This window comes from Lepisosteus oculatus, chromosome 9, assembly GCF_040954835.1.
Source record: "Lepisosteus oculatus isolate fLepOcu1 chromosome 9, fLepOcu1.hap2, whole genome shotgun sequence".
NCBI classification, from domain to species: domain Eukaryota; kingdom Metazoa; phylum Chordata; class Actinopteri; order Semionotiformes; family Lepisosteidae; genus Lepisosteus; species Lepisosteus oculatus.
Window position 1 is genome coordinate 40,537,436 of NC_090704.1, and position 72,089 is coordinate 40,609,524.

The following is a 72,089-nucleotide window of genomic DNA, read 5'->3' on the forward strand; positions in this document are numbered from 1 at the left end:
TCACTCATCCTAAACTTGACTTGGGCCCCAAAATCCACCTCAGACCGTAAACATTTTATAAGTAGTGAGGGTATGCTAACCCTAACCCTACCTGGTGTCAACTTAGCATTTTTGCGATCTATAGCTGAACCTCTCTGGACATTGGATTTGGACATTTTCCCCAGACCAATAAATAAGAGTGGTAAATAATCAAAACCATTGATAGCCCTGGCAAATGTCTTAGATTATATTATGTTTAGTTACCTCGTTTGATCCAGCCGTCTCAGTTTTGGAATACAATTACAGTGCTGTTTACAGTGCCATCCAGGCCCCAGAGAGTTTCCGAAAACATTTTTTAGATAGGAGCAGGAAATCATTTGTCCTAAACTTGACCTGGGCCCCAAAATACAGTGCAGACCCTAACAATTGTCTAAGTAGTGTGTTTATGCTAACCCTAACCCTACCTGGGGTGTCAACTGAGCATTTCTGTGATCTATAGCTGAACCTCTCTGGGCATCAGATTTGGACATTTTCCCCAAAACAAAAGGTAAGAGTGGTAAATCATCAAAACCACTGATATAAGCCCTTGCAAATGCATTAGATTCTATAATGCTTTGTTAAAACGTTTGATCCAACTGTCTCAGTTCTTGGATACAATTACAGTGCGGTGCATGGTGCCATCCAGGCCCCAGAGAGTCTCTGAAAAAAATGTTTAGATAGGAGCAGGAAATCACTCATCCTAAACTTGACTTGGGCCCCAAAATCCAGCACGGACCATACAAATTGTCTTTGTAGTGTGTAAATGCTAACCCTAACCTTTCCTGGGGCGTCAACTGAGCATTTCAGCGATCTATAGCTGAACCTCTCTGGGCTATCCTATCTGAATTTTTTTTTCGGAATCTTTCTGGGGCCTGGATGGCACAATGCACCACATTCTATTTGTATCCTAAAACTGAGTTGTTACCAAGCATAATTTAATCTCATTCACTTGCAAGAGCTTATTTCAATGGTTTTGATTGTTTACCACTCCTTATTTTTATTTCGGGGAACTTGTCAAAATCCAATGCCCAGAGAGGTTCCCATATACAGTACTGTACAAATCACAGAAAAGCAGTTATGTTGTTGAGCCATAACTGAATTTAAGGTCTGTAATTTTTTTCCAGTGGTTTTGTATCTTGGTATTATTTGCCCCTACATTCCACCTCCAAAATAAGATGGTGATACGGACAATTTCTTATATATGCATTTTAAAATACATAAATGGCAACTTTGACACCATTGATCCTAAAAATAACAGCGCAGTTAGTGCAGAAGCTCTTTTCTTCTTGTCACTCCAGGGCTTTAATTTTTTTAAAGCAACAAATTTCCATAAACACCTTGAGTTACAGATAATCCATTTCACAGGAATCACACACATCTTTTTGGAATAATAAACCAGTGTTGGTGTATTGGAGCCACACAGGATCCATGGGCAGTACTTAACTAGACCACAAGTTTAGGTATTTAACTGAGTTATGTGATTTACATTTTTAGTGTAAGTGTAGTGTTTCAGTGTTAGATGACAAAGAAGACTAAGCGTCTCATTAGATTTGAGTAGAAGATTTTACATTAATGTCCATTTTTGAACAAATATATCTGATTCCATGGTACATTTTTTCACTGAGTAGAGGTTTCTGCAAAGTACAATATTTATACAAAGCTGATGTTTTTGCTAAAAAGGAAAAAAAAAACTCCAAATGTATAGAGTTCACTTATATACTATACTTATATTTCATTACTGTATATACTATATTGAATATAAGTGGCATGTAATTAATATTTAAAAGGCTTTTACTACCATTGTTAACTATCCTTTCATTTTCATTTTCATCTACAGATGTTATACAAAAGGTTTTCTGCACACTGGCTTTTTCTGCAGCATAAAATATGGACTTTTTCTATGTCTTCAATTTGTTTTTATTAAGAAGTGTACAATCAATAAATACTATAAGAACTCAGAAATCACCAATAACTTGGCAAAGCAACTGAAATAAACATTCCTGGTGTAAAACGGCTCATGGACTCACATGAAAAGACAGGGAAAGTACTGTAACTGCTTCCTCTAATTGCGTTTTTTTGCATTATTTGTAAGTATCAATGGGGTTATCTAAAAAATGTGGTAATGACAGATGTGAAACGCAAAGTGCCGCTCATAGGTATTCCCACGATTATGGTCTGTTTTTTCAGCAGAATTTAAGGTATGTTGAGATAAGTGAGACTTTTTTCCTGTTATAGCCAAGAACAAAGGATGTCTAAATCTCAGTCAATGTTTTTATCGGCATAAATAACTTGTGGTTTTTTCTAATGTGCCTTATAGCAGTTTTGTCAGACAGCTTCCTACTTCTTAGCAAGGAGTGGAATTGCAGTGCCTTGCTTGGGATGTGAGGATTCATTGTTATCAAAAATAGCTTGTGAATTAATTCTTTCTTGTCCCACCTTTGAAACCAACACACTTATGGGATTAATTTGTAATCGTTCCCACCTCCTTTAAGAGCAGGTGGGTAAGGACTGGAAGAAGGTGGCGAGACATATAGTATTCACTCACATATTGCTATTGTTTTCCCAGACAAAGATGTCAGACTTTCAGTGTTGTTTTGAAAGTCCCCTGCTATATGAAACTTACCTTAGTGCCAGTGACATTGATTGGCTTCACTACATGTTGTACTTTATGTGGGAGCAACATTGTAGCATTTATCTAGTGCAAGCACTTCTCAGCTCTAGCTTGTTCTTGTTGTACTTGTCCTGTAACACAGGGTTGTGCAGAATGTGCTACATGGGGAATTGTGTGTCTGTTCTTTTCTAATGTTATTACTTTTGTTTTTGCCATTTTATGCATGCTTATGTTTTTAATATAAAAGTTGCAGCAGTGTGTCTTTTTAATGTTCAAGAAATTCTGTAAATGTCAAATCCAACATTGCAGAAGGTTGAAATATTTAATATTAATAATGGCTTGAATTGATCAACACACCATGCATCAATGATGATGAACATCTTTTTTTTTCTGAAAATAACAAAGCCTCAATTTTAACACTTGCTTTCTTATATTTCCTACAAATGCATCTTAATATTGTACATTTCTTTCAGAGAACTATGTTCAAATGTGCACATTGTTACTGTATTTAAGGATGCAATGTAACAAAATACTGTATATAAGTACAGGCACTGAGGTGCCTGTACTTATTTTTATGTTTTTTGGTATCAACAAACTGTAACTTATTCGCCGAACATTTGTAGCAAAACAAAGTCTATAATAATAAAATGCCTGACCATTGAAATCTAGATGTTTATTTATTGACCCAGAAACATAAGTAGTCATCTTCACATTTTTATTTTACTTCACAAAATTATTAAATGAAGACAGTTCACTCATAAAACCATTACTTTCAAGTTTTATATTTTGTAGTGTGGTGTTTTTTTTTTCCATCTTCTGCATACACATTTTACTACACTATGACAATTCACTTTTCATTGTCAATCCAACTAATGATTTGATCAGAATTTACTTTGCTGTGTTCTGCTTTCATCCTTGTATGTGGCAAAAAGAACTTTAGCTTTGAAATTGTTTCAGCATGTTGATTAACATATGAACTGGACATTTATATTAACTGATGACCAGCAAAACAAATCAGGTGAACCATGGACATGCACTTAATTCACTGCAGTGAATATGCCTAGGGGCATTTGACCGTGCAAAAATCAAATATTGAATTCAGGTGCAAAACGTTACCTGTAACAGTTCTACTAAAGGGTATAATAAGCTGTATTATGCTTATTAAACACCTTGTATCTTAACACATGTTATTCATTGGACGTTTTCCATAAAACCTGGCTTGAATTGTTGTAGAACAAATGTTACTACAGTAGCTTTTGATGGATTCTGTGTTGGTAAAAAGTGCAATTAAAAATGTAAAAACCCATGTTCAACAACAAGTGAAGGAAGCGTTATTCCTCTCTACACTGTAGTTTTATGGACAGTGAAACTAGAACAAAACTGGCCATGATATGTTAGCTATTTCATTAAAACCCAGATTTGCCTCTTTACTTTGCCAGGGGTGACAAGTCCTGGTCCTTGAGACTTTAGACCAAGTCCAATTAGCTCATTGGCTTAATTTGACCAGTTTGACAGCTTTTTCCAGGTGTTCAGGTGTTGCTGTTAAAGACTCTTAGAAAACCTATGGATACTTCAGTTATCGAGGATCATGATTGGACACCATGGCCAATCATATAACGAAAGTGGGTTTTTTTTAGCATTTTTTTTGTTGTGGTTATTGTTATTATTGTGGTTCTCTGTATCATTTAAAGAATAATGTTGTTTACTCCAAAAGATACTGTAAGATTTGTACATACCCCTCTGCCTGTCTCAGTCTTTCCATTTGTCTGTATATCTGTCTCTTTATCAGTGCATACGTTATTATCAAATGAGAAAAAGTCTCGTCAATGCTAAAAAATATGCTTTTTCTTTCAAATGCATACAAAAACACACACAGACAGATATAAAAGATCAGAAGGGACTGCCTGCTAGTGAGAGAATTATCAAAGGCAGATAAAAAAAATCATCAGGAATACAATACTAAAAAGACTTTGAGAGCTGCACCCTTTTGTCTGTCACTTACTTTCTCAAAGTCCAATCACAGTGTTCTCTGACATGCTGAGTTGCTGCAGTAGGAATGTGTGGGTGGAAGGGACTTCTGAAGAGCTTTTTGGAATGCTTTGAGAGGACATGAATCAGAGCATTTGTTTGATCTTCCTTATAGGGTCACCTGTTGTTCTTTACTCATTGTGTCGTGCTGAGTTCAGCACTGCACAGTACTCACACTGTTTACTGCCAAATGCAACTATGTTCCCACCTGTCTTATTTAGGAAATTGTGTGTGTGAACTTGAACGTGAATGAAGCAGGTATTTAAATTGAAAGAGACAAAGAAGACAAGCAGGAACATTGCTTTGACAAATTGCTTGAAGAAAGAGTAATTAAATTGTAAAGTAAGCATTCTGCACAGAAAATAAAAACACTTGCTGTTAGTAGTGCTTTGCAAACGTACAGTACACGGGCAGGCAGTTATTTACCTGTAAGTTACATTATTTGTTAATATTTGTCCCTCCTGCTCAGAATTCAAAATTGTTTTATGATGGTGTGAACAGCCACAACAGTATTCTGAGGTATAATATTCTGCTGAGAAACAGCTTTGGGCTATTGCTTTATCAGGGACTGGTAGTTTTACACTTCTATACGGTGTGAAATGTAAGGAAATGTCTTGTTTATAACCCCAATCAAAGTCAGAAGAAAGTGACTTCCTCAGTTAATACTTTATGAGGCTACAAAAATACACAGAGGCTCACCCTTGAGTAACCTGATTTATCTACGAAATGCTATTTACTATATACTGTGAAACCCTCATCAGTTTAACGCATTTATTCTAGTTTCATGAGAAGAATTTGTGGTGTGTAACTGCAGTCTTCATTAGACTTCCAAAACAGGAACACACGCTAAACAAAGATTGAACATCTAGGATATCAGCTCACATTTACAATAGAAATTGAAGCTCTGCAGGCCAAAAAGAGTATTTTGCATGTTTGACACTATTTCAAATCAACCCAAGTTTGTTGGTGCACGATTCTCAACTCTGATATCTCCCCTCAACAGCCTTGAGCCACATAAGACATTGTTCCCACTTTGTAGTGTTGGATGAGTCTCCAGTTACTCAACTGCCCCTTCTTACCCTTCTCCCACCTGTCAGGCTCTGCTGAACTTTGGCTCAGATATTGGCATGAGCCCGTTGGTCGAGAGCCAGATCAAACTACTGCATCAGCCCAGACAAGTGCTGCAACCAGCCCTGCATCCTTTCAGACAAAAAAAGCTTCAGCCACACTCCAAAACTAACCCCTATTTTTTAAAATGCTTCAGTGTTGAAGGCATGTTTTCGCTTTTCCTTCAGTGAACCGGTAATAAAACATTAATGTTATATTATGGATTTGTTTTCTTCCTGTTTTTTTAAGCTCTTTTCTGTGACATAAAATGAATTGACAAAGGCTTGCCAAATTCATGCAGTATGATTTATGGGCAATAAAACCTTTTATTTCTAAACAGAAGTGCCTACAGTGCAGCACAATTTGAATTTAATCAGTCTACCTGCCATGTACAGGTTTTGTAAATACCTGTATAAATGGTGAGGAAAAGCTTCTTTTAATTGGATGTGTTGGAAAATTGGTTTCGTGAAAAGAAATGGAATTAAACATTCTCTTGTTTACCAATGAAAACCATTTGACTGATTTTTTATTGCATTGCAGTCATTTTATTGTCTCTGTATTAATAAGGATTAACATTAACATTAATTAAAACATTTTGGTGAGGGTGTGCAGTCATCTGTTTAGGAAGGCTTGATACATGGATGTCTTATCTGTCTTGAAGACTGGTGAATTTGAAATTGAGACACTTTATAAGTGAGCGTTTTATCAGTGGGGTGCTTGTAAAATGAAACATTTTGCAGTGAAGATGATGCTTGTGAGTTAGTTTGATCCAAAATTCATGGTGTGTTGTCAGCACCCCGCAGAGGTGTAAATTCATAGACGGAACTGGCAGGGGACAATAATAATATCCTTTAAAAGAAGAGACTGGCAACCATTCCTTGAAAAAGAAATGTTTCATATTATGTTTCCAGACCCTTTCAGTTGGTTTTTGCTTAACACCCAGGTTACGCTTGGTAGGTGCAAAATAGTAGTTTGGAAAACCTAATGTTGATCTTTGGTGTCTATGCCAAATACAGTAATAAAGGAACTTTTGAAGATTGCAGTACGCAGTGCGCCAGCTTCCTACTGTCAAGGGACTCTACCACATTGGAGGCAGGGGGGTAGTTAGGTTAGATTAATACCACTTTAGTGTATTCTAATGTTTTTATTTTGTCTTTCTCTCCCATTCACAGCTTTTCTAAGGCCTGCTTATGAGGGGAAGTGTGGATTTTGCAATGCGCTGGCTTGTCATAGTTGGTAGAATTCCCAGTTCAGTTTACACATTGGGTGGTGCTGTCATATTAAGCCAGACACGTAGCCATAAGGCCATTTTGGTGGAAATGAATCAAGATACAATGTAGGGATCTGGGATTCAGGAGGCTGTGTGGAGAGTCTGCTCAGTGTCAGCTGTTAGCAGGATCCCTCTGCATTGATGAGTAGTTTGCAACATACAGAATTGTGACAGCTAGGAAGAAATGTGGTATGACAAACTGGGAAGCCCTAATGAGCAGCTGCCATTTCTGAGATACATGTTAGTTCTTGATAGAAACGAAAAAAATGTTTCTGTTCATATGTATTTCTTTTTTTTTGCATATGAAGGTTTTCAATAAAGCATTTGGCTAAATGTAGTCTCCTTTCAAAAGTGCCTTAAGGAAAGATTTCTGAAAGCTGGTTAAAGCTGAAATAAGCAACAGATGAGTACAGTTCACAGTTTGTTGTGTGTTTATTAATGTTTTTTCAGGTTGTTTAACATTTAATGGCGCACAACATTTCAGATTACTGACTGGAGTGGAGTTATGGTACTAGTAATATTCCTTATTATGTACAGTGACATCCCTCCTGTCTACTATCAGAAACAATCAAGAACGTTGCTCAATGCTTTCTGTTGGCTTGTATTGTATTTGCCAGTACATAATTGAACAGAGGCCTCTTTTGATTCAAAGCCCTTACTTTCTCAGGATAATTTTATATGATCTTCACTGACAATACACAGAACTTCTGTTTAATGCCTTCCAAATGGTTGCTGTGGAATTCTAGAACCAAATGGCTTTGTACCAAATCTCAGGCTGAGTCATTGGTTACATTTTAGCTCAAAGGAAGAGGGAACCACCAAAAGCACCTCTCTCAGTCCACAGGCTAGTGGTGTGCATAAGCAATAGCCAAGATGTTAATATATGAAGGCAGTATCATTTAAAATGTGGTAATCATGATGTTTCCAGTCCTAGAGGGAAAAGGAATATAGCTGTGCTGAATTTTGTGCAAATCAACAGTGTATCTTAGAAAGTCCTTTGTAATAAAAAACATAAGTCTAAAGTCATGCTTTCTGAGATTTTACTATCATCAAAATACCTACACTGTACTGTACAGTATATATGGCCTTTGAGACTTTTTTTCTTGGATTGTAATTGCAATCTCTCCATTTGTATTATACATTTATATTTGTATAATACATATTTATCAGGACCCATTTGCCTGCTTTAATAAGTCTTCTTATGTTCCACTTCTTAGTATCTGCTATGGTTGCCAGCACTCCTGTAATAACTGGAACATTCCGTATTTCAGCGAAAAAATAATTTGTCCTGTACGGGACACCATTTGTCTGGTATTCATATGTGTCATTAAAAACATTAACATAAGCATGAACACAACAATGATTGGCTAGATTACCGTTCTACACGTATCCGCATCATCCCGAAAATCATTCAAGCGATTCTTAGCACAGTGACCACTAGAGGGCGGTGGTGTGCGAGACCTATCTTCTCATTATGGAAAGCAATATAATAATTTAATAATAATAATAATTGCTTACACTTATATAGCGCTTTTCTGGACACTCCACTCAAAGTGCTTTACAGGTAATGGGGACTCCCCTCCACCACCACCAATGTGCAGGCCCACCTGGATGTTGCGACGGCAGCCATAGTGCGCCAGAACGCTCACCACACATCAGCTATCAGTGGGGAGGAGAGCAGAGTAATGTAGCCAGTTCATAGAGGGGAATTATTAGGAGGCCATGATTGGTAAGGGCCAATGGGAAATTTGGCCAGGACACCGGGATTACACCCTACTCTTTTCGAGAAACGCCCTGGGATTTTTAATGACCACAGAGTCAGGACCTCGGTTTTACGTCTCATCTGAAGAGAAGATGAGATCACTTTATTAGCCACATACAATTTCTTGCATTAGGAATTTGTATTTTCGCATACCCCAACTTGCTCTTCATGAGACACAGAGGCACACAGACAGGGAGAGAGAAGCTTGGGGTCAGAGCGCAGGGTCAGCCATTTATACGGCACCCCTGTAGCAGTTGGGGTTAAGGGCCTTGCTCAGGGGCCCAACGGAGTAGGATTCCTCTGCCGGCCACGGAATTTGAACCGGCAACCTTCCAGCCACAGGCACAGATCCTTAGCCATGGTGCCCCTGCTCCACCATCTTTGTATATATACCTGTACAAACAATAGATGTATACAAATTTTAATAACTCGTGCAAATCTTTTTTCCAACCTAGCAATCTAAACTCTGACTAGTTAAAGTAGCAAGTGGTTAAAACACATAGGGCACTGCTATTCTTGCTCCCGATCACACAGGAAAACTCCCCATGGAATCGTATCCCATCTTAGGGAAATGGAACATTGGCAAACCTAGTCTCTGCCCTTAACAACACAGGGCAATTTTTACCTCATTTGGCTTGATAAATATGTATTCAGAAACTTTAACAAAACAATGGAATAGTTTGATAGTTTTATTATTGATAAGAGTATAAGAAAGGTTACAAACAGGAGTAGGTCATTCAGCCCATCTAGTCCACTAGTAGTTAGTAGTAGGTAATAGATCCAAGGGTCTCATCCTGCTGTTTCCTATAAGAAGCCATGGTATTGGCTCCACCAACATGGCTGGGTGTCTTATTCCATAACCTGTTAACCATACCTTTGGTTCAAGAGGTGCCTCATGTTCTTGATTTTAAATGCACTTCTGCCATAATATTTTGGATTGAATGGAAATTTGTGTAGAGAGCCCTATATTATATAAAATGAATACGCCTTTCAAAATGTCCTATAAAATATATACAGTCTAATAAAAGTCTGAAGGCATATGTTTGAAAGCATGTATCATCGGTTTCCAATGAACAGTACTGGTACAGTATTTGACTTCATTTGATTTCAATCTGTAGAATCAGATGCTTCTTTGTTGGAAATGTGAATACCTTTTGCTTTTCATTTGTCACTATTTTTTAAGGGGAATGGTCACAGTTGAATTCTTGGTTTAAATGCATTAATCATGTGTAAATCACAAAGGAATCATCTAACTATTTATAGTGATACAATCTGTAATAAAAAATTGCTTGCATTTTAAAATGGCTTTTCACTCCGATGCATCTGATTTAAAGCAACAGATATTCTGCAGCAATATACAGAACAGCAAAGAAGAAAAAAGAGGAATCTAAGTTGATTTTAAAAAGAAATATTTATTCTCATTTAGCCATCTATATAAATGCACTTCAAAAGCTCTTCTAAAGAATATACTGCATGTCGGTGAGGTTTGTCTAGCTGAGACAAGGAGTTATACAGTATCTCTGAACAATTAAACTTTTCAAAACAGAATTTTGAGTTTTGTGCTTTTTTTCCACAATATACAGTACAGTAGGCGAAGCCTCTCATTAAATTACCCCGAAACTGTCCAGTATACAAAGGCAGAAAATATGGCATTGAATATTAAGAGTTACACTGTACAGAAATCATGGTTTTATCTGTATCGTGCAAACCATATTAGTCAGTTATGCATGCTTTTTTTAAAATCTGTTTATTTTTTGTGCATGCATAAAAAATGTCATTTCCACAGAACACCCGTGTGAGAATTCTTCCTCTTCTTGTGGTTTGTAAATGGAGACAGCTGTTTTTATTGTAAATAATATGTCCGTCACACAATTTCAGTTCCCAGACCTAGTGGGGAATTTCATCGAGGCCAGACCTGAATGAATTTCATCAAAAAAATCTATATGCCCATTTTAAAATGTGTATGTATTTTTGTTTTTGGACTGATATACTGGAATTATTAAATAATAAGCTAAGTTTTATGTAAAACCATAAAAAGATTATCATTGTTTCATATTGTTTAAAAATCATATAAGCAGTTTTACTACAAACCAGCTTTTTCCAGTATTTGCTGTTGGCCAGTGTGTAAGTTTATCTATATAAGTCTGAATTTATTTGGTTTTAACTTTGAATATACTGTATACAGTACAGTATAAGTACAATGTGACAAGTACAGTACATAAACGCCATCTGCTGCACATCAATAGCATATCAACAGGTACAGAAGGTAAAAAACTGAGTTGTATTTAATCAAATAAATTTAAAAAGACTGCTTTAACAGATTGCAGCATTAATCCATATTACATCTGGTAAAGGGACTAAAATGAGGTTTTCAATTATTGGGATCAAACGTGGACTAAAGGCAACACACTGAGACATCTTACTATAGGTTGACACTTGTCACTTTGTACTCATATAAGCTGCTGTCCACGATAAGCACCTGATGAGTGCTAGGCGATGGTTACGAATAAAAACATGGAAATTTGGCTGTAATTCCACAAAATATTATAAATATTTACTTAAAAAGAAAAGCACTTGGCCAAGCTTATGATTGATCATCATGTCTAACCCAGTCAACCATCACCCTAAACCTGAACACATGATGGATACACAGCAGGAAAAGAATTTCTACCATAAAACCTGATGCTGTTATAGGCAGCCAGCATCAACAATACTACACTTCATCTGTAGTCGTTCAGATGGCCTGTACTGGGTGCCTGACAATGATTTTCCACATTTCCGCTTTTGCAGCATATGAAAAGTTTTCCTGACACAGATTCTTGTTCTGTTATCTCTTCATTACAGTTTTTGCAATTCCACCTGCAATGACTTTTTAACATTTCTCTAATTCTCCACAGATGGATTCTTATGCCATGCGCGTCCTCATGTGACAAAGCTGGGAAAATATTTTCATTTTGTCACTTGGAACTTTCTCTCCTGTGGTGTTAACTGTTTTGATCCAAGAACAATTGGCTTGGAATGAGGCTGTGTAATTTAATGAACTGTAGTAGCTTGCAGACAGGCAAATGAAAAATGAACCAAATGATGGGAGTAATTAATCGTAATATTTTCACTTTTGTCAACAACTTTAGTATATAGTCTATTTATATCAGTTTTGATGAACATCTACTTTTTCTCTTCTGCAAAGAAGAAAATTGATTTATGCCTCTCTGTGTTGTGCAGACCAAAATAGTGCATGTGATCTGGACATCCTGCATATTTGACAGCAAATATTGATATGATCTCTGAGGCCCAAAGATCAGACAGTACAGATGAATGTTCAGGACTAATGATGAAACCATAATCCAGTGATCAAAGACAGGCATCTTGACATTAACATTCCACCCGGTCCTTTCTTCTGATGCAGTCTGTTGGAGCATCTATTTAAATCTATAGTCTGCAAACCCCTGGTATTGAATGCTGTCTTTTCTCTTCGAATTGACAGATGTTATCTGAAAAAAAAGTTACTAAGTGTAGTGTTTCAAGTACACACGTTAATAAGGAATTAATTTATGATAGTAAAATAACACAAATGAGGATAAAAAGCCATAGGCAGACAATGTTCTGAATATAGATAGATAAGACTTTATTAATCCCGTAGGGACATTGATGTGTTACAGCAGTCCAGCCCAAGACAAGCAAAAACAGACATCAGAATAGTTATAAAACAAAAGACAACAAAATAAATAAAAATAAATAAAAAATAAATATATAGGTGTGTGCAAAATGTGATGATCATAGTCACTGTAAAAACAATTAAATAAGTACAAAATGTGCATAGGTTTATACAGACTGATTGTCCAAAAGTACAACGGAGCAAACATGCTGTCCATAGACGAGCAAATGAAGGGCTAACACAGTCCTAGCCTAGGACTGAATATGTGCTAGAAAAACGAATTGGTGCTTTATGTTCTATTTTCCAGTTTCCTGTGTTCTGCTGATCATTGTCTGGTTTGGTGCTTAGCAATCCAGTGAAACTGCTCCCTTTAGATGAGACACGGTGATTGATGTACACTTAAAGTTTAAGCTGCTTATTCAGTTGTGGTCCCTTAAAACAGGGCAGGTTATGTAAAAATACCCATCTTATTCCCCTTTTCAAAAGATTGAATAAAGTAAAAATAGTTTACATGCATCTCTTTTTCCACATTTTTTAATTTTTCGTAATTGCAGGCAGTATGGTGTTCCCTTTGACACACCTTATAGAAAAATATAAAAAAAGATGTTAGTGGCTCCATAAAAAGCAATTCAATATCTGTCAGGGGTCCTAGCTCACAGAAAAGCATCACAAGAGTGTCTCAAAGTAGACAAATAATGTTCTTACCAAAATATTAGAAACTGCAAATCCCTCCAAATGCATATACTGCTATCTTTGTTTCATTCTTCGCAAATAATTACAGAAAATCGCATGTATAATTTTTCTGATGTAACGTCCATTGAGTTTAATTGAACTAATTATGCAGTCACTGAAGGTGGTGTTTTTAAGAGCAGCAAAGGTTTAATATCCCCCTGGGAAATGTGTTCAGCTTCTGTGATAATCAAATGAAAAAGCCAGTTTCAGCACTGAGTGCCAGTGGGTTTATTAGATAATGATCTTGGATAATTTTCATTGTGCCATTTAAAATGTTTGTATTGCTCTGTATGTGTTACTATGTAACAAAATCATAAAACAGTTAAACTTGTTATTCCTGGTTTCATATTGTTTAGAACAATGTATTTTCATATCGATTCATGTGTGATTACTGCATATATCTCTCAGCTGCTGAAGTTAATTTTGTTCTATAGAAATCCATTTCAAGAATGTACAGTATGTTAGAAAACTGAAACAGACAAAAAACAGAACCTAGTGCTGAATTCTAGGTTTGTTAAGAAGTACAGTATTTGTAACTATACTTTCAGCTTAAATCCTGTTGTATTAACATTGTATAAATGTTATATTTGATCAAATAAAACAAAACATGACAGAGTTGAAACCGAGTAACAGAAATGTTTTCAGTGACCAGCCAGGGATTCAAATGAGTTGAATGTACTGTATTAGAATCTTGTATACCTGTAGGTCACTATAGAGCATCAAAGCCTACAAAGTGGCCTCCAAGACATACAGTAAGATGCTTTGTACAAAGAGTGTGAAAGATGCTGAGGTCACACTTTTTAATTCTGAGATGGTAGTTACTTATTTCATAATTGCATACATGTATTTCATCATGTGCTTCATTTCATACTGGAAACTTCTTTACATTCTATGTTTTCTCTATTTGGTAATTGCCCAGTGCTATTAACATCCTGAAACTCGCGTGCATATATTTTCTTAAAAAACACTGGCTGAAGTGCCACCTTTCATACGTTAATGGAGATTTGGAATTACATAATAGCTGACTCGAATGAGGAATTCCAATAGCTTCATAATATGTAATTACTTGTATGAAACTTTCATACTTCATTAATTTACTTGTAGATTGTACTTCATCAGCCTCTTCCAGTCTAGATGGCTCTTTAAAACAATTGTATTTTACTGTATATCTGTGGCATGTCCCTGGAGGAGCAATTGCTGATGGTTATATTAATGTACAGTCTAGGAAGGTGAGGGAAGTTTAACCGATAGAATCTGCTTAATAGTCACAGAGCTGTATTTATTTTCTCTGTTAAACACAATAAGCAAGTGTCAATATAACAGCAACTCGTTTACAGCACACAGCTATTGATGTTCCTTCTAATACTGACCCATTCCCCCACACATTAATGACAGAAGAGGTCTCAGTAAGGATCCCCTGTGAGACCTTGGTTAATAAGGATGCCTGTTTTTAAGAAACATTTTACTGCATTTACTCCATTATATACTGTACAACCTGGTGTTGCTTTTTACCCACAAAGTCACTTGCAAGAGAAGCAGATATCACCTTAGTCAACTGTTGAGAAGACTCTGAGGTTAGCAAATAGGTGAAACTTACCAAAAGTGGAATTTTGTGGGTGAGGTAATCGTAAAACAATTAAATGCCACTTCCATTTTTGCTACAAACAGATCCATTGTCTGCTATTCTGTTTTGCATCCTGTAGGGATTAAGTTAAATTTTTAGCTGACTTTCAAGCCAACACTCTGGCTTCTTTCAAGAACTGGCTGGATGAGATTCTTGGATTAATTAACTACTAACTACCAAACAGACCTGATGGGCCAAATGGCCTCCTGTCATTTCTAACTATTCTATTATTATGACAAATGTGAAGAAAAGCATAGATTAATGTAGATGGTATAATGCTTTGTCTGCTATTAGATGAGGAAGTATTTCCCTCTGGCATTGTTTAACCCTTTGCTGTTTTATTTCATCCATGAACGTTATTTTTTTTAGTACACCTGGCTTGTTGCTGCCAATGGGTATAGGTTAGGCTAAAACCCTAACATTTACATATCAATTAGCAATGGAGCAAGGTGGAATTCCCCTTTTCTCAGTATCAGTTCCAGTTATTGACCCTCCAGTCATGCCATTATGGGGGAATTCTGTTTAGAGAGTCAATAAATATCAGCAGCATTAAAATGACAGTTTCTTTTCCCTGTTTTACACACCTTGCCCTAGCTCAGTGGCACTAAGTAAAAACCCTGAGGGTGGTTTTGGTGGTGTTTTCCAGTTTTAATTCCTTTCCTCTTTTTATTTGATTTTTTTGGAGGGGTTTGCGTGATAGTTTTACAACCTCTGTTGTGATAACAACAGCCTCCCTAACCCTCTAGTTATAGTTCCTTTTTTTTATTTTGTAGTGCAGAACAGATGAAAAAACAGTCCAACCGCTCTGCTGTATTCCAGTGAGAATCCCATGGCAACCCGTTTAAACCATGGAACTGTCAAGTTTTCCCTCATGTCCACAGCTGTGGGTTTAAAAACCAGCCATCGGCATGATGTCTCCATCACTTGTTAACATGCCAATGCAGCTAAGCTGGGCTGTGTCTCTTGTCCTCCTCGTCTTGCACTTGGCTTTTTGTTGCAGTTGTGTTATCTCCGGCCAGTGCTGAACCTCAGCGAAATAAAAAACAACACGACATGCTAGTTGAAGTGGTAAAATGACAAGGAACATGTGCATCTGAGCTCAACTCAAAAGCCTATTCCTGATGAGTGGCTTTGCTTGTCTCACCCCTGAAACCATTAGTTATATTTTCTTGTTGCTATTTCACATTTTTCTTTTCCCCAGTGTGGAGTTTTGTTTCTTCTGCTGGCCGGGCCTGGCAGGGTGGGCTCTGCAGTTCACTTCTTGTGGCGTAGCATCATCACATTGTCTGCGGTCCTGGGGCCAGAAGTTACGGAAGATTTCCCTGCAATGCGTCTTACCAACATATTCCAAAGAGAAAGTCTCATCAGTGAGTCCTCTGAACTGTGTTTACTGCCCCTGTGAGCACGTAGAAAGGGATACCTTATTTATTGCCACTATTTTCAGATGTCTTTCATACTGTGTTGTCCATACTGTGTAGTATGTCCTTGTTATTCCAAGTCCCAAATAACATATATTTTTATAAAATTGCTTTCAAGCCAGAAATGAGATTTTTTAAAATATCTGAAACGATTGGCGAATATTTCAGAATATACAGTATATGCATGTCTGAAAATGAGACACGTGTGTACTGATATAGTGTACTATACAATAGCCTCTTAATTTACTTTATTTTTTATCATTTTAAGGGTCTCTCTTTTTAGTTAACACAGTTCTGAAAAAAATCTCCCACTTCACTTGGCCGGCCTCCCTCCATAGAATTATTTGTAGTTATTTATAGCCATCTAAGAATGCATGAATCCTTTTTTACTAAACACAGGCTCCACAGTCTCCACTACTTTCACTGCTTCACAAAAACAACACGTGCTGTCCTAAGTACGACTCAGATGTGGCATGGAGGAGAAAAAAAAACCTGACGGGACGGTTCGCAGCTGTGACTTTCTAATTGTGACTTCTTGAGGAATGTATGATGCTTCCAGGACAGACAGAGAGCCCTTTATGTTGACACTTGCTTATTGCCCAGCACGTCCTAAATTTAAAACAAAAGAAGTGGTTTGAATGTCTGTTGGTTTGATTTCAGAATGCTTGTGAATTTTATTCCCTTTGATTATAATATAATATAATCCAATAATTAGCATTCACCTGATTTTGCTTCCTAAACCAGTGATATCTTTGTTATATGCATTGCAAACTCTTTAGTTCAAACCTTGAACTAGCGATGACGATAAGTAAATGGCATGAATTTCCTACTGTTGGAAAATGAAAAGAAATAGCTGCAAGAAAGCACATGCCACAGCCTTGTCTATAAAACCATTTCTTAGAAACTTTTACCCACATTACATGTTGTGCAAAAATAGTGTACAGTGATCTTTTAACTGCATAATTCAAAAAGGGGAAGCAAGCCTTACAACCTTTACCACCAAAAAGTAGCAGAAAATATACTGTAGCTACCGCAAAGCCAACTTATTTGAATGAGATTCAGTACGTCAGTAGATTCTGTACTGCCAAAATCATCTTTGAAGGCTTAGGCAAACATCTCTGTTGTCCAAACCAACAGCTGTTCTGCTGTTATCTTTACCAGAGGAGACCGATGGTGGACCTGATTTGTGGTTGTGAGGTTGGCTGCTGTCATCAGTATTTGGAGACCAAGGGGTCAGAGGAGGTGACCTCTGGAGATGTAAAAGGGGTCAGTAGTAGTCTGTCAGAACTGTGACCAGCTCTTCCCTGAGGACTCTGGTCTTTCTCTCTAGGTCCTGATCCAAACCAGCTTGAGAGTACAGTGGAAGAAAGCACTCTCTTTTTCCTGACATTGTTTAACTTCACCAATGGGAGTAGGTTTCGAGGCTGTTGCACCTGGGAAGTCTGTAGTGCATTAAAGTGCTTTCAACTGTTTATTTGCTAAAACTGGGCATACAGTATTTTCCTCTATTTACCTAATGGAGACTTGAGTAGAAGTGGAAACTTAATGGGCTTGCAAATCTTACTCATTGAGAGATTTGTGTGACAAGGAGTCATCGAGATAGACAAAATAAATTAGAAAAAACAAAAGAGTATTTTTTTCTTGTTCAGGTCGGGTACTATCACTTCTCAAAAACGCCAATAAAACCTGACAAAATGCAATGACCTTTCAAGAATAGCATTGAACTACTGATTGATTTAATATGTGTTGTCATAACACAAATGTTTAAGAATTTTATCTCTCGGAACCCAAACTCAGACCCTCTTTACTGCTTTAACTCTTCATTTCACCTTAAATTTTAAAACGTGTATAACTACCATTGTCATTTAGACAGAATATTTATTTTCCCTTTAATACAGTACAAAGCACTGTGTTGTACTGGGTGAAGAGACTTGCACCTTAAACATTGTTTAAAAATGGAAATTTCCCAAGGAAAGAACGTTTTCCAATTGAGAAACTTTTGTGTTATACCTTGTTTCATGCATGTTGATCTCATAATCTGGGTGAGCTCTGTTTAAATTTTGATCTAATCTTTTCTGTTATACACCATAGCTATACAGCAGATGACTCTTCTTATCAGACATCCTTCTTACAGTATATGGCTAATTGATACAGAATATGAAGAAGATTTTATTTTTACTCTTAATGTCTGCTATTACTTTGATTATGCAGTGCCTCAGACCAGCCATTGAGTTGCTAATATACTGTAGATGAATGCAGATGAGATACTGTCTACCATGGTGTCAGCTGGCTTGTTCACTTGTTTTCTACGAGCTGATATCTGTGACGTCTGGCCCATGGCCCTTTAACCTCAAATCAAGTGCGTGTGTGAAAGTGCAAAGAGACAAGGCTGCAAACAGCCCACCTGCTCAGGCTAATAGAGAAAGCAGCAGTGTTTTCATAAATTTAGAAAGCTATCTTTGCCACTGAGTAGCACCCCCGCTTGCTGTAAATCTTCATGCTTTGGTAGCAGGAGAGCTGGGGGATTAACACTGAGCCAGGGCTTTGGAGTTAACGCTGGTCAAGACATTCTTCCAGTGCTTTTTGCAAACTGTCAGATAACGCACAGAGCGGCAAATGTCAAAACGTTTGCTAGTATATTGTTACTGCTTGTGGTTTGCTGCACTTACTGTACTGTAACAGTCAGTGAGGGTACTCTTCCTTTGAAAGTCTAATTATAAATTTATCACACAAAATAGTTTTAATTCAAGTTCAAGAATTCAAAAGAACATTTAATTCCAATTCCTAGGACTGTCCTAGGATGTTTTGACATCACTGATTTTTTGTAATTACAAGTAATATACAGTATAGAAATAATAATGCTATATAATGTATTACTTGTAATTACAAAAAAATAGCAGTACAGCAGTTTTGCATATTTTGTGGTTGTGATTCCATTGTGGTTTCTTCTGCTTGGCATAACTTGTCTGCAGTGGTAAAGTTTTGTGTGCACATTAAAGCATATCCCTTCTACATATTAATCCAAATTTAGTCTTGTGCAAATGAATGGAACAACGTGTCTCACTGTAGAAACCTTACAGTGGTCTACCCTTCCCTGGTCCTTATGATAAACTGTTCAAACAGGATTTTAAATAAGCTGATGCAGCAGTTTGTCCCTGGATTTAAAAAATCAGGTGCCCAGTCTGACGTGCAGGTGTTGGGCTTGACTTTAAAGGTGGTGAATATAGACTGAAAAGTTATCCTTCAGCCTTGCTTGTGTGCTTAAAAAAACTATGCAGCTGCGCTCTGCTCTAATTACTTTAAAACAGTGGGTGATTGATTGAAAGCTATTAAACTACCGTGTCAAATTATAACATGTCCATAGGGCATGAAATATTAAAGGTTATGTTGCATTGCTTGTCTGCTCCCATTTATTAGCATAGTCATCTAATGCGTAGGCTAATCCTTATATGAGTCTCTCATCATTGGTACTTGAAAAATACAGTCATGTCACAAAGACTGCTTACAGTTATATTCTGTTTTTTGAAATAGCCTTTCCTCTGCTTCTCTGTCTGTGAGTGCAATGATTCAACATGCATGTGAGGCTGGGCTCCTAATCTCTGTTGGGGTTTCCCCTGAGCCTTTTTCTATAATTTGATTGCCCTGCTACCTAGTTATGGCATGATGAATTCACAGTAATAGAGCTCCTGTCTGCACTGACTCAGATGTGTTGTGGTAAGTCCTTCTGCTTTAGGTGGGTAGGTGGGGGGGGGGTTACTATTGGGCATGCCAGATTTGTCCTTCCTTGTCCTACCTAAATATGTGCTGACTGTGTTCAATTGCTAAACTGTGACTCTCCATGGCCCTCCTGTGGACTGTTGTCCCATCTAGGGCAGAGACGTTGTGCTCCCAGCCCTGCCTTGCACCTTATGCTTTAAGATAGACTGCTACAGTATAACTCTTAACAGAGTGAACAGTTTCCAAACAGTGGATAAATGAAAAGGTCAGTTATATTTTGTTATGCATTGCATCAGAATCTGTCCATAATTGTTGCTTCTCAGCTCACAGGAGATGTACTGATAAGATGTACTGTAACTATTGTCCATCCAAAAGGTTGGACATTTCTTTTTGCAAAAAACAACAAATAACACTCAACCTAAAATAAAAAATACACATTAAAAACAAATTGTCCTAAACACCGCAACAACACATATAAAAACACCTTGTTCTGCCCATGTTACACTACCATTAATAATTGATTATATTAATAATCCACACAGGAAACAGTCAGTTAGCTGCATTTAATATACAGGTTGTATACGGAACAAAGAATTTCTTGTATACTGTACATTCCTGTATACTGATCTAAACCACTGCTTATATTTCACTCTCTGCAAGCTTTTGTTGTGAATAGATCTTAGATCTTAAGAAATGATACTGCATTACCTTTCATTCAGTATGTGCAGCGGGATGTGATGATATCCTTCAAGCCAAAAGCTCTTTCTTGTTCACTGCATTTCTTCCTTCACACAACGTAGAATACAGGTGGAAGTTGGTGCAAGAGTCTGCAAAGGAATTGTCATGTTTTTATATTTCTTCTGCAAGGAAAATTAACAAGCAACTTAGATGATTAGCTCCACAGGAAACCTGCTTTTAGTCAGTGATGATAATAAAGTAGTAGGCAATGGTGGTGATATAATAATTTTGCACAGCACGTTCGGGCTTATTTCAGTAAATACTTTAGTCAGAAGAAAGCTTTGATGGAAATGTAAAGTCAAGTCAAATGACTGATTGCCAAGAAAAAAACTGTTCACCCAAACCATCTAAAGTCATTGAAGAATCTGACACATAGGCTAGCATGGTACTCCAGTTTCAGCGTTTTGACTCACACAAAGTCTGATTTGTTAAAATGTGAAAAACCTTGGTAATGTATGTAGTAAATACTACTCACACCATGTACAGTAGTTACACAGAATGTACAAAACCTAGAAACATTACTGTATTTATTAATATTTCTTGTGATTTGTAGATCTTTAAGGAAATAATAGTTTTCCATAATCACCATGTAAGGTGTAAGTAGACTTCTTTTTTTTGACTGAATGATGGTCAATGTTACAAAAGCAAAGAGCTGGTTAATTGAATGCATTAATCTCCTGCATCACGTCATTACCCCTGGCCACTTATTACAGTAAATTAAGTCGTGCCAGTAGCCCCCCTAGTGAATTTTACAATGCATGGGTAAATTGTATGAGCATTGTGAATTATAATTAGGTCGCAATCATGCCATTAATGCATCCACCTATATTTTAAGCTGTTCCAACTAATAATGTGTCTCAGTCAATTTCCTTAAGTATTGCAATTTTAAACAGGGCTGGCGTGATGTCTGCCTCTAAAGAAAGCACTGGTTGCATATGCGCTAATAATAGCTGAATTCACAGCTTCTTTGAGGGGCCCAGATACTTTACCTCCATTAAAACAAGGCTTGACATCACTTCTTGCACTGGCTTTGCAAATGCAGCTACAGGAACCATGCACACCGTCCACAGAGTGGGTGAATATATTAATGAGCTGCCATAGTTTGTAGTACATGACATTATTTAATCCTCCAAATATAAAATTCAATCCAGGCTGAAGAAAAAAAAATAGAAATTGTGCTCACCTTGTAGTTTAAAAAGTTCACAAGTAGAAAGACTAAAGGCAGTTCAAAATGAGTTGTAAGCTTAACGTTTAAATTAAGATCCCAGGTGGTGGACAGTCTCATTATTTACAGGCATCCCACTAAACACCATTAAAGAGGGCCAGCAATAGCCTCCACCCAAAATTGTCCTGTTTCTCTAAATCTGTTTCCATTTATACAGGAGGTAAATATGGCTCCGGAGACTGTCTAAGGCACTTCAAAATATAGATTAACGTTTGCATTTTCTTTGTGCATCAGTATCAAAGAAACAATTTCATTTACACAACGTCTTACACCAGTTTTTACACCACTGTCTTCACATAGTCCATGCTGATGAAAAAATGACTCAATTCATGTGATTTCATACAACTGCCAGGCTCCAGTGCTTCAGTTGAATTTGCCGAAATCACGCGTTTGTACAGACATTCAAAAAGTCAGAGTTTCGTTAATGCAAAAACAGTGAAAAATACAGACATCACTATAGCTGTTGGCATGTTTGAAGGCAAACTGTCTGGGAGAGAGGTTACAAAGCAAATGAGATGTTCTGCTTCATCAACAAGAAACCTAATCTAGAAAAAAACAGCTCAGAAGAAATAACCCATACATAGGCAGAATGGCTGTACTGTAGCTTGCTTTTCGCTTGAAAATGATCTTGCATGCTCATAACCCTGGAGGAATAACGTGCTTTCAGCTGAGACGAAAATTCCATCTTCAGTGGTCCAGAGCACTCTTGAGGTTGCAGTAGAAACAGAGGTGGAGTGTTTTATTTGCTGATGAATGCTGTTTTGCCCATGACAGAAGATGATGTATGTGGATACATCATGTGTTATGCTGACTGTTGAATTGGTGTGATGGGCAGATGTTCACTAGCTACACAGGAAGAGTTTGGCAACAGCCAATGGCAGTGTGGAACAGTGGTTAGCATTTTGACAGTATGTCACATTTCATACTGAAAACATATTATGATATTCTGGTCAGAATTGATGCTACCATTTCCTCTGGTTTTGTTTGGTATATATGTAAAATATTTAATTAAATCCATTAGATTTGAGCTCTGAGTACAGTATAGTTTCTATGCATTGACTACTTTACTGCTGCAAATTTAAAATGTTGTTTACTGACTGGTTAACGTTATATTAAAATACCATCAGTGATTTATTGCTCTCTGTTCAGTATATGTAAATACCCCATACATATTCAAATGCAGTTTTCTGTTGTTTCATGTTATGATATTGCATACTGATGTCACAAACCAACTCATGCTTAATAAGATTATTTTACATAACATTTGAAAAAATAAATAGTTCAAATAGTTCAAAAGATCAAGGCAAAAAACATATCGTGTTTTTATGGAAACCATAATACTTCTTAGCCTGCAGTATATATTCACTTATCTCTCACATCACAGTCATCTGTGCTGTTTTTCCATAGAGTTCCAGCAGGGCGGCTGATGACTGGTGGCCTTGATTCTGGGGTTGCAGTGAAGTGTTCTTCACTGATGCCACAGGCTGCAGTCTGTGCCCTGGCCTGCATGGCAGCGGTGAGGTGTCTGCCACAGAACAGCAGTGTTACCAGCCTGAGGAATGCTTAGTGCTGGCCAGGAAACAAAACAAATTCAGTCTAACTCAGCAAAAAAAAAAGAATGAAAACATTCAACCACCATTTCTTAAGATTGTTTTTGGCTGAAATGATCCTGTTTTAGGAAACACAAGCCCACCTTTACAACGTCCCGTGTGCTCCTATTAAAATGTATGGATTTTTGTCAGTGTCGTGCCAAATATGAAAAATGAATTCATTTGCATTCTAAATATAGGTATTGTATATATCTAATAATATAGATAATTGTTTCTTTATTCATACTGGTACTGTAAGTTAATTGCAGCCTTTTCCAGAACTATTCAGTTTTGTCACTAATCCTGGACTACTGCTTTGCTTTCCTGTTATACCGTTTATTCTCATGATGGAGGTTGTTTTGTCATGCAAAACTTATTGGAATCTGGCTAAATAAAAAAATACTAATAACATACACTACCCACAAAGCCAAGTGTTGGGTGAAATGGATTTCATAAACTTTTCTATTGCATATATATATTATGTACATATTAATGTACTTTACCTTGGCTTCTTTTCAGTTGTTAAACTAAAAATGTATAATATAGTTTTCTTTTAGTTCAATATCGATATATTTCTCAGAGAAAGTACAGTATGTACAAGTTGTTTGCAGCAAACATTATTTTATTAATATTTTAAGTGCATGCTGTTGGCCATCATTACTCCTCTGTTCTTAATTTAGTGTTGAATGTACAGATTGCATTGAAATGATGACAAGAAATATTTATACATGCATGAACTGAACAACCCCTCCTCTACAAGGATTTCCAGTGTTAATGTAGCACATATTTACTTACAGTTACTAAACCTTCCTTAGTAAACATAGAAAGCTACAGTACATTAACTTTCATACGCAAATGACTAAGTACTGTGTGTTCAGCAAAGCTTTCACAGATCGTTTAATGAAAATGTAATGACAGCATGTTTTAGGTAATGGGGTTTCTTTATTTGTCAGGTTAACAAATTACCCAAAAATACATCCACAGTTTTCTGAAACTTGAAAGTGTACAACTGACTTAGTTTTATACTTAAAGGATAGAATTAGCAACCTTAATACTGTACAGCTCTCTAAAAGCGACAGAAAGAGTAGTCGCTTGAACACTCTTCCGCGCCCGTCTTGTTGCAGTTTACTGATTATGCACAGGAACAGCTGCAAGATGCTTGACTCTTTTTTCTTCATTTTACTTAAAGAATTGTTGTACTGTAGCAAAACTGGAAAAAAAAACCATGGATGGGAAGAAAGTATTGCCTGATAGCATGTTTGCAAAAGGCAGTGCTGCTCCAAGCACATCATCTCTTTGCTCAGACTGCAAGGTCAAGCAGTGTTTCTCACCATCGAGCATAATTAACTCCGAACGGCATGTCTGCTGCAGCCTGCCTCCCGAGAGCTGGCCAACACAAGCAAAGAGCGAAGCCAAGACGAATATCTGCTTCATTATTAAACCTGATCGCCAGAGTTTTGGGTCTGTCTGTAAAAACACAGGCGACGGAGGGAAAGTGAAACCAGCTAGCAGAGTATGAGGTTTCAATAAATGTCAGAGAGCGTCAAGTCTGTTTGGATTGCAAATTATTGCTGGCTGATGGTCTATTATTTTACAACCAGAGATCGTTGTTGAGAAAGGGGAAAAAAAAGGGTCGGACTGCCGCCAAAGGGGAAAAGGAGTTACAAAATACTATAATAATCCCTAAAAATATTACTGGAGTGGCCACAAGTTTTGCTAAGAATAGGCCTGTAATAGAAACATCTGAGCCGTTATTATGAAGTAGATATGAGAAATGGGAGGGAGGCACCAGTAATTTTCATAAAATCTATGTCTTTGTTTAAGCGTAATGGAATGAACAACTTTGTTTCTAATCAAAAGGTCATTTGTTTCTATTTAGTTGTGTGTGCATATAGAGCCAATCGTAAGAACGCTACTGCTGCTATTCCCTTTGGAAGAGATTTGTGTAAAATTCAGACTATTTTTTTTCTTTCCAATGGTGGAGAATGAGTCCAGGGAACCTCTTAAATGTTTTGATCTCAAAGGCTTGAATTTCAGTTAACACTCCAGAGCCAGACACACAGTTGTGGAAGAGATAATTTCATAAACTAGATTTTCAAATGGCTTTTCAGGAAGTATAAGCTGAATAACAGTAGATGATACTGATATGGGAAAGGCTCACCTAGTCTAACAGCTGAAGGGCAAATGAATGCCAAATCAGGAAGAGGAAAAACAAAAGTGGTGCAATTGTGCAGAAACTGAAAAACTAAAAAGCTCACTTGATATGAATGAAGAGATACTGCGAACTAAGTAGAATGCATCATGCTTTATTCTGAAATTGTATGCTTTGGAGCTGATCCAAGATACTGTGTAAAATTGGTTTGCTTACAATTGAACTGATCATTTGATTTTGCAGAACTTGATACTTAAGTCCGTGGGTTTGTTCTGTCTTCTGGTTGTTTTTGTCTACAGATTTTATTAGTTGAGTATAACGAATGCACTTAAATTACAATTCACTTGTTTGATTTTGTTACACATTGAAGCATTATAAATAGAGGGCCGTACATGACATACAGTAAGTCATCAGGCCAATCGACAAACTCAACTGGGTCAGCAGAGTAGCAAATACTGTTTTGAGGATCTAGTTAGAATTGGAATATTTTTCTAACACTCTTCTGCTGATTTAATATTACAGCAGTCTTTATCCCCTCCTGGTGCCAACGATTAATTCACAATTTTGTCTCAAAGTGATTTGTGCCAAATTAAAAGGCAACATTATATCACCAACCCAGAGAAAGCTGGAGTTAGTAGGAAGCAGTTAGTGGTCTTTTTCTGAGTTTTCAATAGAGGTAATAAATTGAGTCTGATGGCTAATTTTAGCTGAAATCCAATCCCTCACAATATGTTACAAGTCTAATGGGACCTTTTAATCAAATGGTGTCTGGCAGTGATATAGTGTAAAATAAGTTGTAAAATATAGCTTTTAAAAATCACATTTTCAAAACACAGAATAGCAGTCACCCAAAACATTGCGGTAAATTTCAAGCGGTGACATTTTGAAGTGCTGTATGAAAATGTTTGCTGTTAATGTATTCTAACTCATTAGTTTCATGGCATGGCAACATAATGGCTTGGTTACTAGCACTGCTGTGTCACAGTTTTGGGGCCCTAAGTTTGATTACAGTCTGGGGCACCTTCTGTGGTCAATGGCCCTATGAGGAGCTTTCTCAGGATGGAGGATTTTAATAGTTTGTGTTTAAGTGTAAAAGATCCATCTACTCCTCTGAAAAGAGGACAGTTATAAAGTTTATAGGACATGTAGTCTCTGTGGGGATCCTGATGTGAACTATTCTCATGTTCTCTTTTGAAAACGCACATAGAAATGCACCCTGTCCATCTGTGAGCTCATGAAGACAAATGACATTATTCTGTTTTTGAAACTTGTTTTTCTTGCCAGGATCACTGACAAAACAGCCTGTCTGAAGCCACACAGTTGCTCATTGTCTGCGCCAAGTGAAAAAATCAACTGAGCACAAAAGACGAAGGGACCTCTTCATCACAGATTTTCGGTGTGCTCTCAAATTGCTGCCCGTTCACTCATGTCGCACATGATGTTCATTATGATGCATTTTTTTCAAATTAAATAAAAATAAATGTGAAACATGAAAAGGAAGTATGAAAAACACCAGCAGTCTGCTAAACTGTCAGAAGTGAGAAGAGGGGCTCTGTAGAATAAAATGCCTTCCCTTCTGTTTGTGTGTAATGCCTAGGTGTGCTGTAGCATTTCTGAAGAAACCCCAAGTGACATGTCCAGGATTCCTGCAGTGAATGTCTGTGTTTTGAATCCATCATCTTGAAACCGCAAGACACATAGCACATGCGTGTGCCTTCCCCACTACCCTATCACTTCACTGACCGCTGTGATTTGGTGTTCAGGCTTGGTAAAGATCAGAGAGAAAAGGATGGAAGAGTCCTCAGCCAAGGCTAGTCCCTGATTCATGTATTATTGGATATTCTTGTTCTGCAGTACATGTGGACACATCTCCTGTGCCCACTCAGCTGTGATTCTGGAGGAAACACTTCCCATTCGGAAGATCATTCAGGTCCCAAAGTGAGCAGTGTTTCTAAATCTTTTCATAGCAATCAGCATTTTATTATGAATAATTCGGAGCAATGAGTACATCTCTGCAGACCAGATCTGACCTCAATCTCCACTTCCCTTAACAGCAGGACTGCACTCCCTCCCCCCCATCACCACCACATGGCCACTTTGAGTCATTTCATGACATGGTGACCAAAATACGAATGAGTATTGAACTAAAGTCATTTTGTCCATTGTAAATACAGCATGTAGTAGAGCTACTGAACCCTGTCCACTTTTCTGTGTATTAACATAAGAAAAGCTGGTACTGTAAGGTGTTGTTCCTACTCTCCTTTATTTTATATATCATGCTTAATTCCCAGGTAAAGTGGGGGTACAGACAGTTTTGGCCTAACTGTAGAACCGAGTGGTTTAGTGGATGAGCAATCTGAGATACTGATTTGGCCTCAGCCCACTGGACTCAAGGAATTATAGCCCGGCCACAGGGGCAAGACCATCAGAACCCCATCCTGGGCCAAATCAGCTGCACGGATGATGGGGTTCAGGGTTAAACAACTGGTCAAGGGGAATTTGTTACCTTTATATTGAGCTCTGTGAGGCATACTGTACCTCTTTAACTCACTCTAAATGGAGCTTACAATGAAAAGTTGTAAGAGATGACTGCAGCCAGGTGTACTCATACCTTAGCTGCCAAACTTGGAATCAATGCAAAAAAAAGAAACGGTTTTCTTCTCATTCATGATTTGCATGCCCCCTCCACCCCATCACCATCTGTGCAGCCCCCTCTCAGTCACTCCTCAGTCTGTAGGGGGGGTCTTGGCCTCTCCGTCCTAAGACCAGGGGGCTGGCCCCTGGCCAGACAGGTTGAGCCAAATCTTACTATGACTAAGCACTCAATAAACACTTTCAATACATTTAATTCTTGGGTGTTACTCCTTGAGAAATTAACATTACATTAAACTGGATTTCATTTTTTTTTACCCCAGGGCAGAATTGTTATAAATTAATATTCCCATTCTCTACTGTGTATATACTATAAGAATACAGCATACTGCTACAGTAGATGAAAATGTAAACCCCTTCTTGATTAAACATGAATAGTTTTCTTTCTTCTTCCAAAGGATAACTTGTTTTTGAGAATACAAATTTGGTTTATGTATTGTGCAGAACACAAATCAGAATAAACCCTGATTATTTGAATTTTATTTAATGAACATCACATCTGTTTTCAAACCCCTGAACACAAAAACAAAACAGACCGTGTTTCCAAGATGACGTATTTTTTCTGGCAAGCTGTTCAATCCAACATGCTTTTGGAGGCATGTTTAAGAAGACCGCATTACCATTGAGCACCTGGCTGGAGAGGATTCCCTCCTTCGCCTCTGGCATGCACTGCTTGGGCCACAGCCTTTAGAGTGACAGTGTTAAAGGCTGCCAAAAGCACTACAGAGCAAATCATGTTGTACTGTAGGTATCCTAAACCATGCTCAAAAGTCTGGGTGCATTGGTTGAAACATGTCTTTCTGCATACTTTCAAGGCTTTCTGGTTTGATTGACTGAATTCACTACATGCAACCACAGAGTGGATAAGACTAAGATCCATCCATCCTTTATCCTGCTTTATCCAAACAGGACTTCAGGGGAGCAAGGCAGGAGACACCCTTGACATGTCTGTCTCAGGACACACAGAAACACTAAGACACTCGCACCAGGTCCAGTTTTCCCAGAAACCTCCAGTACCTCCTTGGACTATGAAACCAGAGCACCAGGAGGATACCCACGTGAGTGTGGTGAGAAGATACCAACACCACGCAGATCGCACTTCAGGAACTGAACCCATCGCTGCAAGGCAGCAGTGCTAACCACTGCGCCACCGTGCCGCCCTAGACAACAATTTAGTGGTGTAAATCCCATTCCGGGATTTCAGTGCCATGGCAACACATGGACATTATTAAATTACAAAAACCCGCAATCCTGAACAGTCTTCAACCAGTATAGCAGTATAATCAGAAATCTTGCCAAAACGTAACAATAACCACATGAGAATATACAGTATATATACTTTAGTACTAATATATTTATACTTGTAAAATATTGTTTGAAATGATTTCTGCCCAATGTGAGCTACAGTGTCTATTCACAGCATTGAAAGGGATTTCCTCCCTGATCTCTTAAACCGCCTGTGTTGCTTTGTGGGAAAATTAGATTCTCTGATTCTGGCCTGCTTGCAACATCTGTGCCAAAGTCACCCTGGGGAGCACACATGCTTCCACGGTGCTCTTTCATCTGGGATGCGCTTTGTGTCACTCTTTGCTAAAGAAGCACCAACTCTCTCTGTCTTTACCTGAAACATCTTTTGATGCGTAAGGCCTTTAAGGTGCCTTATATTAAGGCATGAGTGTAACAACTTTTTAATATTTATTTAAAAAAATGTTTTCTGTCTACATACAATAAATCACTACCCTTCCAATTTTATTTTACGTATTGGTTAGAAAAGAATCACTCAGTAATGTTCCACCTGTTTTTCCTCCAATGTGCTCTTTCAAGTATCAACAAGTAGCAAAAAATAACCAATAACCATATGTCTTCCAGACCTCAGTTTGCGGTGCACTAGTTTGCTAGTGCCTCCGTATTAGGATCTGTGCTGTTTTCATAAGCAATTAAAAACGGGTTCCACCTCAACTGTTGTTCCCTGTTGGCAGGATGTGGCGACTGACTCATGTTTACACGTTACCAGTGTTGAGGTGAGAAGCCAAACAAACACCCCACACTTCCCTATACCCGGAGGCCAACAGGTTGAAGTCTGAGTGACCTATTTGTCATTGGACATCTTGCATTCCTTCACTAATGGGTCACATTTTCCAGAATATCTGGAACTTTGTAGGAAATATTCACACAAATCAATAGGAACAGATCTAGATCCCCAAGGTACTGTATGTTCAAAGATGTGCACATTTCAGGCCATGGAAATAATTAAAACTGGACAGAATTCCAAGATAAAGGCATGACTTCCTCAAAGTTATATACTCCTATCTGTCATCTGTGAAACACTCACAGATCAAATTAATTTTTTTAGACAATTTCTCACAGTTTTTTACAACAAATAAAGAGTAACGTAGCTTGCGGGTAAGTGAGTTTGGTAATTGTTTTGTATCCTTGATATTTTTTCCTTTTGCAAAACTCTGATTACTAATAGTTCTGTGTGTAACCCAGCTGCAATTATTGTGGCATCTGACTTTGTACTGTACTAGGTCATAAAGTTTTCATTATTACCATTTATTGGATTCCCGGTGTTTGCTTTATTTGCATTTCCAGGTTCTCGTAACACGTTGCAATGCAGTGATCCCTGAAGCTTATTATATTACCTATGTTTTTAAATAAGAGAAAACCTAAAGAACCACTCTCTGTTTAGCCTTTCGTAGAAGTTCCTAAAATAACAAGAAGTGCAACTGTTCAATCTGATAAGCTTGCAGGGACCTTTGCTAAACCCTTGAAAAACAAACAATGTTGGTACACACTGAATGGGTGCTGTGATCCCAGAGAAACCACAGCGTGGCTGGCTAGGCCTGATGATCGTTTACACAGACGGGGCAAGGAGAACCTGCAAATACAGCTCAGGCGCCAAGGAGTTAAAGAGCTGTTTAAACTACAGGCCTGCTCGCGAATACAAATACAGCACTTATTATGAAGTAAGGGAGACTTTTTAAATAAAGTAAAGGCAATAATATTTTTCTGTCACTCACCGATGTACTGTTTTATGAAGGCAGGGTAGAGGTCACAATGTACTTAAAGACGTTAAAATGCAAGTACCACTCCCCCTTTAATAATTTAGCTAGTTATTCATTCTTGGTCTTGACAACAAGCCAGTGTATCCAATAAGCAAATCCACTGACAAAAGGGAAACAGTATCTCACCACTTACGATCTTTGAACATATAGAATATTTCATTCATATAGAGTGTGTCACTCAGTTTACATTGCACTTGTTATCGCTACAGCCAGTATCTGTGATACACAATTGAACTGGGGATAAATCTTGAAATTAATCACACATCAAACAGCTGCACTGTTTTAAAACTGAATGTTATATGCGTTCATGCAGGAGAGACCAGGAAAATATGAAATAATTGTACTGCACATCAAGTAAAAGGTTTTGCTTATAAACACACTGTCTCACTTACAATCTGGAAGGACAATCTGTAGCATTTTGTTGGGCGCATTTGAAATACAATTGATAAATTCATTATGCTGATCATCATTTGTCATTAACAGCACCACATCTAGATACTTACTGTATGTGTGTTGTGTTGCGATGTGGCGCAGAGCAGGAAAGTGCCACATACATTATGTATGACAGGCTGGTGAAGCCAAGCTAAGAGGCTAGAGCTGGAAAGCATTGTGCAGCCAGAAAAAGACGGATGAAACAGGGAAGGTGCTGTGCAGCTGGGCTGAATAGCTCAGGGAAGGGATGGCACAGATGAGTAGAACAGAACAAGAAAGCTGCGCGGCCAAGCAGGTCTGGTTGGCTGCCATGGAGGTGCAGCAGCTATGAGGCAGACAGGGATCCAGGTGGCCATGTGGTTCCGGGATCAGGATCTGGCAGATAGACTAATTCAGGTGGATTCTTAGTTGTTTTGACTGGCAGGTTAGTGCAAGAAGCACGTCTGTAACAAACCAGTAGGAAGCTCAATGACAGAGCATCTGACTGTGGACAGGGCAGCTGATTACCTATTAAGTGGGAGCAGGCAGCACAGAGCCCAGACGGAGTCATCATGGCACCGGGAGGTGTTCGACTCCAGGTGCAAACATGGCCGGTTGCCATGGAAACTAGGGACTGTAAGCTCTAGCTCACCCTGGGAATAACACGTATTGATCATATAATGACAATTCATTGACAGTGGTAGCATTTGCCAGGTTAGAAATTGCTGCCTGTGAACGCCCTAGACAGCAAGTGTACCAATCTAGTCTAGTCTCCAACATACCATCGGAACAAAGGCGTTGTTCTTTTGATAAATGGAGCATATGGGCTCATTTCTTTATTTTTTTTTTCAGGATTCTCACCAGACCGCTTCACAGGCAACATGTTAAATTACCTCATTGCCTGTGTCCAGTCGACTCTCTCGCTAATGTGATGATGCAGTGCTTGTCTGACAGCCAAAGTCACAAGTATATCATGGCCAAGAACGAATTATCAATTAAATAAAATGAGGCCCAAAACATTTAATCAGTATACTTTATTAAACAAAAAATACATAAATAAACATATAAATATTAATTTCAGTATGTTTTTATGTACTGAAGTATTTTCTAAATGTAGGTAGAGGTAGTTGCAGTTTTTCTTTTAATTTTTCTTTGTAAGAAATATATACAGTACTGGAAATTGGGGAGCATAAGATGTTATACAAATTTTAGCAAGAAATTTACACCGGCATATGACCTTTCACAGTGCTGCTAATGCTTGGTCTCATCCTCGTTTATCCACTCAGGTGCTGTTGCGATCTACACATGTGAAATGTATTAAACAACATGTTCAGACCTGAAGTCAAGTCTCCCAACAACTTTACAGGAATACAGGAATGTGTGGTGTTCGGTGATGTCTGATACATGTACTGTATGAACCCACAGTGGATTATACTAATGGTAATGGGTGTCATCCTGAAATTTCCGCAAATGAATTTAGCCAGATACCGGCATTACGAAACTTTAAAATAACACATTTTCAAAGATAAACCCTCAAAGGCAGTGATGCTGTTTGTACTACGCCTACCCCTGTAGCATACAGTCTGCTTATATTGAGTCCCAGCCAGCATTAAGTAATGTTAAAGCAACCTACGCAAAAACTACCAATATTTCTCATGGGGTATCGGGTGATACCGACACATCATGGTTTATCTAGCTGATATACTATAACTGAGACTTTGCACAAAAAAGGATGCAGTGGTTGAGCACACCAATAATTCCAGCATTCAAGTACAAACACATGAGGCTATCCAGACAATACATTCTTTTATGATATGTTCTCCTTCCCATTTTTTAATGAAGCTGAATTTACCTTTTATCTTGCCACGTTTTTGAAAATGAATAGTTATAATTAAAAATATTTCTGAGCAGCTCTTCAGTCTCACAATCCCTTTGCAAAGAGAAAATGAAGACTGAACTATAGGATGCTCAAAGAATCTTTTTTTTTTGGCTGAAATAGTTCAGGATGTTGTTATGAAAGTCCCCTCCCTTCCTGACAATTATATATAACCACATTAGCACCTTTCTGTAGGATGATCGTGTAATGTGTTCTTCCCACAATCTCGGCTTCAGTCGCGCAAACCACAGAAGTGGATTGCTAGGACAAACAGCCTTGTTCAAAGAGGAAGATGACAGTTTTGCTTGGCCTAAAAACTGGGTTAACCATTACTGGTTGCTGTAACCGGATCTACATAACAATGCTCTGATGAGATTTAGGTTTCAGTGACATGACTAATAGAAAAAGGTTGAATAATTCTGTCTTAAAAAGGAACACCGACATTATTTAATGTCTATAATAATTATACTGTGCCCCTGATGGTGCTCCTTGTCATCCTTAGCACACAAAAGGGTGTATCACTACAACGTAATGCTAATTGTCAGTCATCTCATAACCTGGTCATTTGAATTTTGTGAAATAATGGACTAATGCCAGCAACAGGGGAGTTAGTATGTTTTAATGTTAAAAGGGGCTAAGACTTCTACAAGCAAAATTCAGGTCCTTGATTGGTCAACATTTTAGTTTTCAATATATTGTTTTGGAATTAAATTGTGGGGCTTACAGTAATACGCATTGCTTATCTCAAGAAACTCTTTGTAACACACTGAAAATGCCTGCTTGTTTACAGTATTACTGAATGTTTAGAAATTGGGATGATAGTTTTTGGATATTTTGTCCATTCTTTTTACTAGCCAAAGGAATGGTTTTAAGTAAAATAAGTAGTTTAAAACCGTTGGTTTAAGAGCTGAAAACAAGAAACCACATTAATCAGGTTATCTCCAATAAGGCTTCAGTTAACTACCTGATGGCTCAGCTGAAATGAATATAACAATCTCTGAGGTTAGGATGGCAAGGACTGGCCAGTCTTGATGTAACATGTAAAAGCTTTGCAGAGGACTTCAATACTTTTAAAAAGCAGCTTATGCCAAAAGCCATTATGGGCACATCTGCCTACAGAATGAGTCAGACTGAGGGAAACATAAAGATAGCAGGTACAGACAGCGCAAAAAGACAAACAGAGGCTCAAATAAAAAAAATCAGGAAAACCACAGGAGCAAACATGGTTAGTCATGTAGACAGTTATCCAGCAATCAAAAATATACATAGAGTAATGGCAGCTTCATATCCTATTTCACCTTGGGCTTCTCAGCTCAAACAACCTCATAGGTTAAAACCACATGATATCATTGCTTTATTTCTGTCATTCTGATCTGGGTCTTTGTAAAGTGGAGTAGTTTAGCAAACAGAGCACAGCAGAGTAAATCATGATATTACTATTCAAGTGAAATGTTGGTATTTTTACCATTTTTTAAAAATGTTTTCTTAAACCATTTGCCACCAAATACTTGTAGTTTGATTTTCAGTAAATTGCCAAGATCCACAGCTGTTACAGCACCAATTAAGGAAAATGTCCGACAAAGACTAAAAAGATTTTTGTCCCAGGGTGATATTTGTGTTGCTCTTATTTTTAAATGCAGTCTATCAAAATCATATGTCATTAAAATGTCAAAACAATCATTTTGTCTCTTGACCTTCTGACTCTTGGTTGAGGTAGGTGCAATTGGAAAAACTCCACCCTCCTTCCAATTTCCTATGCCACCTGTCACAAACAGAGAGGTTAGTGTGATGATGGCTGAGAGAGTTAAAATGAGGAGCTGTCAACTTAGAGAATTCTCTGGTTCTTACTGTTCCTACATGCTCCCTGAAATGGAGAGCCAGTGTTTTTGGTCCCTACAGTACCAATGTAAATGTAAATTGTTTCTCATTTCACCTCTGATGGCCACGACCACTCTAATCTCTCCATCTGTGTTCTCAAAGACGGTTTTCCGAACTCATACATCAGAAAGACCACCAAAACTAAAATTATTCTGCAGCTAGGATCCCACATTCTCCCTTCCCTTAACGACACACTACTGTTCTTTTAAATTTTCTCCATTCATTGGAAGTTTCATTTCACACCTCTCTGCACCAATTCTGACTTCACACCTCTTGATTGGCCTCTCTTTCTGTCCCCTGCTCCCGCCTCTCACTCCTCCTCCCTCTCAACCTTTGTTCTCCCGCTACTTTACCTTTGCCTACTGCCCTGTCTCTCTCACACCTGAAGAAGGTTCCACAGCCGAAACGTTGTGTTCTCTTTCTTCTTTTTTTCAGCATGGAATAAACCTATTACTTGTTCCTTTGCAGCCTACGCATGCTGACGCAGCTACCCACCTGAACTACTACCAATGTAAATGTAAGACCACTTTCTGCAGAAAATGAGGTTGTGGATGTGTGTGATACCTCCTTCATGATCTTGAAATAGCCAGAGGAGTCAAGTATGTGTTACTGGAAGGTAAAGATTGAACTTGCATGTTACAGACAAAAGACCATTCTGCCCACCAAGCCCACTTGGTAATTAGTAGCTAAAGGATCTCATCCAACTATTTCTTGAAAAAAGCCAGAGTATCAGCTTTTACAACATGACTCAGTAGCTTGTTTTATACTCCCCCAACTCTTTGTGTAAAGAACTGCCGCCTCATCTCGGTTTTAAACGCACTTCCACATACTGTAGCTTCCACCTATGTGCTCTGGTTCTTCTTTCGCTGTTGATTCTAAAGAACTCCACTTTGTTGATATTGTTGATGCCTTTAAATACAGTGTAATACAATTGTGAATACTTGGTTCAAATCACCTTTCAGTTGTCTCTGTTCGAGATTGAAAACATTTAAGTTCCCATAAGTCAGGGCATGCACCTGTCAACTAAATACCTTAGTCTTTATTTTAGTTTCTTTTTTTCTGCCTCAAAGAGATATTCTACACTTGTGTGCACTACATGACATATGCCCCCCTTTTTTTTCTTTTTTTTTCGGGTCAGTCCTGAATTTTAATGGAGTTCTAATGAAAGTTCAGGAGGGATGAGGGCAGATTAATTATTGCAACAGGTTGACGTCTGTTGCAATCAAGGTCTCTGACAAAGAGGGAGGCTGTGGATGCTTAAGCGAATGAAAGTACAATAGGTGGCTGATGGAATGAAGCGATTGTTGGATTTGGAAAAAGATTCTGGTCGAAGAGTCAATCTGTAAAAAGGAAGAGATTTATCTGATGACCCTGGGAATTGAAATGGTGTTATGGTGGAAGGGAAGGAAAAGTGGAATGCGGTTCTGAGTGTGGGAATTCCTTGTGGGATTATTGTTCCAAGGGCCGCTTTGGTTTGGGAAAAGGCCCTGTAAATGCCGTGCAAGGAATATCACTTGTCAAGTGAAAGAGCCCGCAATTGTGAGGGCTTGGTTTTGGAAGTGAGTCTCAAAGCTCTTGTGCCATGTCTGAGGAACTGTGAGAAAAGAACAGTTTTTACTATATTTGGCATGTAAGTAACAGAGATAATTCTGTGGATCACTGGATGTGTAATACACAGAGGTTTTCAATTCTGGTTAATTAATAGACTTATTCCAAGAAAAGGAAGAGTGGTGGCAGAAGATTTTAGAAGTCTGTTGCTGCTGGAAAGGTTTTTGAGTCTTCTAGTGTCCTGTTAATCCTGTAATAAAATTTTATCAGCTCCTTTTTAAGATGCGTATTCTGCCTTACTTTAAATGTATGTTTCTCTTGTTTGTTTGTTTGTTTTTTTTTGTTTTAAATGTGAATTTAACAGTCTGGTTTTCAAGATCTGTTGTGTGGGAAATGCAACATACTGAAAAAGCTTGGGAACTGTTATGTTAATTGCTGTAAATATTTTGTGTTTTCCAATAAAGTTAAAAGATTGGAAAAATGAAGTTCTGCAGTGATTATGAGTGCTGGCATTTTTAGATACTGTACATTGTAAAAATAAGCTAGAAACAATTGGCAAATGGCAGCAGTTTATAATTCACTCAGAAATTAATTCCACAGAGTAGCATTTTTTTTATGTGTAAGTCAAAGAACACAATGCTTGTCGAAACATTCGTATTTTACACAATAGTGCTACAATGACAAATATTGTTCTGTTTATTGTGTTTTAACAAATGTGAACTATGTAAAAAGCTAGATAACCCTAATGCAATATTTGTCACAGTCGTTGTACAAGCATCAAGATACAATTATGCCATAAGTGCCATTAAAGCTAAATGACACCTGAAGAAGGCTCCACAGCCGAAACGTTGTGTTTTCTTTCTTCTTTTTTTCAGCATGGAATAAACCTATTACTTGTTCCATTAAAGCTAAATGTTCAGTGTCTCACAATCACAGACATTTTCTTTTCACGAAATGGCTCTTTTGTAGCCATTCATGTGTTTTTTCTGTTGATTTCACCCCGGAACTGACAGTCTGGCTTTGTGGTCATGGATTACATTTCTTTGGGCATGTTTGAAAATAGCTTTGGAATGCTATTTTAAAGCCACCTGACAAGCGTTTAGAAAACAAAGTGAAAATAAGTCCAGCTGACAAACTTTAAATACTTTCTTCACAAAAGCCCCGTTTCCACAAGTTTCAAAATAATGGTTTAGTCTGTCTTGATTAAAATTATTTTAAACTAATGCAAAAACACGCACTGTAAATGTAAGACACTTACAGTATCTACTGAATTATTTTTAAAATAGTGTGCATCATAATAAAAAACAAAAATGATTTTAGATATGACTTAGTGATATTTCACATGAAGATAAACATCTAAGCTTTATAGATATAATTATAAAATATGCTAAAATGTTAGAAATTCTGCCTTCTAATTTACATTTATAGGTGTAAATTTGTCACAAATTAGAGTACTTGTAGTGTTGTGTAAACCATAGTTAATTTGCTTTTTATAAATATACCCATATATACTGAACTATTGATTGGCTCATACTTCCAAGCAAAAAATTTAAAATAAGAGTAAGAGAATGTGAATCTGATTTGATAACATGCAGTAGTTTAACATGAAGATCAAAGCCATTCCACAATCCGAGAAACATACACATACCTTCTCATCTGACGTCAGAATTACAAATATTTTACTAGATGAGACCAGCTAATGGTGTTTTAAATTGCAGAAGTTCATTAGATGAAATTATTGGAATTCACTATATCAGAGCTTAGGGGAAAAAATTAGGGTCTACTGTACTGTATATAAGTCACAAATGACATGAACTACAGAAACGTTAATTTCAGTAAAACATTTTTATTTCCCCGAGCAATTCTTAAAAGCCAGATATCACTCAGCTGAGGAAGTTTTGAAAAGTTTGAGTGGATGTATACTGAATAAGATCTAGTGTAAAATGCCAGCTGAGCTACTGCATGTTGTTGAAGCTGATCCTAAACTTCTCTCTAGATACCAATAGATGAATAAGTAGCTACTAGCAACCAAATGATCTAAACAGGCCAGATGAACTCCTCATTTGTAACTTATTTGTAACTCTATCCTTCTCCTCAGTCATCTTACAGACTACAGCTCAGACAGGTCAGGACCAGTAGGTCTGGGCTACTTCATCAACTGATGGTGACAGAGAATCCCAAACTGATCGGCACAAACCAGGCTTTAATACACCAGGGAGCTGACACTGTTGTCACTGACAGTCAATGCTGACTGTTACAAATACAGTTGGGTTTGCTGTGTGGTTGCTGGGTCCAACATCTCAGAAGAACATATTTTGGATCCTCAACCTTCCCATGCAGGGATAAAGAGTGGAAGCATACTGTAAGAAACATTTCAGTAACAGAGAAGTTACAGGATGATTCATAATTGGAGGGCCAGTAAAGAATTTAATTTATTTTATTTAAAATGAAAGCAGTAGTTGGCACATCAAAATGTGAACAAATAAAACTGAAACAGTACAGTACATCTCATCCAGATTGTTCCAGGATACAGTATATTGTATTTCTTTGACAAAAAACTTTTCAGAAATGCAATACATAAACCATTAAAAGAAATGCTTTATCTTTAGGTGTCTGATGAACTGGCAAGCTGTTAAAGGGCACCCTGGCAGTTAAGGGGACTTCCCAATTATTTTCCCTTTAAACAAGTTTTGCATCATCGAGTATGACCTACAAAAAGGAAAGTACCTGTTTCAGTGATATCTTTAAACCTTTCAACCACCTGTTGCCATACAGCCTTGCAGCTTCCATAGTTAGTTGCCACCGGTGTTTTGAGAAAGAATAATTTGTGCATATTGTAAAGTGTAGATTTACATGATTATTACCTTTAGAAGCAACCTCTACTTTTCCAAAGGGCTAGAGGGTTGGGAATAGGGAATTTACCAGTTGATGATGGGTCTACTAACTGTATTCAACAGAAGTTGATTGGTAACTATGCTTTGCAGCACAACATGCCCTACTGTACATCATACTGTAAATTATACAGGAACAGAGATCATCTGAGGATACATTGGTTCCTCACAGGTTTTACGTTTTTCACATGGTAAGGAATGGTTCAAATTGTATTTAGACGTGGTCATAAAAGCATGAAGCTTCTACGTGCTTCCACTGAAATCCTGACATGGAAAAACATCCTTGTTGGACAGGATAAAAGTTTAATACAGCTTAAGTGAGACAAGAATAACAGTCACATCTTGAGAAATGATTATAAAAATGGAAACGGTGTCAGTGGTATATAAAGCATGCAATTCTGTCATCATAACATTCCTTAACTTCATTTGAATCTAAAATGAAAAATTACAGGTAAATGTAGGCATGGAATATACAGGTAACTGAATAATTATGACTGTTATACAGTATCATTTCTGTATCAGAACCTCTACCATAGCAATGCAAGAAAAACATGTTAAAAGTAATGTTTGTTTTTTTATTGAGCAATACATCATTAAATTTAACTTTGACATTATTTGGACAAAATTATGTAATCGTAAGCTCTTAATGTCACATTATGTCAGTAATTGCCACGTGCTGTAATAATTTGTTTCTTATTATTCTTTAATGGAGTGTGATGATGTGTTGTGTTCAAAATAAAACATATTTTTGGTCCTGTCCTCTAATGTTTAATGAGACTTATATAAAAAGACTTTATATAAACAGTAAACTAGTGAGCGTAACACTCTTTCCACTAAAAAAAGTCTGTTTACAAGGTGTCTCTATACAGTACATACAATTGTCATTGCATGCACCTCAAATATTTAGAGAGCCTTTAGGAGCCCACACTATCAATATATTTGAAAAACACAGACCCAGGGCGAGTCAGCTGGAAAAAGTGACAAGGCCGTTACTACACAGGCTGAGTCAGAAGGTGGGGAGAGGTTTAATTGGGGAATTGACACTGTTTTGCGAAACGGGACTCCAAGCTGAATGACATCAGAGACAGAGATGATGTCAAGCCCATTTTCTTAAGCTGTATCACCTGCTTTTGCAAAAAAGGGGTTGGTTTTAACAAGTGGTCTAAATGCCACAGCCTGTTATCTGAAGGAAGTTATGTTCCACTCACATTAAAGAAGCATGTTAGATTCCAATAAGCAATTTACAGATAAGCCCTCAAGTTTGTGTAATATTTTATACGATTACATTGTAAGTCTCAGTACACTTAATAGACCGTTTACATTTTTTTTTCTGACTAGGGTTATCAATTTTTGCTGTGTATGTTTCAGTGTTTATTTTTTGTGCAAAAGTTCTTAGGTCTTTTTATGCTGTTATCTGAAAAAGAGTATTGAAAAACAACAATCTGTTCATGTGTATAAGATCACTTTTGCTTGTCATTCATTTATTTCCTTAACAACACGGTGAAGAAGTGACAGTAGAAGTTGTGAGTTTGCCATCCCCCCACGGGAACTGTGGGGTGGTCCCCCTGAATGCTGACCCTGCTGTGGGGTTTCCCACTGGGAGATGAAAGGGGAATGGAAGGGTTAGGGGCCATGTCTTTGTAGCATTTCATCACATCCTGCCATCTTGTCAGGCATCAAAGTGCTGCTTCTCCAACCTGCTGTTTAGTGACCAGGAATCTCCTCTCTGCAGTGAGGCAAAAGGGGGAAAAAAAAGTTATGCAAAGATGGAAAACGGCTTTGAAAACAGAAAGAAAGAAAAACAGGGAAAAGAAGATGATGAATACAGAGCACTGGTATTCTGGTGGTCCCTATTTTTATTGTCCTGTCACTTTTTATATGCAGTTTCTTAATAGCAAACCCCCAGCTGACTAAGCATGGCTGTCTGGTCACACTACATAAAGCATGGTATATACCTCAAATAAAATACTATAGTAAGGCTTGCCCTGCTGGTAAAATAAAACAAACTGTCTTCACTTTCACTAATTGGCCATTACCTTTGTTTTAATAAACTGCTGTTTCCATGTAACATTCTAATGTGGATTTGTGTGACTATAGCATACAGACACACAGAATGTATTGTATGCTGTTGAATGGAACCATGGAAACAGTGTGTGTATAATCTCAACTCTGAAGTGCCTTATGTTATTTTTTCAACTTTTTTCAATGAACAGCTTTTTCTGAGTGGCTTTCAGAATCCATAAAGATGCAGATTAAGTTTTCCTGATGTGTTTTTCTAGGATGGTGAACCAATCTAGGATGTTATGCTCCCTTTATATATTTTCATCCTACCCTCTAGTTATTTGAATAAAGGGTGTGCTCACAACAGCAGTCTCAGCATTCAAAGTGTAGTTTTATTGAGATCAGCTATTTGAGACTATAAGAGGTTCTTTGCTTTGTGCACTTTGAATTCCATAACTCCACTGAGAAAGGGCTTGCGTTTCTTGGTCTTATTATAAATGTCTGCAGCCTCTCTTGGTTTACCCTGTTTTTGGACTCTGTGCAACTTCTCTCTGACATTCTTGAGCTTGGATCTAATATTGCTGTCCCATTCCAAATGACTGCCGCACCGCTTAATGTCCTGCACAGTACTGACTTCTCAAGACCTCACTATATTGAATTACTCTACTTATTTGCTGCACATGATTAGCCAAAAGCTCTGCTGAACAGAAGGGCTGAATCTTGCAGTAATCACCCACTCACTGGTGGAAACATGTTCTTCTTTTGTCCAGGGAGATTTTTTTTTTCTTAGCTGGAGGGATACATTAGTATTGAAGTGAGGCCAAATACATTTGGCATACCCATTTAAGAAGTGATCACACTTAAGTACAAAATAAAGTTTTACACATTGTTTATGCATCTTTGTATATAGTACATACAGTATACAGTATGACTCCCCAAAATCCTGCTTCCCCTGATTTGTAATAGACGTTCAGTGACTGTCTTAAGATAGAATTTACAGTACTAGGACCTTAGGGAACTGACAGTTCTTTCACATTGTGAGAGACTAAGGAAGATGTACTCTTCTTCAGAAGAGGGAACAAGACAGACAAAAATCAGTGACTATCCTTAGCCGCCATGCTCTATCCATTTTCTAGGTGCTTTATCCAGTTCAAGGTGGCAGGGGAGCCAGAACCTCACCTGGCACACACTCACCCCAGAGAGAATTTTCTAAGAAGCCAATTAACCTACCAGCATTTCTTCAGACTGTTGGAGGCAAACCCAAGTGAACACAGGGAGAACAACAGTACAAACTCCACGCAGAGCGCACTCTGGGTGCAGAACTGAAACCAAGGCCCCAATGCAGCAGTGCTTCCCACTTTGCCTCCATGTTGGCACCTGTCTTGTTTCTTAAAACGTAAGGTTTTTCTTTCTTTCAAAGAGTCCTTGTCTTTTTTTGTCTTTGTCTTTCAGGACATTAATAAAGATTTACTACCAGTCTACCTATTCCACATTAGTCTTGCAGCAGACAAAGATTTAAAGATGAGGAGGAGGAATGAATATTGTATTCACAAAGAAAAGTATATCCTGATTCCTTATTATGATTCCTTATTTTACAATGTGCACATTCGCATTCTGATGCAGAACTGAGATGTGAGTTAGTCATCAGTGTGCAAGTGAGTCTGTCTTCTAAAATGTCTTCTGAGAGTAAGTCGGGTTTTGCCTCCCTTTTGTGTCACAACATTTGGGTTAAGAAGGAAAGGGATGCATTTTCATCATGCTCTGCCCAACATCTGAAATGAAGGGCTGTTTGATTACGATCCCATGTCCGAGGCAACGTCTGGAGAGATACACTTACATATTTATTGATCTTTCAAAAATTCCATTATAGAACGCAATATACTGTATCTATAAACAAGAAAATTAATACATAATGTTACTTATTTATGTGTTGGGTTTAAATCTGAGCTTAACCAAAAAGCCCTGTCTACATTCCTTATGTTTTGGGGCAAACCAAGCCATTTTCTATTTGAACAGGATGTGCACCTCACACAAAATATAATAGTAGCATTCCAATTGCCAGTGAAACTACACAAATTTTCCTTCCAACTTTGTACGGCTTAAAAATGCTAAATGATAGATACATTCACGTCATTTTAATTCCATGTATGTATTTCAAATGAATGTAGCTTTTTTTTTTAAATGGACTTAAATCTGGAATAAAATAACTAGCTTCCTGTTTTGTTCTTTTTTTTTAACTTTTTCTGGCTCTATTTTTAGAAGGCTGTGATGTCAGCAGATGCCATTACTTTTTCTTTTGCCTGTCAACAATACTTTCTTCAAAATCTGCTTTTATTGGTGTCATGCGGTTGATGACAAGGCACGTTATGGAAAAAAAACAGAATAAATAACTTTATGTGATTCAAGTTCCTTGAGAAAAGAATAAGGCATTTGGCAATAAAACAAGACCTATTTTTCACTGGTATGTCTCACAATGCAGCCGCACAGGTTATATGAACTTGGTTTCCTTTTTCTTTCTATTTTTATGGACCATATTAACTGGTCTTGGCTCTTCCATATACTGAATTTTTATTTACTATCCCCAAAAGCAATCAGAAAGGTTTTTATGTGTTTTTCCATAATTTGTATTTTGTATGAGTTGGATGGAGAAACTAAAATTAAGAAATTTATATGGTAAGGAAAGATAATGGGACATGTTTATTGAGCTAATGTGCTGGTGAATAAACATATGCCACATGACCATTTTGAAGTTCCAGCAGGGATAGGGTTGGGGAAAAACTGAAGCCATGTACTGTATCTAAATGCAGTTAGGGCTTTTTAGACTGAAACATCTATGGCTTTTCATGAAAATACCAAGGACAATGCCTCTTTTGACCCACCCTCCAACAAAATAACCACCATGAAATAACCAGCATGGACCGAGATGGACTGAACAAGTTATTTTATGATAATCCTTTTGATTTCCCTCTTTTCTCACTGACAAATACACCAAGCGTAAGTGTAAATTGCATCGTCGCGGATTCCACGGAGATGTTTCTAAGGTACTCCTCTCTGCAACTACTGAAACTGAAGTGGAATAATTTCCTGGAAAAACACATGTATGATACTGCCGTTATATTGGGATCCTGCGACCAATGCGATACGATCACCGAAGCATAGGACGCCATTTCTTTCCTTCGTCCACCTGCGGAGTCGCTGTCCCTGCCTCGTGGTGCACGGAGGCAAGACTAGGCAAGATCAGCGGCAACCTCAAACATGGACTCTCTCTACCGTGCCTGGAACCCACTCCATTGCCCCCTGGCTTCCCAGGACTGTTCACATTAGCACTACTAAGCACCCGCTCCGTGAACAGTAAGGCTCTTCTCATATGTGACTTTATTAAAGAACAAAACTTCACTTTCTGTGCTGAACCAAAGAAAAAATGGCACAGACGAAATGATGGTCACCTGTTAGACCAACTAGGTCCAATTTGTTTGACCTCCCTTGTCTCTCAGGTAGAGGTGTGGGCATTATTGTTATTTATAATCTCCTTTACAGTTGAAATTCTGTTACTGTAGCTCTGCTCTCTTCTTTTGAGTGTTTTGTTTTAAATGTCTCCGTTTCCTGCTCTACCAAACCAATTGAAGCCTTTATAGGTGAGTTTGCCACTTTACCTTTATTTTTATGCCTCAGATTTAAGAGGATCCTTATTCTTGGTGGCTTTAATATACATATTGACTCATGGTCTTCCAATTTAGCTATGGATTTTCAAACTCTGTTAAGATGCTTTGATCTAACCCAGCTTGTTCTTAGCCCAACACATAACAAAGGACACACCCTTGATTTAATCATTGCAAATGTTTCTCACTTCTCTTCCCTTGAACTAGGCCTCTCTGACCAATTAGCTATTCTTTTTAATCTGGAATTATTTGTTTCTAACACTTCCCAGTAACGCTCCTTAAATTTTCTCAACTGGCGAGCAGTCGATCAACCTTGGTTCACAAATTCTTATCTATCCTCCTTATCTTGTTTCTCTACCTCTGTTCCTCTAGAGGACAAAATTGATTTTCTTAATAGCTATATCTGCTAGATCCAGCTACTTCTCATGCATCATTGAAAATAACCATAACAACCCTAGACACCTTTTCTCCAGCATCAACAGACTGCTAAAGCCAAACTGGTTTAAAAGCCTGTCAGTCTTCATGTTGACCTCAAAATCCTGAAGCACACCTACAGTATAAGGGTTTGCATAGCTTGGCACCTCAGTAGCTGTGTCAGCTACAGTCGTCCAATTCCCCACCTCGCAACCTTCACTATTCTAATTCTGATCTCTATGGGTGGCAGGGCCTTCTTCTGTTATACCCCAAAGCTCTGGAACTCTCTCCTCAAGGATATCAGAGAGTCACTTTCCCTACACTCTATCAAATCTAAACTCAATCCTCTTCTTTAGAAGGGCATTTACTTAACTGGTTCTGAAGTATACACCTCTGCTCTTACTGTATTCAGTACCCCCATCTGCTGTCTCATTGTCTCCCATTGTGTATTTTCATTGTGCATATCTTGTGTCTTTTTATATTGTTTATTATTATTATTATTATTGTTGTTGTTGTTATTACAACCACATATCCTATTAGAGAGTCCCTCATTCTGGTGAGGCTCCCAGCATAAACCAATTACAAGAAATAAACAGAAATAAACTTTTGACAAATTTGACCTGCATCTGTCTGCTCATTCATAAGTATACACCTGGAATGCATCTGAGGTACATCAACAAGAGAAATGTCCAACAGGAGACATTCTTGTTTTGCCACCAAATGGCTCTGTGAGTTAACAGAGGCCTTGGGAATCTAAAGACCTTGGAAATCTTAATAAAAGAAAACTACTTATTCTAACAGCATGATTTGCATCATTGATATCAGATGTGTCTTATTTAGTATCATTACAGCTGCTATAAATATTTTTATTGACTAAATCAGGAGTCATCTTGAACATATTTCACGTTGGCAAGTAGAGGTGTCTCCAAGAGGAAGAGTATGTTTCCATGAAATAGTCAGGAAAGATTTATAGTTTTCCCAAACCAATAACAAGAAAAGTTGGCAGAACATCAACAGGTTAAGGTCACCCCTGATTGGCTAGAAGGAAGTTAAATTAGAGAACTGAAAGCCTACTAAATAAAGGGAGAATTTCTGTTCCTCTGTATCAATTATACAAACGCACACCTTAGCTTATTCTTCTTCCTAAAACTCAGAAGAGATTTTAGTGAAGTTTAATCAGAACAAAAGTTGCAAAATTAATATCATAGCAAGAGCTTGCATTTAGTGTAGTTGCTTGAAGATTGTCTATTCACTGTTTATTCCATCTTGCGATTTTCACCTTAAAATAATGTACAGTATCCCAAACTGCATTTATCAATATACAGTACTGTATATATTTTAATTTGAGCAAAATGTGTTTGCGTGGTTGTTTGGGTTTCCTCCCACAGTCCAAAGACATACTTTTTGGGCTTATGATGCATTGGCATCTCATCCAAGTTGTATTCTGCCCTGTGCTCATTGTTTGCTGGGATATGTTATGGTTCCCCTGTGACCCTGAGTTGGATCAAGTGGTAAGAAAATTGATGGAGGGAGTTTAAAAAAAGATGTCTGCAAACTAGTTATTTTATTCCATCGGAAAAATGCACCTGACATCCCAACATTCAAACCATGTCTAATTCAGACTTCTTACACTGTTTTCTTTGCCTTTTAAATAAATAGGGCTGTACAGTGAAGTTAACTCTTAAGTAAAGCAAGCAGCATGATAAGGGTCTTCCTGATTGATGCAGTGTGGCAAAGTGGTTAAGTAAAGAATTATTCATTATATCATCATCAGCTAGGTCCACCGATAAATGGTTTTAGTGGCATTGAGGAACTGATTCTTGGTACTGAATAAAATAACAGACTTAAATGTTCCTTGATTTATCTGAATTACAGATCTCATTCTATAAATCTAATACAGTTATTATATTGAATGTTTAACTGAATCACCTTATAATTTCATCTCTTTTTTCTTTATTCATAAGTACTTTTCAAAATGTATTTACTACCATTGATTTTGTCCAATGTGCATGACAGAACTAAAATATCATTTTATGCAACAATAAATACCTGTTCTGCCCTATCTTTGTCAAACACATTACTTTAGGTGATAAACTAATCGCATAGTGCTGTTATTATCTCATTGAATCACTTTTCTTACAAAAAGTGTCTGAATGGACCATTACAGAATTAAATAAAGAAAAGACTACAAGTGATTTTGAAGAAAGTTTTAAAAAACAGAATCCCATGCTATTTTACCCTCTTTAAATTGCATTATTTCATCCTCATACTTTAAAATAAAGTGGTACCCTTCATTTGAAATATTAGGCTAGAATTATTTGGAGATTTTTAGGAGAAAAGTGCACCTGTCTAAAACAGCACTTATCAACCTTTATCTTGCTCAGAATAAAGAACCCTTATGTTATTACAACCCAACTGAAAAATGGGTCTTTGGTAACAGTAAACCTATGTCTGTCTTAAGCTGTTTAATTGAACTTAGTATGTAACTTTCTCTGTTGTCATTACAGTATGAGTGAGCCTTGTTTAAACATATCTTGTACCCATTTAAATATGGCAGTTATGTAATTTTGTTTCACAACAGCAATAAAGTAATAACTGAAATTAACCCACTTGCTAATACTGTATATCTTAACTTCTTTATTGTTACCTCTTCCATAAAAGAACTATAATAACAAAATGTCAAAGAACTTTGTACCTTTCAATTAACCTGATTAGTATCCAATTCTACCAATGCACAAAATGGTGGGTTTATTGAAGTCTGTCTTATGATCATTAAAGAGGAGCTGCAATGCTATTTATATATTTCAGGGTTAGAAAGAATAAGCATTGATGCATGCATTTCAAACCACAATGGAAGCAAAATGTACAAACTAATGTGTAAAGCCTCCAAGTACAGTACATCACAAAATAGCCAAAATTTCCAGGTACTGTATATGCAGTGCCATATTCTGCGATTCAATGAGGCAATAAAACATCTGGTGACATGAAGTGGCCCCATTACATTGTAAATAAGCAGGCTTGTGAAAACATCTCAGAAATATTACTCTCTTGGTTTGGTCGACAAATATTGCTTACTTGTTGCTCTGCATGCAGATCATGTTTGAACTTTTATTTTGCTGCACACCTTGCACTTACTGTATTCTCTCATACATCGCAATACATTAGTCATTACAAGGACTAGCGAGCAGGAAGGGGCACTTCATCCTCACAGTTCTCACAAGCTCTCTCTGGTGCTCTCGCCTATGACGAGACCAGCTTTTTGTGACAACATGGCGACTATACTTTCACAACGTTCGCGATTTTGTGCTTAATTCGGAAATTATAAAAGAAAGGTAGATAAAATAATGATGGTTTGACATTATTTGCAAGAATTATTATTGCATTATCTTTAATTATAATATAATTATATATAATTAATAATGGAGTAAATCAGTACATACCTTTTTTATACTTGCTATGAAAAGTTTACTGTAGGTGCTGGTGAACATCCAACAGCTATGTCACACAATACCTCTTGCCTGGTTAAGTAAAGATACAGATTGATTAATTCAGCCCTTCACTGAAAATTTCAAAAAATTTAAGAAAACAAAAAGAACAAGATTGTAACACTTTTTTTACATCTATTATGGTACAGCTGACTTCTGATTCACAGCTCATCTGCTTTCAAACACACAAGAACATGGATTTAGCACATATGAGATCCAAACAAGACAATGTGTTATTCACTTGTCAATTTTTTATATTTATTTATTTTTTTCTTTCTAAACACATTGAGAGCTTCCATCATAGGGCTATGGAATGTTATTATCAGCAAAGGTTTAGAAAGCTGTGTGCCACTGGTAGAAAAATAAAAACATGAAACACTTTAAACACATAGGGGTTCTGTTCTTGATGTTTGATTTTCCATCACTTTTGCTGCCAGAAGATGGATTGGTGTTCCATCTCTCTGTCCACGTACACATTTCAATCCTTCAACAGCCTGTGAGCCTCTCTAAATGGTCATGACCACTGGACTGAGTGCCTTGCCTCACAAGAGCTACTTGTAGGTATTAAAACAGTCCCAGGTTATTAGCTCTCTTGATTATTTGGTGAATTGAAGGCTATGTTCCAGATATACTCTTTTGCCTGCCAGCTCTACTCAGATTGCTTCAGAAAGGGGTGTGAAAAGGCAGTTGAATAAATAAACACAAATATTATCAAAATATGTCCCTATAATGGAACCATAAATCTCCTTTCTGACATGCCTAGCTTGGACGAAGCAGCAGATAATATATTTTAAACATGTTAAACTGACATGAATGTAAAGCTATGGGAAAATATATCCCCAGTGCTTATCTTCTTTGGAAATGTATTTAAATTATAACCTTTTATTTTCAAACAATAATTTAAGCAGGGTAAATATTGCATTTAATTGCTCTAATGGTTTACCTGATCTTAAAACTGAAAGAACAGAAGTCAGACCTGGAATAATCATTCCTTTCTGAATCACGACTCTTAGTCCTCTTGAAATTGTTTGACAATTCATACAGTCTACACATAATTCTCTTTATTTCTCAAATGAGTTACAGGTCTGTAGAGTGCTGGTCCAACCACAATGTTAATAACGTCACATACTTGCTGACCTTATTAAAACATTTCACTAGTAATGGAAACTTTTTTTTTCCTTTTTCTTTACTTGTTAACAGTGAGTGACTGTACGAATATATGAGTGATTCAAGACGTTATGGTCTGAAGTGGCCTGACAAATAAAAGGACTGAATTTCAGCTCCAGGAAGAATGCTGTTTCTCTCAGGTTACACTGTGTCTTGTTTCGGTACAGCATGCCACTGCTGTCTCTTATTTCCTGCCAGCATTTTTATGGAATAATGCGCTGGCCTTTCTTTTCAGCCTAAAATGCACAAAATAAATCTATCTGTATCACTTTATCTGTGTATGTAAGGCATTTATGGTGTCCATTTCTGTTTTTCTGATATGTCAGACATTTGCTTGACAGATTTTTTTTTGCAGAGACTTAAATATCCAGATAAATACTTCCTCTCAGTCTGATCTGAGAGGAGATTAACACAAGTGACATTGCATTCAATCATGGTACCACTATGGAGTGGAATGTAATTACAGTTCTTTTAACCAGTTCAGCATTATTTGCATCACACTGGCTGTAAAATCAGTCAATCAAAAATTTCCTTAGAAACATTTAGGAGGATTAAAGTTATTTTTTTCTATATCAAAACTCTGATTCATTTGCATGATGCTCTAGAATGGAATCAAGCCTTTAGTTCTTCATCCCCCAGCTCCCCTCCTTTGAGATCTGCTTGCTACAGTCATGCATTTTGGGACCAAAGCTGCTGTCAAACGCTTCCCTTACTACTACATGATTGTTAGCACCCTATAATGCGACCTTTCACTCCAAGCTATTAGTCATCTTGACAACAAACTTGTTATTCGCTGTTTCAGGGTTTCCTTCTGGTGTTGAAAGCGTGTATCTCTCTTGGCTTTTCTGCAGAACACCAATCATTCCATGTGTTGCTTGTCCTATTTAGCAACACCAAGGGACAGGCACGAGAGGACGTTTTCATGCAAATAATCAATAAGTTACGTAGGAATTTCACCTTGTCTTGGTAGAAATATGCATTGACTTTACACTGACCATGATTCTAAACCTGCTTTTATTCTAAAATGATTCTAAAATGGGATAATGCTTTTTTCCCCACAGTTTCTTAATTAAATTGCTAATCTACAGGACCAAGTTAAAATATAATACACATTTTCTTCAAAAGTGTCTTACCTTAATCAATTAGAAATCTAATATTGCATTTAAAAAAAGCAAAATTGTGCAACCTGTGCATATCATTTTTGTTCAACAGATTAGTCAAATAAATGCAGTGCAGCAAATAGGTTTTTCATTTCTGCTGATTCAAAATTAAAATATCACAAGAACTAATAGTTGAATATTACTCAGTTTCCCTGCAAGTGAAAAGCTACAGGTCTATCATTTGTTTCCCCAAACGCCAGCCAGTAATATTGCCACCTTTACATTTAGCACATAGGAAAAAGAGATACTGTATGTGGCACCAACTGTACTGTACTGACAAACATGACCATGAGAGAAGCACTGACTACTTTTCTTGTTCTTGTTGTTATATCTTGATCTAAAATCAAATTAAATAATTATGATTGAAATAATCTAGTCCATATCTAGCAGTTCTTGGTTTGTTTATTTTGCTGCACCACAAAGTAAAAGGAAGTAGCAAATTCATTCATGAGACTTCTGTTCTAAGTGTTCGTCAAGACCAATAGTTGATTACCTACACTACACAGTACCTAGAAAATCTTATCCACTATCAGAATGCTGTTTATTCTTCTGAGGGTTAAGATCTCAGATTGCAAGGCATTTCTGAGAGGTGATCTACCCCTGTACAAGATACTTGTCCATTTGCAGAGCCGTGCAGCACAAGGAGCAATCAAACCCAGCTAGCATGTCTTTGCAACATGTGGGCAAACTGGAGAACTTGGTGAAATCCCATGAGAATACCCGGTGGACCTATAAACTTCAGAAAAAATGCTAGAGGCCACTATCAACTATTTAGGACCCAGGAGCTGGAAGGCAGCAGTGTAATTTACCACAACCCCATGCCTTCCTCTCTTTATTCACAAGGAATGACAGCAGCCAAAGGTTGAGAGAAAGTAGAATAGTTTATTGAGATGCAAAGATTTGGCTTAACCCGCTTGACTGAGGGCCAACCTCCTGGCCTTTGGACAGGGAGAATAGGACCTCCATGCAACCAATTGGACAGGTGCAAAGGTGGAGAGGGGATGAGAGATTTAAGGAGGATGAGGGCTTAAGCAAGTGTGGAGGAGGCTCTTGCAGGTGGGGCGTTAGGAAAATCTATGGTAAGGAAATCATTGAGAAAGTGGATAAGAAAGGGAAGCTTGTAGTTATTTAAGAGGATGCAGCAGAGAGCTTCAGCTAAGGTGTCCAATCTTTTTGTGCTACTCTTGCATCTGAAAGTTAGGCAGACTGCAAAGAAGAACATATTCTGCCAACAAACTCCAAAGAGGTGCCAGAAGTCTGGGTCAAGACGCATCACCTTAACAGCATTAGAGATGTCAGCCTTAGCAATCCAGGCACCAGGACCAGCTTTTTTCATGAGTAAAACGGCATGGTCAATCGTGGCACAATGGAGGCAGACGTCGGAGCTGGGAATAAGACTATTGACGCTTGGCACGCGAGAGTTATGTGGAGCTGACGGGTCGATTATAAAGTCTTTTTTTAGCCAGAGTACTTACGGACCGCTATAACAATAGGATTGATACGGTATGAGGGAAACGGGGGAGAATCGAGTGGGCTAATCATGAAACCATTCTTGACTTCAGACACCAGCAAGGAATCAATGGACTGGGGATCGCTGGTAACAGATTGCAGGTTTCTGCAGATGATGGAGGAAGAGGAAAGTGTGCACAAGCCTGGTAAAAACCCAAAGGAAAGACCGTCAAGCAAGATGTAAGTGCAAAAGGGGTCAGGGAAGCAATTAATAATAATAATTATAATAATTATTGCTTATACTTATATAGGGCTTTTCTGGACACTCCACTCAAAGCTCTTTACAGGTAATGGAGACTCCCCTCCACCACCACCAATGTGCAGCCCCACCTGGATGAAGCAACAGCAGCCATAGTGTGCCAGAACGCTCACCACACAGCAGCTATCAGTGGGCAGGAGAGCAGAGTAATCAAGCGAATTCATAGATTATTAGGAGGCCATGACTGGTAAGGGCCAATTGGAAATTTGGCAAGGACACCAGGGTTACACCCCTACCCTTTTCGAGAAACGCCCTGGGATTACAGAGTCAGGACCTCGGTTTTACGTCTTATCCGAAGGATGGCGCCTGTTTACAGTATAGTGTCCCCGTCACTATACTGGGGCATTAAGACCCACATGGACCGCAGAATGAGCAAGAGTGGGAATGTCAATTGGGGTAGACAAATGAGCCAATAGTCATTTGGGAACGTGGAAAGCAAAGTGAGCATCGAAGGGCCAGCGGGGGCACATGGAGTGAGCATGAGCTTTGCCGCAGAATTTGCAAATGTGAAGGAAGCGACGAGGAAGAGGTACAGGTCGAGGAAATAAAATGGTTACAGATTTTTTTTTATATCCAACCATCACAACAGGGCGACCACAACCGAGCAGGTTTGAAAAAGACCTGATGGGGAAAATTGGCGTTGTGGAGGAGAAGAGGCAGGGTCAGGGTTGAGCTTGCAGATGGCATCTGGGAAAAGGCTTGATGAATGTGACTGGGAGGAACAGAAGTCGCAGCAGAGAGATCTGACGCCAGCGAATGTACTGGAAGAGGAACAGCTAGGTAGATGGGGCAGGAGATGGGACAACCTGCTGGCTGTGCTGAAGGTAGTTTGCCGGATGAACTCAGGGCCGTGGAGACAGCAGCAGGAGCCAAAAGAGAAGAAACCGAGGACGAAGGCACCAAGCAAGTGGAACCTGGGCCACATTGGACACCAGAGGTGAGTGCAGAAATAAAACTAAACAGAGAGGAAGAGGGTGGACCTGGCGCCTTAGACCAGCATGGACTTTAGAGAAGGAGGCTGGGTGGAAGAAGCTGGGTGCAGTTGCAGGTATGGATTGGTTGAGGAAGAGACACAGACAAACATATAGCAGGACAAGACACAAAGGAAGAAAACAGGCGGAGGCGCGGGCAGCCTTGGGGTCCTCAAATTAGGATGGAGAGTAGCGGCATGGGTGACGTCATCAGAGGCCGCCAGGGAATGCTGTAAAGCCGAGGTTTGCTTTTTGTAGACTGCAGATAGATACCGTGAAACCAGAGCTTTTTTTGGAAGCTTTTCTTTTAAATCGGACACCATGTTTTCGGAGCGTTCTCTTAAGGCTTGCCACGGTTCAGTTGGCAATCTCAGGAGACGATCCAAGAAGGGGGAGCGGATATACGTTAACCGAGGTGGGGACGTCCCCGTGTGAGGCTGCGGCTGCGGCTGCATGGAGACTTTGCCGTAAAGGAACGAGAAGGCTGGATTTGTGATGAGGGAGGGACTACGACAGCAGAACGCCATCTTCGGCGAGAAGATCAGCGGTGCTGATGTGACATGATGGTGATGAAAGCGACGGACGGTGGTAAGAAAAGCGGGGGGAACGGACCGGGTGAGGAGAGTAGGGGAGTCCTCTGTGCTGCTGAAAAGTTATTCGTCGGAGTAGGAAATTTGCAGATCCATGAGTAATCGAAACGCGAGTGTGAAAAGCATAGCTTTGTTCGATGCAAAAACAAGGAAGGGAGAAGAGAGGGTGACATTTGGTATATATGGAGACTGAGTGCTTACGTCAGAATTTGTGGGAATTGCACCAGCTGAGATTAAAGAGCTCGCCTGCCTTCATTCCTCCCGGACTTTCATTAAAAACTCCTTACCTTTGCTTACTGCCTTGTCTTTCTCACGCCTGAAGAAGGCTCCACGGCCGAAACGTTGTGTTTTCTTTCTTCTTTTTTTTCAGCATGGAATAAACCTATTACTTGTTCTATTTAATAAGTATGTCTTTTAGTTCCAAATCCGCTATGACAGACAGAGCAGAAAGGTACAGTACGAGTTAGTCAAACATTGTGAAAAATTACAAAATATACGCTACAACGCACAAAGGACTGTAAACGTCATATCAATACCTTTGAGTAAAGGGGGAAATTCTCTAATACAAAAAATATCCTTAGAAGACAATATAAGAAAGTTGGGAAGCTTCAAAACAAGGAAAGTGAAATAATTTCTCAAAGAGTGTTTTTAACACTTGATTTAAGACTTGATAGGTTATGAAACTTTGGATTGATCTTCTTTAAACATGTTCTCTACATCATTACAGTAAACCCACTATAAAACCACCCAGGTCATTAGTAAAAGATGGAGCAGGAGGCAGTCTCAACAATAAAGGCAATGCTTTGTGCGCCTGCAATTGCTTTGCAATTATGTACTACCTAACAAACTGTTTCCTGTTCTATTCCAAAGTGTAGTACATGAATAATAGTCACTAACTGGGACAAAGCATTTCCTTCAAAGACCCTATCACACATATTTTATCACACATATTTTACACACAATACTGTATGCACCAACATAAAATCGGGTAGAACAGAAATTGTCTATCTGAATGCACAATTGGTAGTTCAGATACTAAGTAACTAAAATTGAATCAAGTAAGAAACTATATGTAATGTTTTTTAACACGGCAAAGCAAATAGTTAAGTGTTGCCAATTTTCCTTTTTCTTTAATATATAAGATTGCATTTTGCATAGACTGTGCAGACAGATGTTAGTAGATAGCTTTTTTGCATGTTTTTGTTCGTCTTTAAAATTACATTATTGCTTTTTTGAAAGGGAATGATTGTTTCGCATCTTCATCAAGAATAAAAAAAAATGCAAAGTATGAAATTTTAATTCTTTGGCTCACATTTTTTTTCTCTAGGCATTCAAGTACTGAAGCAGACAGTTTCTTGGAGTCACGAAAACCTAACAAAACCTGGGGACTAATCCAAGCTGGAAACATAAATGTGGAAGAGCTGTTTACATGCTTTTAACCAAGTTCTGTGTCCTCTGTTTGTTATAATTTAATCTGTGGGTTACACGGCCCATTTCCCCTGTTGAGGAATTTGAATTCCTGTGCATAATATGGATATACAAATGTGGTATTAGACAATTAAAAGAAGCAGTGCTGACACTTAGCATCATTTCATTATCAAGATGTGTCATAGAAACAAAAAAGGCCTAATGGATGGGAGAATGTGGAATCGGCAGTAGGGTATGGTTATGGTTTGTATGGAGAGCAAATGAGGTGAGTCCATAAACTCACATGCATTGTTCCTCAGACCTCTGTTTACAACCACACATTTTATAAAGGGTTGGGATTTGAAACACATTCTTAGAATCAACTTGTGCAACCTCAGACTGGTTCCCTGTTTATTGCCCTGTTCCCTTTGAGATTTGTATCATTTTTGTGTGCTTTCCCTAAAAGGTGGGTTAGAATCAAATACATGTATTTTAAGCCGAGATAACATCATGTGCATTGTTTGCAAAGCAAATGGCAAAAAATATATATTTTTGATGGATATTTCACAGACATTTTGTGTCAAGAGAAATATGTTTTACAGCTTGTTTTGAGCGCTGCAATGTGGGGTATCAGTAGTAATGTAACATTCTTTTGTCTATTGTCTCTTTTTGTTTCTGCAAGTATATTATAAATGTATTACTGATCATTTTTGGGTGAAGAATGATGACGCAATCACCATATTGAGTCCTTTTGCCTGATTTGTTGGCTGAATGCTGTAGAGATTAGGTTCATAAGGTTTAGTGAAGGGGCAATTCACCCCCAACAAAGCTACTGTATTCCAGAAAGGAAATGTACATTAATATTCAGGATCTTTGCTCACCGGAGTCCCATACAGGAATCTGTTTCTGATTACAAGGGACCAATGCAATGCTTATAGCTCCTGCTGTTGAGGCGCATGGGGCAGGAAACCTTAGGACCTATTAGTGGTTTCTTAAGGCCTGCAATCTCTTATTAGAATTGGCGCCGCTCCCTGAAAAAAGCATGCTTCTTTCTTTGGTTGACGTAGCCTCGCACTCTAAGGCAGCTGGCACAAGTAAACTTTCACACTCCTCTCATTGAACTACAGTTCATATTCACTTACAGATTTACATCTTCCCTGCCCTGCCCCTGAACATTTGGGGAAAAGGTACTGCTTTCGAATTTGTCAAAATGACATTTTTATTGCTCCTGTGGTTATTGTATTTTAGAGTTTCGGTTTCATAAAAATGTCGTTTATCTCTGCAATATTAGCATTATCATCATTGCAATTTTGAGTTAGGAGAAAAATGACCTTGGTGGGGAAAAAAAATGCGGTATACAAATACTAGACAAAAACACACTTTAGCCTGGCACAAGAACATACAGTTGGCTTATGAGCTAACCTCGGGAGATAGATGTGGTTATTGCATCAACATCCCAGTGTCCTGTTCAGCTTCTTCATATCACAGTAAGGCGAATAACAATCATTTATCGCTGTTCTATTGCTGTGTGGCAGGTAACTGGTTTAGTCCAATACCTTCTCAGCTACCTTCTTTGTACTTCTAGTTTTTCCCCATGAAAACATGCTGAGCCTGCTTTATTCAAAGCATTTTACTGTCAGTGTGACACTATGACATTCCTGCATATAAAAATATAGTCCCATTTTCCAGTTTTCTGTTAAAAAAAATACAGTCTAAAATGCAACAGACATGCATGGGTGTCAAAACGTTTATAATCTTGAAAATCCAGAGAAAAAGGGTGAGACGTGCTTCTCTTTTTCAACCAAAATTCAGGGTCCACTAAAACATTTAAAAGATGTTAGGCTGATGAAAAACACACAAAATCAAAAGTACTCACAGTGTAGTTAAAAAATGTTCAAGCAAAAAAATTAGAAAAAAAGATTTATGCTAATAAATTTGAATAAAAATTGAATATGTCTAAAGCTGAATACTTAAACTTAGTACTAGTACTACTAATACTAGATAATTTTATGTTTTATGTTATGGTTTATGATTATACAAGAAGTTATTACTGTATACACTGTATATTCTGTAGCATATGTGAGAATATAACCTAAATGCATTTTTCTGGAAACTAAAGCATTCTGTACCAGGTACAACAGCGTTAATAAGATCTTCAGATCGTTTTTCATAGCTATGAAAAGATTGTACATAGTAAAGGTTTGTGACTACTGTGTCTTCTGCTGTTAAATTCACAATTGGCTATTAGTTTTAACTAGCAAACTAACAGAAGAAAAGGCTGGTAAACCCATTACAATTTGTTATTCACGAAAAGCTCTTAAACCATTCAAATCTAAAGGGAGAAGTGATTAGAATATCAGTATAAATCATGGGATAATATATGTTGTTAATTTATAACTCACAGTTTTTTTAGCCTGCTTTTGTAAATGTCTAGAGGTGCCTGGCGAAGCTGAATTAAAAAACTCCAAGGTGTAATCAGCAATAAGAAAAGGGAAGTAAGATGTCATCATTTTATAAATTGCTTCCCCGGAGAAAGAAGATTTATAGTTTGAGAAACAACCCTCCAAGATTCTAGAGTCTAGAACTGGAAGTAAAAGGCTAAGTGCATGGTGTCACAAAAATATTATTAAAATCCCATCAACCCTTAAAGGAATATCACTGTTTCATGTTAGTTTTCAGTATGATACTGTATTAATCTCCTATTCTCCATTACGCTCCAGATTGTATGCATGACCAACTATTGGCAGTAACTTTCTTATGATGATCTGCATATTTCTTTAGGGAGCTACAGTGGACTGATACCATCCATGTTCCACTCTGGCATGTACCATTCAGTTTCTTATACAAAGGAATGCATCCCTAGAAAATCTTTGAATATCTGCCACAGCGGGCTGTGCTCAATAGATTTTCCACTAAGCAGTGTTGTCTTTATAGAGTGTGTAGATGTGGAAGACTTGAAATGTCTCATCACTTTTCCATATTAGATTGTCCCACTGATTAGATGATAATTAAACTGCAGGCTAGACACAGTTCCTTATCTTTTAAGTCTGAAGTCTTGTTCATGTTTTTCACTATCTGCTCTGTCTGCTTTTCAGGTCACCCAGGTACTTAAGCCTGTTCTTGCAGGAGACGTTAACATCCTTGTGTTCATATACAAGATGCCTTTCAAATCACGAACAGGCAATATATACATTTCAGCACAATGCAAGCTTCTTGATATTGGCTGTAGCTGTTGGGTTTGTTGTTATTTTACCATTGTATTCAGCTCCCAGCTTTTACCCAGGCATAAAAAAGGCATTTTGGACCCTGCCATAAATTCAATTGTAAATTGGCTTAGGCTTATATTTGTATTAAATGCTTTTCTTGATTTCGAGGAGCCAGCCGCTGAATCCTGTGTGCCTTTCCTGACTGAGTTAATTGGGCCTTAAGGTAGGTAAGGGATTTGAAGAGGTTTTTGCCAAGACACAGAAAAGACATTGAGCACTGAGGTAAATGGGCCATGACATGGCTATTCAATGTATCTTTTTTATTAGGGTAAACTTTGAAATGTTGAAAATGGTACCGTTTCAACTGAACCCTTAAAAGACTCTTAAGCATTTGGAAATCAACTTTCTGTACAGAACGCTTGTCTTGTAAATGGATTATTTACACTCCCAGAAAGTAATTGATTTTATTACCGTAGCTTCAAATTTGATGGTTAACTGAATTACAATTTTATTAATTAACTGCATATTGCACCACAATGTTCTAAATAGGAATGAATATGAAGTATAGCGTCAAATCCTACGTACAGTATACATTTGCATAAAATGTACAGATGTTTCTCTTGCTATAGGTCATGTAAATATTTTGTAAATATGTAATTAAAAACATTTAACTAGCAATATAAGCTTAATTAGAAAAACGTATAGCGATTTTTCAATACTGGTTAGTTATTATTTAGTGATTACATTGTAATTAGCAATTAGATTACTGGTTATAGTGTAGTAGTATTTCAAGCTTTATTTCATTGTAATTTTAATAGAAGCACATCCAACATCCTGAAATAATTCAGCTACATTCACTTTGTGTCAGGTAATGAGAGAAGGAAAGTTATTTAGGAAAAACATATAGAAGTGTAAGAAAAAAGCCCTAGTGTCTGCACTAATGCTCTCAATCTCTGTGGTGATGTTTTTTTCTTGGCTTTACAAATGACATCACTTAGATTGAAATAAACCTTTGCAAAATATAATTTATTAAACCATGGGGCAAGCTTAAGTTCAGAACTCGATTGCTCTTCAACCCTAAACAGCAATCATTAAATTATTGCAAATCCAGAACTTTATTTTCAGGTAAATTATTAGTTAGTAGATGTCAGGGTGTATGCATCAAATGGCAATATCACCCTGGGGGTAGTGGCTGAAGTGGAAAATGGTATGTATTTCATATTTATGGAAATTACACAGGAAAGTGGCCCCAGCTGAATTGCAATTCAACAATGCCATACAAGCACTGCCCATGATCTGTCTAACAGCTGGGGGAGCCATTGTAGGCCTGTGATTCACATCAAAGAGCAGAATCAAGTATTCAAAACGAAAGCAGGGTAGGCATGCCCTGAGAAAGACAGGCCTTCTGGGGTCATTTCTAGGAAATGGTGCTGATGAAGGACAGTTTGACGAGCTCCTGTCTGTTATCAGGACCTTTAGGAGTTTGAGGTGAACAAGAGTATAAAGGTGTATAAAACACACTTGCTGTAGGATCTGAATAAGACCTGACATATTTTACATACATATTTAATATAACATTCTAGTTTACATGGTGTAAATATTGCCTGTTATATTTATTTAGGACCAGAGGATAACAAGTTCCTCTCTTAAAAAAAAAGAAGGTATTTTATGATTTCGCAAAGCCTAACTACTGTATCATTTTTTTTTTTCTGAGCGCACAAAAAGGCCTTTTTATGCTTCACGGAGTGCTTAAATCGGTAAATCAAAAGGTTAGAGTTATTTAAAACACCACAAGGACTAAATGGTTTAAAACAATACCTGGTTTTGGCTCGGGCCATGATGGTTCCAAACTCTATGATGCTTCAAGCAGTTTACAATAAAGTTAACTGCAGGAATTGGTGGCCAACAATTTAAACAGGGTGCTGTGCCAGTCTGATTTCATTGTCTAGCAGTTTTACAAACAGTTTTACTCAGGTTGTGAGCACTAAATCTATCAAATTATACTAATGGAATGTAATATTTTGGTTTATTTTTTTAATTCTGTTTAATCACTATATTGAATATTTGTCTGTATTGTGGGTATTCTATGAGTCTTGCATTTTTCTGTTGGATTAAGCTTTTATGATTTACATATGCTTGAAATGATGGTGTTAGAGGAAGAGGAAAAAAATAAATATGTAAAATGTACAAACAATGTAATTGAAATTTACTTTATATTTGTAATTTTCTTTTGTAATACATAAACTCATAACAACAGAAAGAAAACTATTTGCTGGTCTGTGAAACTAATTCCATTTTTTTTTATATATATAAAATATTGTGAATTAAAAAAACATAGTGATGGAAAAGTATAAAATTATACAGGCATGACTAAACAGCTGAGGTTGTAGGGCTGCCAATATATATATTAATCTGTTTTTTTTCCCTAGCTTTTCCTGACAGTTTGAAAAGGTGATTCAATTGATGACTAATCAAGGAAACTGTTATCGTCTGAATCTGCGATGTTAGGATCACTGCGTTTGAGCCAAGGAAACAGTATCCCCTCAGCAAGCTTAGAACGAAGTGGCATTTTGTGTCCACAGATCTTAGATAAAGCCTGGTCCGGAATATCCTGACCAATCTTAAGTGATGTTAAGATTGATGACTGGGTGGTCCTCTTCCAATTTCTCAAATTGTTATTGCACAATGTCAACAGTTACTCACTTAATATATATAGTCAGCCATGAAGAGAAGCTTTGACTTCATATTGGCTCAAGGCAAGCTTCTGTGCTGTGGTGAGACAAGGCTGTGAAGGTTTACCTGAGCCTTACTAAGGGGGTAACAGGGAATATTACATTCCTTTTCTACAGTACACATTTTTTGTTTTTTCTTTATCTGAGAACTGTTAGTATGCAGGAATGTTTAATATTCTTCATTATTTGCTTTTTTTTTTTAAAAGTCTTGGAAAAATTTGATGAATGGTTTATTTATGTAGGACCTTTATTATTTATTACAGTAATGTAGGGCCTAGTTAAGGTTAAAAACACAAAGTTCTGTGATAATCTGTACCTTTGAAACATTTCCTTGAAGAATTAATTCAGACATTGGCTCCACTGTCCTAGTTTATCATAATTAACAGTTACAGAATATGAGAAAAGCCATACTTTCAAAAGTAAAATGTTTAAATGACTGTGAATGTCAGGGGATGGGAAAGAGATGATTATGGTGTTTACAGTTTGTCTTGGATTCACTTTGAAATGCCACACATTCTCCTCACGGGGGTTACCTTGTCTGATAATCATTGCCCCTGACAGTTTTTGGTATTAATAACAAATTTGTTCTGACCCAGACACAGCTGGCAATCAACCCGTGCCTTTCACCTTTGACCTCTAGCAATATGGCTGGCATCTTTCTCAATTATCAGCAATTGGTTAGAATTATTTTTTCAGAGTGAAATTGCTCAGCTGCGAGAAAATACAAAAGCTGCAATAAAATTTAAATGTTTCCATTTGTAGATCACAGAGTGCTGCAAACAGCCTGACTGGCACAGAGGCTCACTTCTGTCATCCACTTTCGGGTTCTGGGCCAGCTGGGTCTGCTCTTGACGTAAAGTCGTTGTTGTTGTTGTTTGCATTCAGCTTCACCCAGGTAGCATTATTAATCTGGAATCAGGGATCACACCTATTTGACAAGCATGGTTACACATGCAGAAGAGCTTTAAGAGGGAGGAAACGTGAGAGAGGTGGACAAGCATTGCAGTCCGGCAAGTTGATCCTGTTTTACCTCATTTCAACATCACTATCATCTTTCTTTAAACAAAGTGAAGTAAAGTTAAGTAAACTTCTGTGCCTTCTGCTTAAAAAGCTGATAATTTTACTTGTTTGTAGATATTGCTTCATGTTGGCAACAAATGAGGAATCAGAGTCTGAAATGTTATGTGGCTATTAATCACATAAAATGCATCATCTCTTGATGCTCTACTGTATTGGACTAGGTTGTGCAGATAAAGTTTCCTTTTTTTTCTGCGATAATGTGGGTAAAGGCAGATGTGCTCTTTGGTAACACTAAATGAAATATGAACATTGTCTGTTAGGTTAGTTTCTTCCCAAGGAAAGGGAAAGCATCAGTTGCCAGAATGGAGGTTGGGTGTGTTTCAAGAATGACCCTTTGGTATTATTATTATTATTATTAACACAGCTGAGGTTCACATGCAGAACCATTTTCTGAGAGATCAAATGTTTTATTGCCAAATGCATCACGTATACTAGCATAAAAATAATTTACTCTAATGCAATTATCAAAACAATCCAAGGGTCAGTTGTTATAGCAGATGCATATGGATGAATTGGACCTACAGATACTGTATACAGTAGCCTGATAAGCATGTGAGTTGTGAAGGAAGACCAGAAGTGGTTTCTGTTGATGCAGTTCAGATACATGTACTGTACATCCTGATGGGATCCTACAGGGTGAGAAGTGGAAGACCTTGACTGGGCAGCAGGGAAGAGAGGGAAAAACTAGATGAGGTTCAGGGTAAGAAGATATGAAACCAACAGAGTATTAGCATAGTTAGAGTGAAGCAGAGAAGACACTGAGCAAGCTGAATTAGTGTTCTCAGGCAGGGTTGTTCATACAAGGAGGTGAGAGTTGCAGTAGTCAACTCTCAAAAGAAGAAGTGGTAGAACAACCATGAGCTGAGAGGAGCAGGCTGTTAAGAAGGTTAAAAGAAGGCACTTAAAGTTGAGAGTCTTTAAGAGAGGAACTTCTTGGGGATACATTGCAAGTTTTGTGTTCTAGCAGTGTTCTCTTCGCTTTACCGCTATAGGCATAAGAACAGAACTATTATAATTGAAATATAAGGAAAATCTCATAAATGTCAGAAGGAGTCACAGATAAGCCAAAATGTACAAGCATGCCGCCTAAAGAGGAACATGAAGTGAATCTATAAAACGTTATTCAAATCCCAGAAAAGAAAAATATAATTTCATGACTCTTAACAGGACAAGCTCTGCATTCATACTCATTTGAGTTTATCTGACTTCAAGGTTGTCTGCTGTCTCTCTCAGTCATGCTTAATTTCTTTAAGAAGTAAAATGCTTTCTGTTCACTTTTCATTAAACATTCAGGCAACAGATGTAACAAACTGTATCAGTAAACAGAAGGGAATTTACACATTTGTAGCCTTAGGCATACCCGAAATAACCAATTTTAATTTTAAAAAGGGATAATAAATTTATAATATAATACTTTTAAAAGTAACCTTTTTTAAGTTTCCAAATGCTAGCATGTTGTAAATAGACACAGTGAGGGCATGCCTGGAGATGTGAAGGCTGACTGACAAGCTCTTAAGGATTGAATTTCAAATTCACGATTTATGGCATTATCTAAACTATCAAAAAATACATAATTACAGCAATGAACTTTTTTAATCAGAAGAACAAATACACACACACACCGTGAAACAAACTAAGTGGTTGATAAAAGGGCTTGGCTCATTGTTTTTCCTGGTTTTCACAATGTACCTATTGTGTAACTTTGTGGACAATGTGGCGTCACTTTTCGAAAGGAGGAGATGACACTTTCCCAGTTTACATTCAAGGGTAGCCCTTGGTGCTGTATGCTAAGCCAAGCAAAGTACCGGTTGTCTGAACAACAAGGATATCTTTTTTCCGAAGCAGTGTTATGAAGTCTGGTTTATATTTCTGGTTATTGGCTTTGAAGTGACTTGAGAGCTGTATCTTCTGTTATTTTGGCTTGATGTCTGTAATAATGCTTTGTTATTGCATCACATTAGTTTGTGCTGAGCAGAGCTTCAAAGTAGCAACAGGTTGCAACTATCTTAAACAGACATAGATTTGCCCCATTCATCACCTTTCATTTTAACTGCTACATGTTAATATATCAACTTTTGCACTGAATCATAGTGACATTACAAAGTTACTAATTCATTATTCCTTGCTCTCTGTTTAGAACTTTTAGATTTATATTTCAGATTCCATATGCAGCAATTAAAGTATGACCCGTGTCCTTTGGATCAGTTTATGTTGGGATGAAAGTGACTTTTTATGCAACCTGCATTTGGCCATGTTGTTTATTTAACTTGCATAGCAGAGATTCTGAAGTACAGGAAATAAACTATGATTCAGCTGGTGACTTGTTTATTTATGTTAGCTCTTTAAGACTGAACATTGCTGCAGGTTATTGTAAAATGTATAACATTCTAAATGTTAACAAGATACATATGATGTCAGCTACCGTAACTTATTAATCTAGTCACGGTGCAACAGCACAACACATTTCAATTTTGAATCAGTTAATAGCTTACTGGTAAATAACTCATTTATCTGTCAGTGGTACCCTGCCTCTGTGTAAGGTAGACACACATTTTAGCAACTTGAAAATTTGAAAAAGCTAGCCCCAACTTCGTTCAGTTCAGCTTTCATAATGTAGAGACAGATTTATGTCGTTATTGTCCTGTCTATATTCCATAATACTTTTTAGGAAACAGTAATCTTAATTACAAACTCAAAGAAAATCAGTACTAGGCACTTTGCTAATGAAGTCACGTCCTTTTAATATTCCTTCTTCAAAAAGCTAATTGTAACCATCAGGCTTGTAATATACACCACAACACAGATCCAGTATGTATTTGGACTTGGTGTACAAGGACTATGACAAAAGGTAAAGAAAAAGTAGGTTATCCTTTAATGAGCTGCGATCAGCTTTGACAGAGTTATTAAACAAAATGGAAAAACATGTCTCGTATTAGGTTTCTTTTTCCTGGTGTGGTGTCTTACTGGGTGTTCACCCTAATTCCAGAAGCACATATATGCAGTATGATTGACTGCTGATCCCTCAGGTAGGCAATTATCTTGCTTTCAGTGCAAAGAAAAAGTACTCATTCACCTTGTGTGGGACATTTAACAAACCCGTTTATGCCATCAAAGAAGCTTTGTTTTCATAATAATTGCAAAACCTGTCCCGTATCCTCTTGATGTGTCATTTCAGTATGACCTAATCAGAATTTTTAATATTTCAGATCAAATAAATTAAGTGAAAACTTTAGCTCGTTGAAAATAGCACAGATGAAACGGTTCTGTGTGGATAACTTAAGGGAAATTTAAGGGCTTTATGTCTGGCCTGACATCATCCCAAATTGTATTTGTCACATTTTAAGAGCCATAGCACTGTCACTAGAATTTCACAATGAAATTCACCTATAATGTAAGAGCAGAGGACTGTAACAAAGTAAGAAAGCAATATCTAATATCTTTGATGATATTAGTCATTGAAGTATGCTGATCGATTATGAATCCATTGGTCACGCATCATGGCTAATTTAACCATGGTACAGTCTGGTTTGAAAAGGAAGTGAATGTTACTTGGTGCCACAGAAGACAAGGAAGCTTTAATAGAGATGGACTGTTTTCTTTTTCTGAATATTGAATTAAATTAATGATCCACAAAGTGCCCATACTAAAGGTGCAGCCACTGTAGGTCACCCAAGATCTGGAAAAGTTGTTTTAAAGAGAGGAGAAAGAGAAGAGCCAACATTAATATTTACACGAATCCGGTGAATCACAGTAAGCGTGGGTTTTTCCTTCAAAGATCCTTGGCATCGCTTGTAAATGCTTAAATCAAATTGAACTAATAAAAAATGTATATAAAACCCTGTCATTTTAACTCTTAAAAATACCCAAGTTGACCACTGAAATGTCACCCTTGGTAACATTTTTCCTGTGCTGATGGAAACCTTCCAAGTTAAATTTCAGGCATTTTAATTTTACAAATAAGCACACCTTTATGTAAATGATTCAGAATTTGTCTTTGCAAGGAAATTTAGGCTGTGCTTTCCAACTATAATTAATCTATTCATTTTAATTAACCTAATCTTTAATTTCAGTCCAATCCTAAATCCGTAACTGTACCAAGATGGCGTTAGTATTGGTCTTTATGCGTTGCTGTTCAAGGAAGAAAGACCATTCAGCAATTTACTTATGAGACTGTTTTTGCTTTTGTCATATGCCTCAGCAATGACTGACAGTTTTAAATTGTGGTAAAAATAAACAACACTAATATAATAATGATTTCATCCAACATGTTAGAAAAACTGATCTCCATGAAAGTGCATTTGATTGGGCATGAAATGTTTGCTCAAGCAGTGCGGTTCTTCCAGTTTTTGAGACATCATCCTGACAAAGCTTTGTTCCTAAGTTTTTGATTACATTGTATTGTGCAGCATCCACTTTTCACTGCATAAAGGCCTCCATTAGTTTAACAGCACTATAAGTATTGAACAAGTAGCAGTACATAATGAAATTGCAGGGAAAAGCTATGAAACAAAGACATACAGTATCTTTTTGCTCTTAGGTGTACCAAAGGTCTAGGTTGTTTTGCATATTTTATTAAATAAATGTAGATATAATAGGTAACATCTGACTCATGTTTGCTGAGTCAAGAGATGTTTGCTGAGATTCAGTGGTCCCAGATTCAGTGATCAAAGCAATCATAAAGTTTACCTTGGCTTACCTTAGTTAATTAAGTTTTCAGTAAATGATAAAGTGTCAATCAACAGTCCAGGAAGAGGGCATAAAACGGAACCAGAGAGAGAGTGAAGGAAAAGGAAGGTATTGAAGGTAAGCGATCCTTATCATGATCATCTGGAAAGACCACATTAGAGCAAAGTACAGTATTTGATCCCTGATAGGAAAGCTTGCTGATCTGTTGTAGTTAGGAACTATGATTTCATGTGTGAAGGATCCATTCGTTAAAAACAGCCTTTCCTGTTTTGTGGGTGCATTTTTAGAATAGGGAGTTCCCAATACGGTTCCCATTAATTTTGAGGCATCTGGGTTTAAAGAGAGATTTAGTCAATAGATTGAATTCTATTTAGTTTAGAAGGCAAAATCTCCTATTTTGTCCTTTGTAGGCTTTATTTAAGAGTCAAATACTTGGTAGCAGTCTGGGGTTTTTCTGGATAGTTAGAATGTTGGGCCTCTGGAACACCGTATTTGTAAATTTGTACATAGGGTAACTTGTGTGTTCTATGTTTCTTTTGTGTGTAGTGTATGTACTGTATTGCTGACAGCTACTGTATCTCACCCTGCAACTCACTGCTGGCAACCCATTGAAGATAAACAGGTATGAGCCTGGCCAGTACCTAGATGGGAGACCTCCTGGGAAAGCTGACCACAGCTGCTGGAAGAGATATTAGTGGGGCCAGTAGGGGGTGCTCACTCTGTGGTCTGTGTAGGTCCTAATACCCCAGTAATGGGAAAACTATACTGTAAAAAGGTGGCATTCTTCAGATGAGATGAAAAACCAAAAGAGTAGGGGTGTTACCGTGGTGTCCTGGCCAAATTTCCCCCTTTATCAATTATGGCCTCCTTATAATCCCCACCTCTGAATTGGCTTCATCACTTTGCTCTCCTCCCCTCTGAGAGCTGGTGTGCGGTGAGCGTACTGATGCATTATGGCTGCACATTGGTGGTGGTGGAGACCCCATTACCCTTAAAGCACTTTTAGTGGAGTGTCCAGAAAAAAATTCTATATAAGTGTAAGTAATTATTATTATGTGTAGTTATTATTAATATTTAAGCCAGGGCCTGAATTATTACTCTTTAATCAAAGTTGTGCTCGAGAACAAAGATCTCATGTGCCTCTATCTCTACCCACCACTCTGAAAATTATTTTACAAATGTGTGTGTGTGTGGGGTAATAATTATTTATTTTGCTTATTGATTTGTCCACTTGGTCACTCCTTGTAACTAAATTATGACTCAAGAAAACAGAAAACATTTGCTATAATCCAATACAATGGCTGAATTTGATGCACAGTGTTACAGTCTCAATAATTCTACATTTCATCTAATAATGACATGCCAGTTGACTCGCCTCCTCCCAGACAGAGTCACAGCAAGGCTACCAGAAATCATTACGGCATGGTACCCTGTCTGTTCTCATCCCTTCTCACTGGCAGGATCCCCAGGATCACTTCCTCCTTTGACAAAGCACATCTCAGAGAGCGCAATCTGAGCGTCTAACAGAAATGCGCGCAAATGACAGACATGCCCTCATGGTACACTTCCATAAATCAAGCCCTGACTCGTGCGCGTGAAACAGGAGGGCGTAGCTTTACATATTCGCTGAGAAATCAAATTGAATAAAATAGAAGCCATTAAATGGAAGGTTTGAAGGGAGGGAAGCAGAAATGGAAGGAAAATATCAACTGGAGGAGCAGGGAGACTCAGCTTTCCCTGGCATTTTCAAACATCTATGAATTGTATGATATTCTTGGCATCGGTCTCCTTTTTTTTAAAGGTAGCAGGCGCCTACCACACGCTCTAATTCCTGCCAGCACTGCCTGGTCCCAAAGGGCATTTCTGAGTAAAAGCCATCCCGCCTGCCACCCCACCCTGTCCCGCCTCACCGCCCCAAATTGGTCGCAGTACAGCAGCTCACCTCACACCACTTGTCCCAGTAGCAGCTTGCTCATTTCTAAATTGCTTAAGTCTGTCCAAACAAGGTGGTGGCAGTGCTGATTACTGGCATATTACAGTTTTTTTTTTCTTAACAGGAAACTTACCAGAGTAAGAAAAAAAAAACTGAAAGCAGTGGAGAACTGTGTGTTGCATAACGATGTGAAGAGAACTGTTCATTTTCTCTTCGGTTTAAAATGAACAAAAACATGATTTGATTTTGGCTCAGAATAATTAGTAGCTTCCTGCACGGTGAGAAGGTAACTAATGCAAAGTGGTTTTGCTGTTGTTTAGCTATTGAATGAGCTATTCCTGTGTATCAAAAGTTCTCACATTGACAGTAATTGATATTGTTACAAACGCATTTATTCATCATTTAGACTTTGCTGCCTGCTTTCAGTTATAGCCCAGTGAAGTTCAACTGAGGTGTCCAGTTGGGTGTGATGATAGTTTGGCAGCAAACATCTTTTAGCTGTGCCAACTGTGAATTGTTTTTATGCTGTTGACCTGACTAATTCTGCTATGGTGCAAGTGTTGGAATTTTCCATATTTTTGAGTCTTACAAGACTATAATTTCTGTTTTCTTGTAGAAGTTTCTCATCAGTTGACCACAGCAGTCATGGTGGTAACAACTTAAGCCAGACACTGGCAGGCAGAACGGCCTCCATAAGTTTTCATTTTAGGAATTGTTTTAAAAGTTGCATGAGCCAGGAGATAGGTCTCTAACAGTATGGACAGCATAATTATTCAAGGAAAGATTTGTGGGAAAGATTTTTTTTTTCTTTCTTTCTTGTGTTGCTGTCCAGATCCTGATTTTGCAACAGATTATTGCCCTTTCCAAAGAGAATATATCACTAGGTTATGCTTCTATTTCAGCTTCAATTCCACTTCAGAAGAGTACAGTAGATAATACTTAAACCCTGGACAAACTTAAAATGTATGTGCATGTGATTTTATATAGGTGTGTTTATCTCTACTGTGTAAATAAGAAACGTCTTTGCTGTTACCGGTGATGTTGCTAGCAACAAGCGACAGTAAGGAGAAGTTATACACATGGCTTAGGGACTAGCCTTGAATGGCACAGATACTGCTAACAGCTAACTATCATTTAGTAAAATCTCACCTAAGTTTTATTTTTTTCATTTTCTGTATGTTTTCAATGAACATATGAAGTGCTGAGGGATGCTACAATAAGGCCTAGTAAAAAAAGTTTGCTCTCTCAAACTTGTGTGCAGCTTTTCTTGTAGCAAGTGTTTCATGATAGCAAATACATTATTCTATACAGTACACAAGAGATTTCCAGAATTTCCAAGGATCTAATGCTTTACTGGCATGTCTGTTCTAAAAGGGAAGGCTCAAAGTTAATGCTGCATCTATTCCTTTTTGCTGTTGGGATAAAAGTGACATACTGATCCAATGTTAACAGTAAAAGAACTGAAAGGCAGGCTGAGAGTAATTATTTCATGCAGGCCCAGTATAGCCCAGTATAGCCCACTTTCCTATCATAAAACAAAAATAAAAAGTGCCGCAAAAGGTTTTCTTAAATACATTTCTCCTTTAAAGCACTTGATTGCTGGGTGCAAAAAAATCTCACAAGCAATATCAAGAGTATAATTTAATATGTTAGTTTTAAACATGTTTTAATTTTGGATTTTACTTTTATTTATTTTCCCTTCATTGGAGTCTGTTTTCTTAAACTTTGGATTCTATGGAGCTTTACAGAAGTCTGAGAGGGCTAATTAATTATCCTCATTACACTGCTGACAATCAAATGAGGCTTATTACACTGAATTAGATTAAACAAAGTGCGGGGGAGGGGACATTTTTTATGCCACTA

General features: G+C 37.7%; 2 long non-coding RNA genes across 2 annotated transcripts; one reads left to right on the forward strand and one right to left on the reverse strand.

The window, feature by feature from the left end:
* Positions 1-41,422: 41,422 nt before the first annotated feature.
* LOC107078520 (uncharacterized) lies at positions 41,423-55,552 on the reverse strand. The gene is made up of 3 exons (XR_001479469.2): positions 55,470-55,552; positions 49,482-49,559; positions 41,423-41,693 (listed from the first exon to the last, which is right to left on the reverse strand). It is a non-coding gene; the product is annotated as an uncharacterized lncRNA (long non-coding RNA).
* On the forward strand, positions 54,824-58,284 carry LOC107078519 (uncharacterized). The gene is made up of 2 exons (XR_001479468.2): positions 54,824-55,180; positions 56,510-58,284. It is a non-coding gene; the product is annotated as an uncharacterized lncRNA (long non-coding RNA).
* The last annotated feature ends 13,805 nt before the right edge of the window (positions 58,285-72,089 follow it).